Here is a 72,089-nt window from a genome sequence, read left to right as displayed (position 1 = left end):
TTGAGGTTCCTTCCAACCCGGGCCATTCTATTATTCTGTGATACTATGATCCCAGTTTTGGCTTCTCCCAAGCCTCTCCAATCAAAGGTCCCTTTTTCATCCTAACTCCATCACAGTCCTTTCCCATCTTCTCCTCACCTGTGCTGCAGGATCCCTCTCCTCTGCAGCCCCCAAGTGCCACCAATGACCCCAGAACAAAAGCCAAGGTGGCTGTGGTAGCTGATGACTGTAACCCCAGCCTGGACGTGGGTTCTCGTGGAAGAAGTGACCCTGGTGGCTGAGGTGGCTAAGGACAAGCAGTGAGATCACAGCACATCACATTCCTGTCGGGAGAGGGGTGAAATCGATGAACACACAACAAATCAGTGCTGTTGGGTTGAGTTCTTTTTTCTTTCCCTTTTGAAAGGCAATCTTTTCCATTAGGATGCTGGCTGCTGCTCCATTTATAGTTCATCGTTAACCATCAGTGCTAGGTGATACCCAAGGCCTAAGGAAAAGCAAAATTAAGCAAACATGGACTGTAATTGATCCAGTAAGTCATATAATCATAAGATACAAGTGGGAGATTTTATTTTTGTAAGCTGAGTACCATATTTTTCGAAGCCTCAGATACAGTCACACACTACAGAAGCATTATATTGCTTGTAAAATTATCCAGTCCTTTTTATAAGCCAGCACCAGTACAGCCTGTCCCAAATAACTCTTTTTAAGATGCACTCCATGGTTGTACTGTGCATGTAATTATTCCTCTTAGTTTTTCCCTGAGATTTGTTTCACCCAGTGCCTCCCTCTTTCCAGATTGCCTGTACCTGTGGGCATAAATAAGGTGTGTCAGTCCTCTGAGGCCACCTCCACCTCCCAGCCACTGCACCCCTGTTGCTGTCTCTGTGTCTTACATAAAACATTTTGGTGGAAGGGTTTGGGAGGAGAAAGGAGAGGGGAGGAAAGAGAAGGAGAGTTACCAGGAGTTTCTCCAGCCAAGCTGTTCTCAGAAAAGCCCCCTTTTTTCCCCTCCTGACCCCAAATACCTGCTTTGGCAGGGAGGTTAGACTCAATGATCTCTAGAGGTCCCTTCCAACCCCTGCAATTCTGTAACTCTATGAAATACAACCACTGGAACAAGAAAGCCAGCAACATTCTTCTCTTCCTGCCAGTCATCCCTTCCAACATGGAGTAAAAAATACACAGCCAAATGCAAAGACATCAATTGTTGCAGCTACATCACTTGTCACAGCCATTATCTCTCCACTTAGAGCACCAAACTGAAACTTTTCCCACATGCCACAGAAACAGGTTGGGTTACTGAAAGCTTCAGACTGCAGATTCCAGCAAATATCACTGTGTTGGTATGTCCACGCTTCATGGCTTTGCCAATTTTCTTTCTTCTTGGGCTTTTTCATGGTGCCCAAGTGGACAAGGAGTATCTAACAAAAATCAGCTTCTGGAAGCAGGTAGCAGCTTGGAAGATATTCAGGATCACTGGTGCTGCCTGGTTTCATCTGAACCCTGCTAGAGCGCATGTGGTTGATGATGTACTGTGGTGTGAAGGTGTGTGCATCCACTCTCCAGAGAAGGAAACTCAGTCTTCGGTGATCTAGACCTAAATGTTGCACAGCAGAGAAAAACCTGGAGGAAGGGTGATGTCCCAGAAAGGAGACTCCTTGTTGTGCTTGGATTAGTCTGAGGCTTTGCTGATCTGGAAGACAGGACTTTCCAGCTGAAGGAAGTCAGCCTGACTGTTCAGGACACATGCTCCTGTCCCTGCCTGAGCTGGTGAAACAAGCACACCGTTTGTCACACCCTTTTTTGCAGCACTGGTTTTCTCCAAACAATACAAATCAGAAGCTGCTAAGGTGCTGATATGGTAAGGGGAGCAGAGGAGAGGCAAGGTCGGAAGTACCCTTGTTGCTGCCTTCCTGGCTGTAGGCATACTTTCTGTGCTACTCTAACAGCCAAGGCAAGACTCAGATGCCCTAAAAAGCTGTGTTAGCTGTGTCAAAACCTTGCCCTTTCTACCTGGATGCATATGGCACGTAACTAGGGAAACTGAGCGTGCTGCAGATGCCTTGGTGAGAAATGTCTCTGCTGAGAGATGGTTCAGACACAGGACATCTATTCTGCAAGAAATCCTGACATTTCCAGAAGTTTGGTCTGGCAGAAAAAAAAATGAGTAATTACCCTTCCCCCCTCCAAAAAAGGAAAATCTGCAGGGAGGCAGAGAAAGGGAGAAAGAACGTCTGGGAGAAATAAAACCATTCCTATTCTTTATTTCCCCTGGTGCAGAACAGAGGAACAGCTGCCTCTGTCTCCTGAGGATGCCCCAGCCAGGAGCTGAGCAGCCCCCAGTCCCAGCGAGCTCCTGTGGCTTTGGGCTCCATGGTAGATCCAAGCTGCAGCTGAGGCCAGGGATGTTGTCCTCATCCCAGCATCACCGCAGTGCACAGCCTGTGTTGATTTTATTGCTCTCTCAGATTGTGAACCAAGGTTGGTTTTGATGGAAAATTTGTCACTTGCCTTTCTTAATGTATTTGCATGGCATGCTGTCATACCCAGGTCTGCTCCTTTGGAGAAATAGTATTATTCATCTGAAGGGAGGGAAAAAATGTCAATGCAAATCATCACACGTTGGGGTAGAAACACTTGAGCCTCACTCCTCAACCATGATGACAGCACTGTTGGAAACTGAAAAAGATTGTGCCTGAATAGTGGAAGAAACAACCAGTTAAGATGACTGGCTCACTGCTCAGACCGAAATGGCAACATTTGAACACAAAATACGCTCAAAGATGATTAAGCTGGGGAACTGAAATGATACGTGAAACCAATTCTCATTAATATCAGACTAAAACGCATAGCCTTGTACAAGGAAGAGAAATCTCCATGCTACCAGTAACGGAGATCAGTGCCTTAATGATCATTACATGACTAAAACTATACACTAATACCACAGTGGGTCACTGGGGTCAGAGCAAATGCTTCTTTCTTTGTATTACACGCTTTTATGTCTTCATTTACTCCACCAATTCTCTCATTATTTCCTCCTCATCTGCTATTCACAAGTGTAATTTCTGTGGCCAGTGCTCCCTCCTCTCACCAAGAGGCAATCAATGCCCAACATCTGCCTCCTGTAAGGATTCGTGTGCAGTGAGATGTGTCCAGCAAGCTGCTCCAGGCCTTGTTCACTGGCCCAGCGAGAGGACAGGGATGTGACGTTCAGAGCTGAGGCTTCCACCTGTGTTAATAATCCACTGATGAGGAAAATGACAGCACAAATTAACTGAGCCTGCTTGTGAAAAAGGGCACTCATGGATGGGTGGGATGGAGCTGTGGGCTTGGCTGTGGCACAAGGCTGAAAACAGGCTCAGCCTCCCCCAATGCTCTTCTAATGTATGCATTACAGTAAATGGACGTTTCTTGGCGTTTACCCCAATCATATAATCATGGAATCATTAACATTGGAAAGGACTTCTAAGGTCACCTAGTCCAACCCCAACCCACCAGCACCATGCCCACTAACCATGTCCCTCCATGCTACATCTCCATGGTTCTTGAACACCTCCAGGGACTTTGACTCCACCAACTTCCTGGACAGCCTGTTCCAATGAAGCAAAGCCAAACCTTTCCCTCTTTTTCCTCCAGAATAAAATCAAAATCTGATTATCAGGTATTAGCCTTTCCAGCCCTGATACATGAGCAGCAAACCCTGCCCGTCCCCTCAGTGCATGCACACATCGGAGCAGAACAGCTGCTTTCACAGCACTTGGATGGGCAATAGCCAGGGGATAAGAGCTTACTCCTTTCTCACTATGCTGAATAGTTTGGGTTTGTCGTGTAGCAGTGTTTCCATACAAAACATTGACCTCCCATCAATTTTAAACATACTGTTGTCTGGGTTAGGAGAGGAAACAACTGTGTTTTTCCTTCTTTTTGTTCGGTTTATTTTTGTTCTCTTCCTTTTATTTCCTGATTCAATACTGCCTGCCTTCCCCTGTTCTTTACTAGCTGGCATTTCCTACTCCTGGGCTGTCTGCAAAGGAAAGCTATCTAACTCTGAAATTTAATAAAAGCCTCTTAAGTGATTTGGGAGTGCGTAGGAGAGAGAGATCTTTAAAAGCAAACATTACTGCTGGGGTGTACATGTAGCTTAATAGGATTTTCTTTGTGAATCTGAGCTCTTAATAAGACAATTCGAGATTAAGAAAGAATGGAAAGATTTTATTTATTTAGGTTTCCATCTAAACATGCTTTTGTTCCTGTCAGGGAAAAGACTGTCAAAAGACAGCCTGCATCCTAATAATGCTAAGTTGGGATTGTACTTTTTTCATCAGTTCACTGTAAAACATAATTTTCCCATTCTCTCTGCTGTTTTGTCTGTAATTTTGCTTTTTCCTTTACCCAGTCTCTCCTCCAAATCTCTTCCATCCCTCTCCAGTTTCTTTTTTTTTAATCCTCTAAGACCAGGCTGCTTCTTTCTGGATGGTTGAGAGGAGTGTGAAAATGACTCGCACCAGACTTACTCACTGCTTCCTCTGTGTTTGCCCTGGATCACTGGGACAGACCAAAGCTCTGCAGATAAAAAGATGCCCACAAGGTACTCTGAGTGAGTTCCTATTCAGGATCTTACCGTGCAGTGTATGTTTTTCCTGAAACAGGATGCACCAACCCAGCAGCCCCTGTAAAAGATAAGCAATTTAATTATAGCCAAGAGATAAAAGCAGAAATGGCTCTCAGAGAAAAACTCTGGCGATTGTATCTGAAGTCATGTGAAAGGACACCCACTGAGGAAAAAGGAACTCGGCACTGATAGCATAAGAAACTACTGCATGAAATATCTTTTCCTAGGGTTTTTTCCAAAATAAAATACCTGGGAGCTCGTATCAAAGGGACTCTCAGCTCTGTGTGGCACGTGTTTCTTCCCCTTCTTAGGCTATCTCCACGGCATCCAGGCCTGATCATGTTCTGATGTAGTGCAAATGAAGTGTAAGAGAATAGAGAAAATGCCATATTTTGAAATACAATTACTGCAGCATGTCAAAAATAGAGAGAATTGCAAGGAACATCAGAAGGATCTTTAGAGAGCAAGATAACTGGGCCATATTATGGCAAATGAAACAGAGTGTGAAAACTCCAGGAGGCAATGGAGAATAGAAGAAATAATTGACTGCAGTCACTCTGAGGAAGGAGGATAGAGTACCATCAAGGGACACAAAATAGAGGCTGCTTGTCAGTGGTGGTCCAAAAAGAAGTTGGGGAGAAGCTAAACTGCGGATAGACATTGCCATGGAGAGAAACGTGGTGAGACGGAATGGTCTGCCCAGAGAAGCCATGATGACTCCATCCTTGAAGGTTTTTAAGACCTGGTTGGATGGAGCCTAATCTGCTGGGTGGCAGCCCTGCCCATGGCAGGGGGTTGGAGCTCAATGGTCTTTGAGGTCTCTTCCCAACCTGAGCTGTCCTATGATTCCATACAGAATCACAACACCCGGGAAAGGACTGAGGCCAGCGGGAGCTGTTGTGCTGACAGGCACCATGCATCACCCTGGACACATGGTGATGCTGCGGGAGGAAAGGGGAAGACAAAGTCACTTCTGAGCAAATCTGCCACCGTGCAGCTTTTCTGACCACAATTTGTGCATCTGCCTTCCTCTTGAGGAGCAGAGAGCTCACTTCCCTGCCTGCCTCCTCCTTCGGTGCTATGGCATCCCTAATGCAATTAACTCACCGGCCTCCATTTTTCACATTTTGGATGCTAGTAAAGTCGAGTTGCCTTGTCTTAAGTAAAACCATTTGAAGCAGTGAGAATGACCAAAAAGAAAAAGTTCACCAGTAATTTGCAGCAGTTGTTCACATTTCAACTCAGGACTGAGCAGGTTTTTGATCCAAAAAGATACAGACACTCTATACACAGGACTGTTGCATTCTCCTAACGCAATGAATGATTCATTCCAGTCGTGACTGAAAAACTTAGGGCTTGCCTGTAATTGGAAATTTACCAAAAGACTTATTCTGGAATAACTCTTGGGGTAGCAGCTCTTCTTCTGAGATGAAATTGCCCACACAGTATTTGGTAAGAGGGGTTATTCTGGAAAGGCTGCTCTAGAGAATTTGCAAGTTTAGACTTCCTAACAGCAGAAGCTGCCTTGCTGTGGGGTCTGCAATGAGGAAAGGTATCTGAAAGGTATTTGTTTTGGTGCCTGAGCATAACAGTAGAACAGATCTGCAGCTGCATTTTGGAGAGATCCATAAAAATAAATGGGTGGAAACAACGTGGAGAATTATTAGCACCAAGATCCTCAGCCAAGCCAGTGCCCTCATGGCACAGTGGAACTTATTTTATCACCTAATTTACAACTTAAGTTTTCCATCAGGGACGGTCTGGGACATAAGGATACATTGCTATAGCTCAGACATATTTCATTCTGGTTTCATAATAGAACTGCTAGTAGAGAGGACTAAAATATTAGGGACTGATTTTGGCTCTTGCTACTTTTCAGCACTGTCATTTCACCAAGTGCCCCCAAACTGACACAGCGCAGCACCAGAATACTGCTCTATTTTTCCCCCCTCAGCACTTGCTGGTAGACCAAGTCTTCAGCCTAGCAGGGCCTGCCCATCACTCACTGTGACACCAGATTCCTTCAGGTGAGGTGAAGACCACAGGCATGAAGCGCTGCTCTGGAAAACCTTTCCCAACATTTGTGGGTACTCCCTGTCATGCTGAGAGCCCAGTGGGGCCCTACAAGGCTCACAGTGTTGCATACGGCAACATATGAGACATAAAGTGGAGTGGGAAGCAATTTTGGCAAAGGATGTTCAAATTCTTTGGGTCAGAAATATGTGTGTGCATATAGGACATTTTGGCTTTTCTAATGCCTGAAGATCTGCTGCTGGACGTTGCTGTTGAGAGGGCTCTTGCCCCTGGGGAAGACAAGCCATAAGAACAGCAAATGCAGTGAGTCTCAGCATTCAGCACTCCTGATATTTCTAATTTTAAAAACATCAGCAACAAACAAGACAAAACAAAGCTTTTATGTCCTCAGGGAACACAAAGAAAACACCAGCAGGCACAGTTCCTCCTTTTTTCCAGCCCTGTGCAGCTACCTTTAGAAGCCAGCTGTTAGCAATGCCATGGCCAGATCCAGCCTCCAGCTGGAGGTGCCTCCAGCACCATCCCCTCCCACTGGGTGGGAGCACCAGAGCAGGCTCCAGCTGGGGGAGGAATCAGAAAGAAATAAACCACTTTACTATCTGGGTGATAGTCTTTATTGTTGGGCTCTTAAAATATCCCTGTGGCCTAACATATGCCATGAAGACAGTTTAAGCTCTTAATGGATAAACAAACATAAGCAGCAATGCACAGGCAGGCTTTAAGACCATCCACAAACAGTTCATTTGCAGGCATTGTAAACTGGCAGGAGCACATTAAAATCTATGCATATTGCTGGAGAAAGTATAACAGGGAAGGAAGCCTAGAACATCTCACATGTTTCTGCACCAATACAAATGTATTCTGGGCAAAGATTACCCATATAATGACTAAAAATTACATCCAAGCTTGGGAGAGCTTGTTTTCAATCTCCTGAGTGACAAGGGGACAGGAAATCTCCCCGATCAGAATAAAGGCTGCAACAAAGGATTTGAACCCTGAAGGAGCAGCAAAAGCCTCCAAGCATGACTGAGCCATGTGTCCCACCTCACAATGAGTGGTGCGAGGTGGGAGACTTCCATGGGCTCTTCCTGGGGGGATGCTGTGCCAGGCAGACCGGAGCCCGACCTTAGCCTCTTCACCACTGCAAGTTTCTCCTGGACTTGCGGGGATTTATTAGAGCAGCCCAAGAAGGAGCAGCTCAGTGATAAGAGATTGTGGTATTCGAATCTGGATGCTGCAGGTAAGCTCTGTACTGCAACCCAAATGCTCTGATGAAACTAAAACCCCACACTGCCCAAACTATTCCTGCAGTGCAGTATCCCCACGCACGGTATACAGCACAATATTTCATTTTCATCACAGTATCCCTCAATGCCAACCAGCCCTTTCTGTAAACTGGCACCACTTCATTGCTCCTGTGAGGGCTGCAGGCATGACTGCAGCATTTCAATGCAGAGCTTTGCCCGCTTGCCAATGGAGAACCAAGCACAGTTCTGGTGTATTTGTGGAGCACAGTGCTAATTTTAATGAAACACTGTGGTTAGGTTTAGTCTCAGGATGCTTTTAGCAGCAAAACTGCAGAGAGCACTTTTACTCCTGCTCCATCGCTGGGTCTCCAGTCAATACTTGCACATCATAAGGAGTGCATACTGTCTTCAGTAGATGAAGGCTAGAGAGGTCTTATTTTCTGGATACATTTCAGCAGATTCAATTTATCTGTAAGCCCGATACGAGCATGGCAAGAGAAAAGGATGAGATGCATGTTACCAGCAGTTTGTAAAAATGGAGATGTACGTTTTTATGCATGTGCTCATTCCAGAAGCCTGAATTGTTGGACTAGCATTTTCCTGAACACCACTGTTCTCTGTGTACCCTCTTTCAGAGTGTTACATTCCCTGGAAAACTGGTGCTGGCTCATGAATAGGCAATGGCTTGTTTCCTCCTTCCAGCCTGGAGGAGTGAAAAGAGGAAGATGCCACAAGAATGCCTTTTCACTTTGGGAAAATAGTAGCTTGCAAATGCAAATGCTGCTTTTTTTGTTTGTTTGTTTGTTTTTATTCCTTATGAGACTCTACATAGGGAAGGCTTTAAAAACAGCATAACACAGACTTGCCTGCAGAGGTTGGAAGTGAGGCAAGCACACACTGATGTGGAGGGCTGTGAGCAGCAGAGATTAACTAGACCTCAGGAGAAGACCATTAGAGACAGAGGACATTCCTGGTGCTGTGCTGAGAGAGACCAATCCACGAATGGGCTGAAATCAGAAGAATGAGATGGAAAATTACCCAGTGGTGAAGATGGTCAGAAGGGTTGCCCATCCCCAAGCAGGGGTCAGGGTGACAGAGGAGTGTGATAGGACCCTGGGGTCCCAGTGCTGTGCTTGCATCAGAGCTGGGGAACAAGACAAGCTGTCTGTTTCTGCCTCTCTGCAAAGCATCTCACTCTGATAGTTATTATTCCTCTCCGATGAGTGCTTATCGTGGTGTTTCTGTGCAGCCAGCTAGCCACTGCAGGAGTTGGTATACCTGGAAGTTTGACTCAAACTTGCTTTGATGTTCCAATAACAAGATATTAAAGCTGTAATGCCTGTTATGTTAACAGGCTGTGATGTTTGTTTTAGCTTAAGGCTTACATCTTCTACAGTTCAGCACGAGGATCCCTGTTCTTTATGAAAACATTTAAAACAGCAGTGTTCTCTTAGTGCTCTGTTTATATATTTTTCTTTCAATCCTTTACTAAAGGTACTATTAAAAATAGGAAGTTGCATAAAAGATCCCGTATCTCTGCCATAAGTGTGCCAAATAGGACTGCCAACTCAAGAAACTTTTAACATACATTTACTGACCCTCTGACCTTCTTGAAATCGATGTACGCTTTATATCAGAAATTAATAGAATTTCCATATTATCACCATTATCTGTAAACATAAAGGGCATGAAGTCTTCTTTTAAGAGTGAGAAATAGATCAAATTGCATGAGATGGTAGCAGGTGTTATTTTTCTCCAAGAAATTCATTTAAATGAACTGCACAAAAACCTGTAGAAAGAATAGGGGAACTGAGCATGTGCTCCTAGAAAAATCAGTTTGTGGCAGTTGTGTTCTGGAAGCACGGTCTATTAAGAAGTAATTGAAAACTCTAGTTTCTGTAGTAAAAAGGTAATTTTAAAACACGATTGATTTGCTAGTGATGTACCCAACAGACTGAACAACAGTTAAAAGTAGCTATTTTCCCAACCTGCAGAAAGTCCTGCCCAGAACTGAGAGGCCATATGGTGTCCGATGACCTTCAAGAACTTGTAAGTCTATCCTTAATATTGCAGGAGAAAAATAAGACTGCCCCAAGCACTCAGCCATACCTTTATCAGTAGATTGAAATCTGCATTTCCATAGCAGAATTTCTTTCCCTCTAAACAACTCATCTATCTTTTGATGCCATCCGCACAGATACATCCTATCCTGACTTTGTGAAGGTGTCACCTCCACTGAGGTGAATATTCATCATGCTACCATTGCCCTGTCCCATCTGATCTCACTGCAGTGATTGTTTTTCATGCCTAAAATGGGTTGCTGCAAGAAACCTGGGACGGTGGCAGCTTTTGATTGTTTGTACAGTTGGCTCCACCCTGTCCCATCCCATGGTTGCCAAGGATATCAAATGCAACTACACCTCCAAGACACAGTAGAACGATTAGATATAAAGAAAGGAAAGAAAGAGCTTGTGTGAAGGTTAAAAAATAGAGAAGAAAGGGTAACAAGTCCAAGCAATACAGATTGGTTGATTTTGTTGTTCGTTTGTTTTCTACCATTGCTCCTGCAATTTAACATGATGTTCAAACTCACAGGGAGGAAGGCAGCGGGAGGGTCATGTGGTTGAGATGAAGGAGCAGCTATCTCTGTTCCCAAGAGACCTGGCAACCATCTCTGTAGAGCCAGAGGGGAAGTCCCACCATGCTGCACCCTGGGAGCGGACTGCTTCCCATCCAAGCCTTGACTCTCATTTTTTTGCTGCATCTCCATTTATTCATTTTAAAATTCTCATAATCCCCCTACACAGAAGTAGAGTACACTCCAGGGACATCCTCTCTTTCATTGCTAAAACAGACTGACGAGAAATTCACCCTTTCTCTCCTAAGATCACTTCCCCATTCTCTTATCATTACCGGCAGATCCAGCCCATAAGCTCAGCTGTGTCAGTTCAGCAGCTTCTTCTTAACACAAGCGCTTGCCAGAGAAATAGAAACTGCAGATTTCCTGGAGCTTATTATGGGAGAGATTTCTCTGGTGACCCACTGGGGTCCTTCTGAGGGGTCTCAGCACGGAAAGCAGGATTTAACCCACAGCTAGCTGCCTATGGGCAGAGAGCAGCAGCAAAAAAATCAGTCCCAGGGGAGCGGAGTGTATCAAAGCCTCCCAAGCCTCAGCATTTCCAAAAGACAACAAAGCAGACCTAAATAACCTATTATTTGGAATGAAAAGCATATGCAATGGGAGAGACCCTCAGTGCCAACTTAACAGAGCTTTGTTGAATGTAGTGAAACTTATCAGACATAGCTCTTAAAAGCCTCTTTTTTTTTGAGGGCATATTCACTGTTTATAAAGGAAGGCTTACTTCAGCACTGTAAATCACTCCATAACAGCCTGCAGGCAGAATTTATTTTTTCCATAAGATAGGCTATGGTGGTGGTTCTGTGACCTATTAGGACAAGGCCAGCCATAGTCACATGTATTTGACAAGGCTGAGATGATCCCAGTTGGAGGCTATTAGAAGGTGCATGTGGGTTGCAGGCCTCATGTTGGTGCAGCCTGGTGCAGGCTCAGGAAAGCCTCCTTCCATTGCCCATTGCCCACGTCTGTTGGTGGTGCACTGGCCACACTGGGAGCTACCTGCCACCCTCCTGAGGCTCCACGCTCAAGCTGCAAGCGGTGGAGCAATGCTGAAGGCTTTCACAAGGAAGAAATTGCTAATTCTTCTGCAGTTGTACCTGACACTGCTGCAGGGCCAGTGCACATTTTCCTAACTTTGATGGAGTTAGAACACAACTGAAGAAATTCATAGAAGAAAAATACCTTATGAAGGGCAATTAAATACAAATCTAGGGAGTCCCTGGGCACCGAACTGCAGGAGGCTGCTGGAGTGACCTGAAGGGTGAGAGCCACATCTGCCTTCTCCAGTCACTGCTCCCTGGGCAGAGACCAGAAAGTGTCAGCCTTTGCACTCATAGAGGTGTCTCCAGCTCACATCCTTTCCCAGCACCAGGACTTATCTGCATAATCTTCCAGTAAATCTGAGAAAGAAGACACATGGAAGGCAGATGGCTGTGCCCTGGCAGTGATCTTCTCTGAAGCTTCTTCCCAACTTTTTTTGTTACGGCACTTGGACATGGTGGAGAAAATGGTGCTCCTGGCACCATAGGAGTGGGTTGTTACCAACACTGTCTCTATATGGGAGGAGAAAGTTCTACCTCCAGATGGAAGAGCATGGGAGAACCGATCTGAAGGGACCAGCGTGCTGCCTCCATGGTCGCTACCAATGGACAAGGGGTAGATTCCCTATTCCCACCTCTGAGATTTGTAAAATCAGCAGCAGCTCAATATGGGGGTGAAGCAGCCAAAAACCTGCCAATCAAACATCCCATAAGTGCAGCTCCCACTGTTCTTGTCTCATCTGCTCGGCATTAGGTGAAAAGGACTGACTACAAGGAGCATCACTTAGGTCCCATTAAGGGCACGGCTGTCAGGGAATGTCCTGGCTCAGGCTGTCACATAGCAGCAGTAGCATACAAAGTGGCAAGAGGTTAGGGGTGCAGTTTCTGTTTGTTTTAAAAAGTGCTTTAATGTAACAGCTCTGTCCAGAATATGAGGTAACACAAAATAGTGAATTGCCATTTATTTTTCCATTTCGAACACTGAACACGAAAACAGCTTAGGACTTTAGCAGAGGTTTAAAAAGCATTTACATATATATACGTGAACATAAAAATACCTGTTTAGCATCCTGTCTCATATTCAGAGGAGATAACCTTAACCTCGACTTCCCCTCCAGTAGCACCTCCTTCCCTAATGGCACATTCTCTTTGTGCACGTTTTTAAACTAAAGTGCTCACCAGCAGCCAGAGCCCAGCAAAAGCAGCCCTTCAGCAATGAAGCATTTCAATCAAAGGAGAAGGCAATAAACAGACTCAAGGATTTGGATAGAGTGGAAGAAACATAAAGGAAAACAAAATCCCTTAGTATACTCGAAAATAGGTTTACTGCTTTCTTCTCCTTGAAACTGGGTGATCACATTTCAGAAATAATGATTTCAGATACATTTCTCAGAGTATTTTTCAGTCTTCTGGCTAGGAAATAGGCTGGGGCTTCAAGGTGAAGATCTGGAGGCAATATATATTGCATATTACAGTAAAGCCAAGTTAATTTGACTGGTTCCTGAAGTTCAGGTATGGAGAAGAGAAAGCGTTATTCCCAACTAAAACTGGATGCCCAGTACCCAATTTTCAAAAGCTTCTCAGTCTCTTGAAAGCTGAGATTGAGAGACCTCCTTCAGCAAAGCATGGCTTTAAAACCGTGAGCGGCCCCACAGGTGTCCTCTGTGACTTCTGAGGTTTGCTGGATTAACGCTTTCGAGTCCTTACTGTGATGCAGATGCCAATATCACTGCATGCTCCCTCCTTCTTTGAGTAGACAGATGGGGAATCAGTATCCATCCAGACCTGCCAGGGAGGAAGTACAAAGGCAGCAGTGTTACACAAACTCATTTGACTTTTTTGACCATGGGTTGTTTTGCATTATTGCACGTGAACACAGAAGCCTTTTCTGCCCCTGCTCAGAAATCTGGGATTGGGCTGCCCCAGGCTGGGCACCTGACCTACCACATTCCCTGCAAGTTTCTCCTGCAGCCATGGACTCTTTCTCAGTTTCCTTTTCCCACTGTTCCCAGCATTTCATTTTAGCACTAGCATCAAACTGCATTCTTCTTATTCCATGAAAACGATGGCTGGTTTGAATAAAATCTGGTATTTGTGCTTCTGGAGAAGCGTTCTGCAAATATTTAATTTTATTTTTTCCCAATTTGCAACCTAACAAATTCTGCATTGAGTTTAGGGCTTCAAATAAAAGTCTGACAGTGCTCAGTGTGGTCCCCAGTCAAATGCAATTTCTGCTTCAGGCTGAAAAGTGAAAATTCAGCATAGCCTCCACTCGAACCTATAAATCACCACTGGCTTAGAGAGGAGGTTTATGGACCATTCAATCCATGTGGTTCTTGAGACAGATAAATGTCTAATTTTACAACATTCCCAAGCAAGACGAGATTCATCTGTTATGCTTATGAACCTCTCGCAGAAAGCAGTAACACAAAGTCCTGAACTGGAGAAAGCTGTTGCTGAAAGAATGGCCTCGTGCCAGTTTGCACCATCTGAGACTGGCTCTGTCCAGTATATATAACAGCAATTATAGTGCAGGGTGCGCTGTACATCTGACAAACTGAGCTGCAGCATAATCAATAAACTTAATTGCCTATCACAGCCTGCCCACGTAGTACACAATTTTAATTCAATTATAACTTCCAAAAATTGATACATAGCCGAGCAGATATATTTATCACTGAGGTCTAAATCAGCTGTGCGTGTCAAGGCTGACACTTAAAAATGAAGATGTTTATAGTTTCTGGAGCCCAAAGAAACCCACATAAAAAGCACATTCTTTTCTTCTCAGAATAACTAAAATTGATTTGTCACTGATGGAGAAGTCACTACCCAGAAAACGAGCCCAGAACCACAGTAAGTAGCACACTGCCTGCCCAGAGCCCTGGAAGCACACAAATCTACTCAGGCACATGGCAGTAGGGAATGGCAGAGCCGTCTCTACTGGAGTAGCCACCAGGTCAGCCTGCCTCTGCTGCCCAGCCTCTGGGATGCAGCAAGTCAGGGAGATGGCTCCTAGCCCAGCAGGGCCTGCCTAGTACAACATTATAAAATACAGCCTTCATCACAGCTGTCCCAAACACAGAAACTTCCCATATGTCCTCACCTGTCAGTTTCTGTTTCATTTGTAGGGATCTCTTTCATCCTCGCTTCTGCCCCTGCAGGTAAGCAAGTTCCAACAACTGCCCCACTTTTCGAAGTTCACATCACTCTTCCTGTGAGGTGTGATTTCGGCTGTCCCTTCTCTTTGATTTCCCTTTCTCTCACTGACATCAAGAACAGCTTTTCCCATCTCCTGCATGACTTGGATGTGGGCGGTGGGGGGGTTAGGTGCTCTTGCTCTAAATATGTCTTTCTATGACAAATACACAGGGATGTTACACCCTGAGGAATACGAAATGACTAGCTGGCAATGAGCATAAAGCTAATAGCAGAAAAATTAATCAGGAACAACAGCCAGGGGACTCACCACAGACCTTAAAACCAATGGGCCGTCCTGGTCACTGAGGCAAGTCCTTTGCTATTGTAAGCACCATGTCCCATAATCATATTCACAAATGTATTCATGGCCTGTTCATATCCTTTTGTTCTTGTGCAAGCGCTGTCCGTCAGCATAACAGCTGTTTTCCTTCCCTGGTGCCTACCCCCAATATGTCTATAGGCAGCAATCAGACCCTTTGTTTTGCTAGCTTTAACAAGGCGAGCTCCTCCTCCTCCTTCTTCTGCATGAAGCTGCCCATTCCCTCTAGCATGTCCCTGGGCCTGTTCCAGCTGATTATACTTTTTGTGACATGGGATACCAGGTTGGCACAGAGAGCAGAGGTCTTACTGGCAGCTTCCACATCAGCACGGCTCTTCCCCTTTCTGTTGAGTGAAATACCTGAACTCTGAATTGTTTAGACAACTTTTTTGCAACTGGGTGATTACCATTACTGGTTAAGTCAGGTTCAGCCCATGCCATGCTTCTGGACACTTTTCATTCCAAACCCTGCACACCCTCTGTCTGAGCAAGTTCCACAGGAATGGGCCTGTGCCCAAATTAAAAATGTCACCTTTCTTCCTTCCTCACCCTTAAGCAATGTTTATTTTAAAATCCATGTGGTCTCCCCGGTCTGGAAATGAACTTCAGTTGCTGGTCCCGACTGTGTTCATCTAGTGCCTGTGACTGCAATAGTGGATCTCTGGGAGTCTGCAGCTATCCTGGAAGGAGCTGTGGTTACTCACAGCAGTGGCCACCTCTCCAACCTGCTCTTCTTCACTCCTGCCATCATACAACAAAGCTGCTCTTCGGTCACGTCATATTCCCATTAGCTGGCTGAGGCCCCTGCAGCCCTGATCCTCTAGCTCTGCCTGAGAAGTGACAGTTCTACACTGGACAGGAATATCTCATTTTTTCCCGCTCTCAAGCCAGCTCTGATTGTGTTGAACAGGAACTGGAGATTCCCAGCAGCCATGTTAGCTGGAGGCCTTCAGACAGTGATTCTGAGGAACAGGAGTGACAGGAGCTGGGACAGCCTAAGAGCCCTTCAATAAATGAAGCTGAGAGAAGTTCATTCCCTAAAACTGTTGTATCTATGGTAGAGTTGCCAAGCACCTGGCCTGTTGGCTCACTGTGTCAGGACAGTTTATGTGTTTTTATAAATTGACCTTATCTTCATTAAGGAAAAAGACCATACTCCTGCTATGTACCAGCTGTGGCTGAGGACATGAAGACAGTTTGCAGAATTAAAACAAGCCACTAGGGCAAGATGTGATTTTTTTCCTTCTCATTCTGTTAATTTTGACACATAAACAGGCATGAAAGCTACAGACTGTGTTGGCTTCAGCAGGGCTCTACCTCAGCAGTACTGCACATATTAGCTGATGTCAATGAGCAGCGTATCTCTCATTCCCTTATTCTCTGCTTCTGCATAATCTAAGCAGCCATTAAAAGAAGAAAAAAGAAAAAAAAAAGAAAGAAAAAAAGAAAGAGAGAGAAAAAAAAGGAGAGAGTTTCCAGGCTTCCTGATTACAAATTAACCCCCAAATGTGAGCAGAGCATAGCCGATGCTGTGCAGGCTCCTGCCGCTCCTGGCAGCCTGAAACAACGGCTCCGAGATGTGTGAAATCTGAAGCCCTTCTGAGTATGACAGCAGTGCTAACATGGGTACTCAGCAACACACCCAGGCCTGACAGCATTGCAATTCTGTGTCACCTGGAGAAGTGTGAGTCAAATATGAGCCAGAGGACAGAGAAGGCTCAAGGAGATGCCACAGAGAAGGGAGAACAAAGGGAGAAAAGACAGAGTAGAGCAAAGGTGGGGAGATGTGCAAGCAGCAGTGTGAGGACAGAAATGAAGGATGGAGATTGCAGAACTATAGAATCACAGAATATCCCGAGTTGGAAGGGACGCACAAGGATCACCGTCCAACTCCTGGCTCCACACACCACCACCCAAAATACAATACTTCTTGGATTCTGTCAGCTTGGGGCCATGACCGCTGTCCTGGGGAGCCTGTTCCAGTGCCCCCCAGGGGGGGTAAGCTTAGGAAGTATGGGATAGATGAGTAGACATTGGGATGAACTGAGAACTGGTTGGCTGACAGAGCTCAGAGTGTTATGATTAGCAACGCAGAGTCTAGTTGGAGGCATGTAACTGACAGTATTCCCCAGGGGTAAGTGCTGGGTTCAGTCATGTTCAACATTTTCATCAGTGACCTGGATGAAGGGACAGAGTACGCCCTCAGCAAGTTTGCTGATCATGTGAAGCTGACACACCAGAAGGCTGCACTGCCATTCAGAGACCTGGACAGGCTGGAGAGTCGGGCAGAGAAGAATGTGATGAGGTTCATCGAGGCGGAATAATAACCACACACATCAGTACTGGTTAGGGAATGACCTGCAGGAAAGGAGCTCTGTGGAAAGGGACCTGGATGGACAGCAGGTTGCCCATGAGTCAGCAGTGTGCCCCTGTGGCTGAGAAGGCCAATGGTATCCTGGTGTGTGTTAAAAAGAGCGTAGCCAGCAGGTCAAGGGAGGTGATCCTCCCCCTCTACTCTGCCGTGATGAGGACACATCTGGAATACTGTGAGCAGTTCCGGGCTCCACAGTTCAAGAAAGACAGAAATTCTAGATAGAGTCCATAAAGAGGGACTCCCCATAAAGAGGGAGGAGGGCCATAAAGATGATAAAGGGCTTGGAGCATCTACTCCGTGAGGAAAGGCTGAGAGACCTGGGACTGTTCAGCCTGGAGAAGACTGAGAGGGGATCTTGTCAGTGCTTATAAATATCTAAAGAGCAGGAGTCAAGTGGATGCGGCCAAACTCTCTTTTGGTGGTGCCCAGCAACAGAAAATGGCAATGGGCATGCACTGGAACAGAGGAAGTTCCACGCGAACATGGAGAGAAACTTCTTTACTTTGAGGGTGACAGAGCATCAGAACAGGCAGCCCAGAGAGGGTGTGGAGTCTTCTTCTCTGGAGACTATTCAAAATCTGCCTGTAATTACAGAGGATGAGCAATGAATGTTCAGTTTTTATATTTTCTCTCCTGAAAATCTATTCTGATTTTCAAATGATAGACCAGCACTCTACTGATTACAGGATTATATGACTAACTTCCAGCAGAAAAAGAGAAATCTGTCTTTTTTTTATGCCTGAGATGGAAGCAAAGTCATCAGCGCTGAAGATTTGGCACCGAGACTCCAGTTTATTTTCAGCCGAAAATTGAGAATTCTGGGCAAACTCAGCACAGTCCATCACATTCAGATCTTTTCATGTGAGACCTAGCAAGACTCATGGCACTGATGGAATAAAGGAGAATGCAGAGATTATTAATGCCAGCAGCATTATGTAGTGCTTGGTACCTACCTCCCAGGAATAGTAGGAAACATTGCTGACACATAGTACAGTTTTATTTATTTTTCACTACTCAGCCTGTTTCCAAATTACACAGATCCCACTTGTTAAGGCTGAGATGTGAGGCAGGATGACATGGGGAGTGAAGGGGGAGGAATCTGCTTGCATGCAGATACTCTGCATAGGACATGCCTCACTGTGATGTCCTGTGTGAGTCTGTCCCAGGCAGCAGTAGCATCTGCTGCTTTACATGACACGTCTGCATCCTGCTCAGAGGGACATGCATCATTTGGGAATGCCCTGGAGGTCCTGAAGTCAGTCTTAGCCCTGAACCCATGTGGCTACTGCCCGCTCACCCAGTTTTCATGTTGCTTTTCCATATAAATACTCCCAGCGGCATTTTTACTACTATAAGGCTAAACATGATGATATTGGGTACACATACTGTGATCAGACGGCAAAAACAATTCCTGAGTCTGCTGTGGGTTTGTGTACTGAAGTTAGGGTCAGGCTTACAACTACAGCCAGAAAAGTCCCTGCTCCTGGGAGCACGTACAGTGCCATAGCCCCAAGATTAAGGGCTGAGAGACAGGTGGGAAGGCAAACCGGGCTGTGAGGACAGAGCAGAAGGGGGAGCTGTCAGCCTTCCCACTCCTTCTTATGAATCCACACTGAATATTCAATTTCTTCACCAGCCCGGTGCGGTGATCAGAGTTTGCGCAATTCCTGGAGAACTAAATGTTCCAGGTAAGTGCTATTATTAGGTGTCCTGCAAGCTGAGGAGCAGAACAAGCAAGCATCCAGCTTTGTAACCTGCGGGTACTGAATTTGAAAAGACAGGGAGAACAGAAAGGTAGACACCTCAGGAAATGAGACTGGAAGAGGGAGACGCTCCTTCTGCAGACACAGAAGCTGCCATAACAAAGTTGTGCATATGGAGTGGGCAGAGATGCGGGGCAGAATCAAGGTTTGAGCTTTGGCATAAAAAGTTTGACTTTTGGATCTGCTGTGAGCCGCCTTGCAGAAAGAGAAAAGCTACACGATGCCACAGAGCTGGTTGTTTTCCGCCTGGGGGAAGAGCTGTACCTAGAAAATCAGAAATGGTGCTAGGGCTGCAGTGAGCAGAGAGTAATTTAACTGTTTCTTGTGACACAGGATTGGGGTTTCCCCTGAAACAAGCAGGTTTTTATCTACCACCCACTGCACATCTCACACAGAGCATCACTAGCAGGGGATCTCCTTGCCATAGGAACTGGTGGAGGCCAAGTGTGTTAGCGGGTTCAAAATCAGATCAGTTACATTCACAATTCAGATTCAGATGTGGATATCAAATGTAACAATCCACTGTGATCTGTTATGGAAGTCAACAAAGCTTGGTGCCAGAGGAGCACAGCTCAGCAGGTGAACTGCAGACGGGGATTGCCCAAAAGGGAGCTGGAGAAATTAAAGAAGCAATGCCCTCCCCCTAGTCCCAAGCCTTCCAGCTGCTTCTGCCTGCTCAGCTGCTGCCTGACAGCAGGCAGTGAGGTCTGTGGGAGACAGGGAGAGGGAGGGGAAGCTCTTCCATCCCCAGCACCCAGCACTGCCCAAACAGCCTAGCATGGCTGTTGGGGAGCGCCAGAGGGATGCTGTAGTCGCGCAGGATAGAGCATAAAAACACCTTGCCCATTTGCAGCCCCCAAGTGCTGTACTTTCCTGTTTTCAGGCGTGGGATTGGACTCACATAGAGACAGAGCACAGTTCTCAGTGGTGAAAGCAGGGATTCCCATCTTTGTGTTCTGCTGAAGCTTCCTCAGGGACTGACTGAGTCTAATGGCAGAGAACAATAATTACTATTGCTTAATCAGGACTGTTTGAGGATAAATTCTATTTAATGAGGATCCGTTTTGCATGCATAGGGTAATTAACAGATGTTTAAACAGGAAAAGAGGTGTGAGATTCTCAGCGATGCTCTCTGGAGAGAAGGCACAAAGTTAAGTCCAACATGGATTTGGCCAAGTGTTTCTAAGTGTTTCTGGGCAGACGTGCCCAGAAGGAGGAAAAATGAATCCTCCTGCACTTCCTGCTCCCACACCTTCCGAGGATGGTGCAAGGTATGTATGTATGCACACACACCTGTGAGCAGCCAGACCTAAGCCGAACCTGAGCTCCACCGGAGACCCTGTGTACCCTGAAAACCCATAGCCTGCCATTTGCACACTCCAGGGATCACCATATGAATGATGAGTAAACAGCTGTGATTTGAGGGCTTATCTCACTCTATAGGACAAGTAGAGGAAAACAAAGAGGAGTCACTTCCAGCTTCTTTATATCCTCAATACCGCATGAACAATGGTGCCTCCCCTCCTTTCCCTTGCCCCTCTTTTCCCTTGCCCTTCCTCACCGATGCCAGCAGCTGTAGCTGCTCAAAGATAGAAAAAGTTTCAGAGAGAGCAGTGGCTCATGAGATACTTAAACAAAAATGTCACGTTCAAATTCCGCTCACCCTTGGAGCCCTCTCCTCCTCTCCTGGCATTGCCCTCCTGAATGCTGCATGTCTCCACAGGCTCTGTATTAGGTCTGCAAAAATAGCCATGTGGGAATGAGGAAGGGCTCAAATAACTTTAATTCCTCTCAGCTCACACTCCTCAGCAGTCCCCAAGGCGTTCACTCTCCAGCAGCACATACCTCCGGAGAGCAGCTCACACCGGCTATTGGTGGCAGGGGAAAGGATGGAGACTTCTGGAAGTGGCTGCTCCTCTGCCAGCCTAACCAGAATGACCAGTTCAGACGTGTCACCCAGAGAGATGCATCTCACCTGACTTTAAATGCCTGTCTCATAATGCTGACACTCCAGACTCTCTTTATAGTCGACGCAGAAAGAGCCACTTCTACATGTGACTCGCGGGATCTCTTTTAGGCATATTTCTTAGGATGAGATGTGCTTACACATCAGAAGTGCCTATTTCTCTTCACTGCCAATAAAGGAGCCAGTATGACTAGCTCAGCTGTTGACGTGTGCACTGCAGGAATCTAAATTTGGGCAGAATAATCCTGTTTCCAACTTTCCAACTGCTCAAGTTAGGTAACTTGAGTTCCACTGTGGGTATGTGCTAAATATCTGAATATATGCTATTTTTTAATTCACCTCTGCAAGGCAAGCACATCAGCAGAACTAGCTACGGGAAGAGAAAACACAGTGCGTCATTAAAATCAGAAGATATCTAAATGTCATACCTTTTTCTAGCATTGATTACCATGTGGATTGCTTAATCCTTCTGCATTTTAAATTTTACCATTATTTGATTTTCAAATGTTAACTTACATTCTAATTCATGAACGTACAATGCTTTTGAGCACTTTGCTGCTCTGTTTCCTCTTCATAATATTTTTATATGAACACATTTTGTGTCCAGATTCCTTATGTTATGAAAGCTTCTGCCCTTCCTCTGGGAACTGCTATGCATTTCTTTCATAAATTTGGACCCTCAAGTCTGAAGAATTACACCAGTCTTCCATATCAGAACAGCACTCCTCCACACTTGCTGGCTGAAGGAAAAGCATTTCTCATTTTCTCTCCCTTCTAATTTTCTTAGTTTTGCTGATTTTCTCAAATTCTTTGCTGGTGTGTAGGGCAGTATGTTCTGTTCCAGAAGAAGACTTGGGAACAAATGCCTGCCAGAGAAAAGGCTTTTATAATCTATTGTGTGTGTGTGCCATTGTGCTAGTGGGTAGTTTGACACCTATTTCTGCTTGGCTCACAACTCCTTATGGGAAAAGGAGACTTCGGAGTCTTGTGAGGGAACTACTGAGGACAACTATTGCTTTCAAGGATGCGAACATTCGCCCCTTTTCCCATATGGCAGAAATGTGACAGGGGATTTCTTGTTAGAGCTAAATGCTGGTTTAAAAAATCGATGGGATGAAGCTTAAAATCCACCAGAATAAGTGCTCTTTGGGGAGGGTTGTCACTGTACCCAGATTATTCTGCCAATAAATCTGAAGTGGGACGAACCACGTTGCAAACACCAGCAGGATGCTCCTCACGTTCAAGCACACGAGTGGGTCTGCAGGGAGCTCCCAGCTCATGCTGTAGCCAAGGGAGCAGCAAGGAGATGGTGCTGGGGAGTCCTGCCAAGGTCACAGCTGGAAGGGTGGGGAGCGTCCAAAGAGCTCACAGCTATGTTTGAAATGAACAGGAGTATTTTTCTCAAGAACGCATAAGAGAGAGCCACAAACATGGAGAAAGTGTAGAACTTGCACCCACAAAGACTAAATTTAAAAGATGTGCTTAGCAGGGAACACATGCATAGCATATGGATGCAGCTGACGGAAGAGCTGTTGGACTCCATTCAAGATACCACTCACACAGCAGATGAACCGTCATAAATTTAAGCTACACATGTCACATCCTTACTGCTAAGGTTCCCTTTAGTCATGTGTGAACGTGGTTTAGCTGTTGGCTCGTGGCTCGCCAGCTAGCTCAGTCACTCTCTGAGCGCATAAGCATGGTGGGCAGGACACATAACGCAGAGAGATCCCCAGCTGCTCCTCGCCTTCCACGAGCTCTCAGCTCCCAGGCTATCTGCAGCCCCTACCTTGGCATTTGTTGGTCCTGGTGCTGCCTAATGGCTGTCACATGCTGTACTCTGGCTTTTCAGCTGCTCCCTGACTGATGGGCCATCTTCTTGAACACTTGCTTTGATACATTTTCTCACATTAAGTGAAGCTCCTAGAGCTGATTAAAAGCTTTCCGAGATTGTATCATTGCCAAGGCTTCTACACACACATGCATGCAGCCTGAGACAATCATTCTGAACAAGGAGACAAATAATAAAATCTATTCTTGATCTCTCCAATTATGATGTTCATAGCTGTCTCTATCCTCCGGCCAATTTTTTATATCAGTGAGCCAGTCCACGTCTCTGACGGATATATAAGAATGGTGAGTTATTACTCTTTGGCAATTACTTTCATCTCTAACAGTCTTTTAATGTAAAATACAATATAGTGACAAAACTGTTAGAACAGGTAAACATTTACTGAGCAAAAATCAGACCTTCTTCAATTTCCATGCAGCACTGCAGTTGTAAGAGATTCCTAGCAGCTGTTTGCAAGGAATTAAGGGTTTCAGCTTTGCACCACCCTTGTGGAACCTAATTTTATAAGCAGCTGCCTACAGTCCATTAATTTGAACCCAAGATGCCCTCTGAGTTAGTCGAGTGCTAAAGAAAGCATTAGTTTCCATTCCAAAATGTGCTTTATCACACGGTCGTGCTGCCCTGTTTGCATATCTGTTTGACTCAAGGCAATAACAGCATGCTATTTAAATGTCAATTACATTTTGGTAATCCACGCAATATTATAACAGGGAAAGGAAGACTGAGTGACCTTAAACCTTGTTAGAATCAGAAAAAAAACAACCCATAACCACAGACTTAGGCATTCACTGAAAGGATTTTTGGGGAAGTTTCACATTATCTCTTGGTAGTGAAGCTTCTTAACATTGTATCTAATACTCAGGTTTTGTGGAGGTTCCAATCTAGAACTCAATTTTCTACAACTTCAGATTCCTTTCTTCTCTAATGAATATAAAAAGAATTAAAATTCACATATCATTTTTCTTTATTTAAAGTTATGTTTAAGAATAATGATATTTGTCACTAATGCTTCTATATTATGGTAGCAGACGGTGATACCATTCTGTGATGGCAGTTTCTTTCAGATTTGGGGCTGTATGGTAGAAACACAGATGCAGAGACATCTGTGATGTGATTTGGAGGATAACCTGCTGTTTCATGAGGCTATAAGCGGTGCAGGATTTGGAGGTTTCTTTGTTGGCAGGTTTTGCTGATGTTACCGTTATTGACTTGTGGCAAAGATGTAAAGAAGAGAAATGGTATGAGTGGGAAAGTAAGTTGGAGTAGAAAACAGGAAAGAAAAATTATCACTGAGTGAAATCAAGACAGCAGTGGTTGTGTGCTTGTTTGTTTGTTTTTAATATGCTGAGCAGAGGTAAATATTAGTACCTCTCTGAACTTGGAGATTTTCCCCCAATCTAAAAGGTCTCATGAGGAAAAGATGCATATCTTAGCTTAGGAAGAGTAGGCTGATGGGCAGAATAGGCTGAAACCACTGCAATGAATGGCAGAGTCAGTGTCATGATTTATTAGTCTAAATAGAGATGGTGAAGATAAGAAAAGATCCTACACTAAGAGGTGAGAAATTTTGACTGAACCATGGGATGCACTTGAAGAGCAGTGAATTGTGGCCAGGGACAAGTCTGAAATATAACCAGAATGGTTAACATTTTAAACGAACTACAGGGAGCTAAAATTGCTCCCTGTAATGAAAGGCAACAAGAAAGGAAGTGTTGATGACAAAGAAATTGAGTTTCTGGATAAGTGTTACTGGGATGAAAAGGCAATAATCTACAGATGATGTGGGAGGAATAAGTCAAAGGAACACATCCATAACATTGGAAAAAGGCAGGATGAAGGCAGAACTTTGCACAAATTAAAAGCAAGCCAGCAAAGCATGGCTGATATTTCTGAGCCCAACGTAGCCAAAGGGGTGCAAGCTTGGGATTGTAAGGGATGGGCCAGAAGAGCGGGTCATCATTGGCCTCTTCTTCTAAAACACCTGGAGTACAAGGTGAGGACAGCAAAGTGAAGGAAAGCAGAGAATTGGTAAAGAACTGTGTCACAAAACCCCCAAACTAAACAACGCTTCAAGAGCAAAGCAGTAGAGAAGTTTGAAAAGCCAGGCAGCAAAAGGTGTAGTATACACGCTGAGACATTGTACTGCTCCATGTCTAGCTAGTAACAAAGCTTATACTTCACTGTATTTATAGAAACCCTGCACTTCAGTAATTTTTATTTTATTCAAAATTAAATTGACCAAGATATGCCTATATTTTAATCAGATTTATAATATTCCCATCTGCTTGGAGTTTTAGACTCATGAACCCTTAAAAAGAAGAAAACATCTTGCATTACATTTTCTGAGCAGTCAGAATGCTTCTCATTTTTTTCCTCTAGTTTAAATTTAAATATATGTTTCTAAATTTACACGTTCAAAAACTTGATATGAAACCTGCTTGGAATTTGGATGACTCTTTTTATCACGTTTCACTTAATTGCAACTACTGGGATTGAGGCATCAACCCTGCAGCTATTGGAAGTCGACGGCCAAAAAAAAATAAAATTGCTTAAAAAAAACCTGAAGCCACATTTCTACTCTGCATTTGAGCTGCTGACATTTTCTACATAACACCAAGAGATGTCAGAAGACTGGCTGTTAAAGCAGTCTATGTTTGGAGCCTATTAAGTTGAATTCTGAGAGTGAAGGAAATGTGAAGACTTCTGGAGGGACTGGCATATACCATTACTTGTTTTATTTCAATTCTATAGAGAAAAGAAAAAAAAAAGATTTTTTTTTTTACTTTTTTGGCCAAGATTTTCTCTTAAAATGTGACAGGTCCCTGAGAGCCTGCAATTTCACTCTTAATTTCTCTGTGCATTTGAAGCTCCTGCCCTTCTGGTGAAGAAGAGCTGAGAAGAACTACTATCGGAGCCTCCTCATTACTGCCAGTAGCCACTGCTGACCTGTCTTCCTCTTTGGCACCAGTAAATCTTTATTGCTTCACATTACGTTGCTAAAGAGATTCCGATCTGCTCTCCTTGTCAATAAAGGTGTAGCTTCCCTGAGGTCTTTGGAGTTACACCAGGGTAAAGTTATCTGGAAGGAGGAGAGGGCTCTGAGAGTATTGTTCAGGTCACTTTGATGCCAGCTAACACAGTCAGAATTATCTTGGTTTTGCTTCCTGAGCGCTCAACTTGTCTTCCCATGCAGTAGTAAATTTATGGAGCAAATCGGTTTTTCGTGAGCTGAACTGTCCCTGGAATTCCTCAGCATGCATAGATGGTCTGGCAGGACATCATTCTAGAGACCTCATTCTCCTCAGCCCTTTGCTCCGGCTCCTTAGAGGCACCATTCATGTATATCCTCCACAGCAATGAGTCTTCTGTATTGTGCTGGGCAAGGCAGGTCTATTAGCTGCTTCCTTCAATTGATCCCAGAGCCTTTTGTGTCTGCCAGTTTTGAATTATCATTAACATTGTTCCTGACTTCAAAGATAAATGGATGCATTTAAAGACATTTGAACAACTGTCATCTCTGAGCACAAAACATTACAGAACAATCTCTTTAGTTCAGCAGTTGGCTAGAGGTTTTCTGCTGAGGCTCCCATGAAGCTCAGCCTACACTACACTTAGTATCAGTGTTCCCCATTTCCCTGCATCTGCCTTCTCTCATGGTACAATCTTTCAATAGTACTGCTGTTGCCAGCCTCAAAGAGAGCTGGGGTGTGTATCAACCTGACTGGGAATGCTATTCGACCAAAAAGATCCCTTGTCAAGACACTGAAAACTTAGATGAAGCAACTCAAGTGTACACAGCTGTGTCAGACAATGCACATCCTGAAAGGCAGATTTCAAGCAGAAATAACTCAGGATGCTGAAATCCCTTGATGTCACTGCCATGTGAAGTACTTTGCAGTTAATTTAATTGAATTTATCTTTCCAGTGCTTCTTTTCAGGAGCTAAGTGAGCTTTTTACCTCAGTTTGGATCTGTGTTATGACTTGTAGTGATGAAGGATGCAGTGGGCAGGGGTAGCTGTTGCTGCTGGTGGGAGCACTGTGCACCAGATGCACAGGGTGCAATGCAAACACTTATATTTTCCAGCACTTTATCTTAACTCAGACCCTAGATGACCAGAGTGCATTACAAATGGTTCACGCCTTAATGTAAGAGCTCTGGTACTCTGATTAACTAAGCCAAGGTCACCACAAAATTCAGTGAAGCATATGTTTCTTCTGCATGAAAACATAAGAGGCGGAATGTTTCTCAACTTAAGCAGTAAAATATGACTTTTCCCAAGACCCCACAATTATTATCCTGTATCTGCAATAGTCAGAAAAATAACAGACCTTATTCCCCTCTCAAACTGGAATTGAGCAGGAGGTAGTCCACCAATCTCAGGTCACTTGGAAGGTACACATGTAATGCAAATGAAGAATGAGACCTGTCGATTTTATGATTTTAACTCTTCTAAGCTTGAAGGAAAAAGACCACCTTGAAAATATCAATAGCTATTCCTGAGGCAAACAGAGAGAAATACGTAAACAGCCCAACCAGTGCTGAAGAACAGGTTTCCAGAGGGAAAAAGTATTATTGCCCAGAAACTGAGATGATACTTAAGAGGACATAAAAAAAAAAAAAAAAAAAAAAAAAAAAGAGAGAAAAAAGAATTAAACCCCTAAATTACCTTCAGCAATGTATTCAAGGATATAATCACATCACTTTCCTCAGTCCAGCCTATCTTTCTCATCAGATTATTAAATATATACACCAGGAACCATTAATAATTTGCATATGTTGTAGTTGCTGATTTTATTCATCATTTCAAAAATCCTTAAGCCTGCTGTTTATTTTGATTATTTACCATTTCGCTTGAAGAAGACAGGCACCCAGAGCTCAGAAAAAGATCAGAGAGTCCAGCTTCCCTCAAGGCTATTTTTTCTCTTTAATCCTCAGGGACCTGATTGAATTTTTCTCTGTTTCTTATTATTTTACATTTATTATCCACATTCTATTTATTTATTTTGATTTATAAATTATACCACCATGCTAAGGGCAACTGTTCTCTGTGAATAATTTGTCTTGCGCCTGTGACATTTGTGCCAGCCTCATGTCTGTGTTCTGCTCCCATCTGAGCCCTCGGTCCCAAACTACTTTAGGCCACTGTATTGTTTAATTTTTTCCTCACTTGACTAAGCAGCCTGAAACCAACCGCATAATATTCTATTTGACATTAAGCTTCATATATACTTTACAGTCCGTGAGTTCTCAGGGGCAATAGCTGTCTTTTAAAATTATGTATAGCCGGGCCAGCATAATGGGGCCTCAGGCCTTTGGATGGCTCCCTCAGGCACTGCCACAATGCAGCATATATTTCTAACAGCAGAGGAGATGAACCACCAGGAGAGTGCTGAATTCTCTGTCCCTTGGTAGCTCCGCATCCCCGCTGGAACATGCACTACAGCTAAATATGAGTTCAATACAGGGGTAAGTGATGACATTTAAGGGCTTGTGGAGGTCAAAAGAGATGATCCAATGGTCCCTTTCAGCCTTCGATCCATGAATCTATGAATACAGATAACAGCAATTAAAAAGCAGCCCTGTGAACAGATATCGTCAGCCAGTGCTGCAGTGACACTGCAAGAGTACGGATGGAAATCCTTTTCAGGAGTGCAACCACAGAACGGCTCCGCTTTCAGTGATGAGGCATCACCTTGGGGAAACAAAACATCTGCCTATGGGGAGGAAAAAGATAGATGCCTTTGGAATAATGTCATTTTAGCTGAGCTGGAGGTATGAAGACTCTATTGCTGATTCCAAAGGGTTGCCACAAATACATTAATTCATTCCCCAAACGCAATATTTAGAAGTGAGTAACCAGAAACACTAATCAGCATGGAAAAATTTTGAAGACTGCCTGCTGACCCTCCTTTAAATTTCCACCAGTTTTACCATTGGTCATTTCTGCTGGCCCTGGGTTCACACTGTAACTCAAAATAAGTTGCAACTAAAAAAAAAAAAAGAAAAGAAAAGAAAAAAAAAAAAAAAAAAGGAAATTATTTGTAGGTTTGGTCCAGACAAGATAATGATGAAGAATCCCAGGTACCCCAGCTATGGAAAAATGTGCCAATACCTTGCTTATGCCTAGACAAGGATTCCCCATGGAGAAGAGCTGGCAAGCAGTATGCACCCAGCCGTTAACTTTATGCCCTTGCTGCACCTTCACACAGCACTGCTGAATGGCAATATATCATTCATTGCCATGGAAAAAGGAGCTGCCTTTTGCAACTAGCCTACTTGCTTAAACAGTAGGCATCAGCAGTAATTGGCAATGAGAGCAAAAAATAAACTTTGAGCAACCTCACCCTCCCACCAAATCCCTTCCCAAACATGTATTGTTTTGCAAGCAGATAATATTTCTAGTAATGAAGCAACAAGGCAAATACAGTTCAGTGCTCTGTAAACACAAATGCACTCAAACCAATACACAAGCCTCAGGATAAAATACTCTGAAGAAGCACTTCTTCAGATGCCTTCTAGTGATGGAGTACACTTGCCAACACAAAACCAGGACTTTTCAAAGATTGCTTTATAATGCAAAAAGGCTAAAAGTCCTGGTTACAACTTTCCAAAACAAGTGATGCTTGGGTCCAAGTGGCAACAGGAAAGGCTAGAAATGTGCCTGCTGGCTGTTGGACCTTGCCTTTGCCTCAGCCCCAAAATGACCAAGCAACAGCTCTTCTTCACTTCCCGTGCTCTGCTCTGTGTTGGTACAGACACATCCCTAATTCTCTGCCGTGATTTCATGAAATTTGTTTGATTTTCGCCTGCACATTTCTACAAGGACTGGCTTGTTTCTCCTACTGCAATGTGACACCTTCCTGACAGCTCTCTGTCAGCACCAGTGTTGCTGCTGCTTGGAGGAGCTGATGACGGTAAAGAGTCTGGGTAACCTCGAGCTGCACTGAGCAACCATAAGCCTGCAAAATTCTCATGAGAGCCAGTCAGCTCCAGACATCTCAGAAGTGCTGGCGAAATTGAATTTCACTGCAAAAGAGCAAAGCCAGGCAGAGGGCTGTGGAGAGTTGGGCTTTCTGTCTCTGCCATGGCAGAGGGCTTCAGGCAACAGCATGGGGGAAGCTCTCAGGCATTCATCACCAAATCCAGGGCCCCACAGGCTCTGGCTGCTCCACTAGCACCAGGCTGGCTCTCCCGGCTCTCACAGAGACAGGTGGCTGCAGAGCTGAGCTCTCTGGTTTCACCAGCAGTCTGTTGCCATAGGCAACTGCCTATTTTGCCTATACCTAGAGCCGGCCCTGAGCAATACACGCAGCAGGATTGCTATGATGAGATTAGCACTCTTTATTATACTATCCCTTCTCTTATCACCAACCCCAGGCTCTCGCAATTTCAAGATAAGGAAATTTTCCTCATGTAGTCACCATGTTCTTGAACAGCACTTTAGAGAGAAGCAGTGAACACCATGGTATTCACATTTACATGGGAAACGTAGGGAGTCATTGCTATTCTTGTTCTCAGGTCCTCTGAACCTTTCAGTGTCCCAGCTCTGGTCTGGTTGCTTATCAGTTATGCCAGATTGAGTAGCTTGAGGGTGTCCTCTGCACTGGGCTAATACCAGGATAGGACCACAGCACCATAATCCCCTAACTGTAGTCCATAATCTTTGTAATTTGTTAAAAGAAAAAAAATATATTCCTCTTCTGATCCTTCTAAAGCACACAGGAATAACCTGTTGTTAGGCCAGCTTTTAGCCTGTGCAGCCCGTTCAGCAGCTGATGCAGAGAGCTGCATCTGGTAAGAGTACCTGTTAGCTGATGGGAAGGTGAAACATCTCCGAAAGAGGTTGAGTCTCACTGAAAGCAAAAACAAGTCTTAGTCTCTACAGAATCAGCCACACAATCAACCAGAGTTGAACAAGTCACCGTACACCAGCTGAGCAGCTCATCTGCAGGCCTGGACCTAACGAGGCATCACCAAAGAAAACGGAGAGAGCTCCAGATTGGAAACAGTGAGCTTGAACCCCTTCTTGCATGCTTTCCACATAGATTCTTAATTCTTTATTGAAAGAACTTGTTGATTCTGGAAAATACCTCATTGGATGTAGCTCAGACTGTCAAAGATACTGCTCTGTAACCAGGGTTAGGCATCTAATTCTCCTGAAAATTGGAGGCTTTAGATTCTTCAGTATATACATAGCTCTAAAAGTATGAGCCTCAAAATGAGTTCTGTAGAGAGATGTTTATGTAATCTGAAATTCTGTTGTACAAAAGAACAAATATGGGCCTAAATTGACCTAACATTGACCTTTTTAATAATAGAAAAACATCAAAATAAACAAAGCACAATGCAAATGTCGATGATTTGGTTACGGTAGATTTGATCAAATAAAACAGACAATCTAATTAACCAGTGATTAGATTAAGTAGAAGTCTCTGTATTGAGTGATGGATAATTAACTGGAATTGTATTTACTTATTTTTATTGTACTGCAGAACAAGGCACATCTTTGCCTTTCTTTCCTTTCACTGCAGCCTTTTAATTAAACAAAATTATTCCGAATGTTCTACACAGATTCTAAGTCTCTAAGTAAACACAGTAAGTTGGAATGACAAAGGCAGCTCTATACTGAGATTTAGTCATAGATCAATACCGCTTGGATAAATCTCATCCAACTGAGCAGCTACGAGCCTGGACTTTCAGAGCTGCTTGGCATTTATGGCTCCAACTGAGTGGAATGAGAACTGCAGGTGCTCAGCCCTTTGGAGAGCCATGCCCTTATTGTTCAAACGTAATTTATGCCTGAGAGCAAACAAACAAACGTGTTCAAGGCAGCTCCTAATTTCTGCACCTGAGCCAAGTGAGGTTCATTTTTATCAAAGCAAATGCACATAAGAGAAAAGTGCACCGCTGATCAACATCGAAAGCAGAAATGTATCTTGCTCTTTGAAATCCTTATCAGAATATGATGTGGTGACTTTTAAGTGTAAGCTATGGAAGAGACAGTCTGTTAAAGTCATTTAATTCCCTCCTTTTAAAAGCTCTATTCTGGAAGATTGGTTTGGCTCCCTATTACCGCCAGGAAAACCCTGTACTATTGAAGAAGCCCTTTTAATAACACAGCTTGTCAAATGTTAGGTGTCATTTTAATTTTTTAACGTTTTATTAATTACATGTTTGCCAGAGGCTCTATAATGTCCTATAAAAACTCTGTCACAGCACAGTCGCCAAGTTCTCTGTACACATGGGCCATTTAGTCACATGTTCCTTTGTTCAGAATATGTAACAGCTGATCTGATGAAATATGTGCTGGCAAAATTTTCCCCCTAGCTGTAGGACTACTGTCTGTCTGTCTGTCTAGATGCTGTTACTGCTCTCATTACCATGGTATCTCAGTGCATCCAGACCCATGGATATCTGAGGAGGAGTTAATAAGCATTAGCTCTTACTCGGTCTCTTCAGAGGACGCTTTTGCCAAACTGCAGGGGACAGCAGACGAAAACAGCGTGATTCCTGAATGTGATGAGCTGTCTGAAGAACAGGATAGCAGGACAGTGCAGGAGCTCTGGCATCTATTTAGCAGTGCCTTTCTATCTGCCTCTGGCCAGGTGGAAGGGCATTTGTGTCTTGGCTTATAAACAGTCGTGTGCGCAGATGAGCAAAGCTACAGCTATTGCAAGCTCTGTGCTAGCAAGGATGCCAAGGAACACCATGTGAAGGCGGGTGGACTCTGGATGAGAGAACAGAAAGGCTCAAGTGCCAGGAGTAGACCTGGGGGCATTCCCTTAAGGAACAAACAGCAGCTGATTTTTGGTAACAGACAGAAAGTAAGGCCTCACTGCAGCAATTAGCTTTGTGACATGGTCTAACGTAGCAGCTAGATTTGGAACAGAAAGATGTGGCTTACAGGTTAGGAGCATGCCTGTGGCTGTTTTAAGACCATGTCTCTTTGGTCCTGACATAACAGCCCATGAATTTACCCATTTACCTAAAAAGACTCTTTTATGATGCAGACTCTATTTTCACTGGTATTGAGAGCAACTCACAAACAAAACTGCAACCTTTTTTAGTACTGCCAATGCTCAGGGCTTGGATCCTGGTTCTCTCAGTGCTATGAAGAAAACATCTCTTGCCCTGCACATGAGTAGGCTTCCAACTAATTGGACTTGCACCTAGTCCCTACTTAACATTTGGACAATCACTCTAACCAAAAGGGGCATAACAGTGGGACCAAACTGTGGCCTCTCGTCGGTACAGATTTTGTAGGTCATTTTAGCAGTTGTTCTCTGTTTTCAATCTCCCTTCTCTTCATACAGAGTTCCCATGCCTCTAACCTTTCTCATTAAAGTCTGCTCACAGTGTTAGGATGATGAATGGGACTACATTAGAAAGTCTATGAATACATGTGAGTTCTCTGATATTTCTGGCACAAAATCTTTTAACAGGTATTGTTGAAAAGGCTGAGTGTCAAGAAGGCAGGTATACCTCCTAAATAACATGAACAGAATCGCATCACCAGGAAATTTTACATTTTGTTCTGCGTCTATTCTGTGTGATTAACAGAATTCAGCAGGTTCCCATGCACAAGCAGAAATCTCGGTTCAATTCCCTTGTCTTCCTCTTGGCACTACTGAGGCAAAGAATTACATATAAGCCACGGGACTTCAGAGTGTTTGACAGTATCCAGCAGCCTAGGTGTATCTTAGGCTGTGTCTTCTCCTCCTCTCCTACTCCTTCCTCCTTGTGTTCACTTCTGGAAGGCTAGATGTTTAAATGTAGGCAAGAGGGCCTTGCTGCCAATGAGGAAGGAATTGTAGAAGATAAAGGAAAGTTACTCCAGTTTTGTTTGGAGGAAAAAACAGGTGAGAATAAGTAGATACAGAATATCATATCTCCTGAGAAATGCCGCATAAGAGAAACAGGAGAAGCAGTACCTAGTTCTTCTGCTCAGTTGTGATATATGCAGACAGCAGCCTAGGAACTGTTGGGGAACTCTAATGAATCTCTCTGAGTTGTGTCTATGGTGCTGATTGCCACTGTTCCCGCAGAAGCCACTTGTATTTGTGATTTGGAGATGTTTTCAGCAGGCAATGAAATATTAGCCGCTATTTAAAAAATGTACTGCATAATTGCAGAAGATAGCATGTTCCCGTTCTAATTAGAAATGAATAACTAATACCTGAAGAAGCCTTGTGTAGCATCTGTAGGTAAATAGTGCTCTTTTTAAAGGAATCTATGGATGTAAAAATGCATATTAAGCTGGTGAATAGTAAAGTATAGATGCAAAATACTGAAGAAAAAGAATCACTATTCCACGGAGAAATCTAAGCAGAGTTTGAGATGTTTTTCTTAAAGAGATGCAAAATATACTGCTAGCAAATTATGCTCTTCTTAATTGCTTATATACCAATAGGGCAAGAACATTTTCTTCTTAAGAAAAGTTTGTCTCCAGCTTTTCATGCCACATTCACAAAAACATTTGGATATGGCAATGCTTCTCCTTCCACCAATGTGTGTCTTTGTATAGCAACTGTGCTTGAAGTCATTCTCCAGAACAGGGCCCAACTGGCTTGACCCATGCAATTTAAGTGACTCTTAAAACCCCTAAACATCATGACTGTAGCAGCCTATTTACTGGGAATGGGAGTGTTTCCAGTAATCACTTCAGCTAGCTCACTGCTAGTCTTGAGATGTGCCCAAACTGCTGGGATATGACAGGGGAATGTAGCCTTATTCACCATGTAGCCAGTCATTTGGCACATGTATAGCCAGACAGCAGATACTATATGATATTATATACGTTGAAGATGTTTGCTGAAAGTACCAATACTGTGTCTAAATCCATACTTTTGTAGATTTCTTCTTTAACTTATGCAAAGCTCCCATTTCTTTCCCATACTAGAATTTATAGCATGTAATCATTTTTATCTGTGCTGTGGTAATGCTGGGTCTCTACAGAAAGTGCTCACGAACTGAGTAATGAACTTTAAATCAACTGAAAAAATGCCACTGAATTGTGACTAGAACTAGATCTGAACCCTGTGTAAAAAATGCAACAGTTCTGCAACTTAATTTCATTCCTGCATTTGGTGAGGTGTTAATAGGACTACAAGGGCGAAGTTCAGGGCTTTGATTAAGCACAAACAACTCTTCTCTAGTCAGAACTGCATGTGCCATTCAAAATTTGATTCTGACTTCAAATATCTGTATACCATCTTTTCATTGCCTTCTTTGCATAAACGTACAATCCTGAAAGATGTTTGAACAAACTTATTGTATAGAGAGGAATAGAAACATATACAGGGTAAGGCTTCAGGCTTGCAAACAACAGCAATACCTGAAAAACCCTCTGTTCTGCTATTGATCCAAAGGAGTGCTGGAAACATTACTATGGCAACAATTCTTACCCAGTGGAAGAAGTATGCCATTATCTGTGCATAGGAAAAAAAGAAGAGGGGGTGTTTTTCAGAGCTGTTGCCTACCTCCCCCGGACCACTACAGTAGTGTTGACCTTTGGGCATGAGCTCCTGCTGCAGAAGCTTTCAGTGAGATACGACCTACAGAATTATTTATTGGCCCATGCACAGAGAATAAAGCAATTGCACTGAGTAAAAGAGTCCTGACACAGAAAACAGCACTGCACGGAACTCCTGTTTTCTAAGAGTATCAAACACATTCCTTACAATGTTAACAAGCTGAGTTCTCATTGTGAATAAAGAAGATAAGAGTGCTCTGGCTCACTGTGTTGTTCATGCCATGTGGTTGGATGTCACTTGAACCGTTCGTTCACAAGTACAGTTATTAACTCAGAAAACTAACAAGCATCTAATTTTGCCACATTCTTATTGCGAATCAGTTCATGCTAAAGTACAAATCTGCTGGTGTTGTGGTAATGGCATTATTTGGCCTATTAATTAGCAACTAGAATAATAAAGCCAGCAAGAAAGAAGAAACCATTTCATATTATATGGCTAAATTGAAAGCCCAAATCCCATATAGCCTGAAGGCAGAATTGTGAGCTAATCATGTTCCAGGTGTTCATGACACTTAAGAAGTTGTCTGTGGCTCCTAGCTGCATATGTCATTCCCTGCTTTACATATGGCTAACATAAAGGAGGACTGTGACTCTGCCCACTGTCCCTAACTCTGGGGATGGGAGTGACGCTGGCTATAAGTCCAGGAAGAGTATTCTTCCTGTAAATGGCTGAAGAAAATGGTTGTGTGGGAGATGGTGTCAAACTAGGAGAGAAAAGGAGCAGCCTGGAGGAAAGCTTCCAAATACACACTCCCACTGCAGCAACACTTTATGGCTGTCCTGAGGTTGGGGAGAAGAACAAGCAGCTGCAAGCTCTTTCCAAGCTGTTTGTTTTCCAGACTTCTCTCTGGGCAGCTAGTGGCACAGCCAGCTGTGAGAGCAATGCAAGTAGGTGTAACAGCTCTGCCCACTTGGAGCTCAATGCTGCTCCAGAGACACTGCACAGCAGAAGCCAAGTGCATCTTGCCCATTGCTGTTGCTAATGTTATCCCTTTATTTTTCAGAACAGAATAATACAAAGAGTTATAAAGCAAGAGGGAGAACTTGGGCAGAAGACAAGATTTAGAAAGAGTCTGAGACCAACTATGTGAAGGAACGGAAAAGACATTTGTACTAATACACAAAATATACAAAATGTCATCTGGGTGTTTATTATGTCTCTGCTGAAAATTCTCCTGATTATTCTGTAGAGATAATAAAGATCTATTTCTTCCAGAGAAATATGTGTCCCTGCTGGCCCTGGACATTATTCCTCTTTACTTTATGGTAGCTTTTTCCTTCATCCCATCTCAAGCAGCTACAAGTGCCACAAGATATGCATGCATCAGTGTGTATGCACAGATACATATAATGCACATATAGATATATCTACAAAAGCATGTTGAAAATGTATCATTGAAAGAAAAACTAGAATTGGATGCACACTTGAACTTATTCACTCAGTCATTTTCTCTTCCCTAGAGATAGCTCTTTTTATTCAATATTTACTGTTTTCCAGTTCTAGATGACTTTGGGTCCTGAAGATATAGAAACAGGAGCTATTACTATCACTACTATTTTAACAACATTGACTCTGACAGTTTCATGAAGTTTACTGAATGAGCACTGGTTCATTTCCCATCAGACAGCATTTTCACATTTCTCCAACTTCCTCTGCGTTCAGTGGTGCAGTATCTGAGGGCATACCAAGTACTTCATAAAAGCAATAACCTTTCCCTTCTACCCTTTTGGAAAACAGATTGATTGGTTACAGGAATTTTCTTCCACATCTTCTATGGGAAGACATGACTAAGGAAAGGCTAAGTTAGGGGGGTAAAACACATGGACAATCTGAAAGTGCAGTGAAGCCTTTGCTCCTTTCCAGCTCTTATAAAAGCAGGTTTCACACCCTCCAAGTCAAGCCCTGCACTTGCAAGCATCCCTACTGATTGTATTTTGTTTTGCTGGGAAATCTTGCTGGAAGTTGTCCTAGTTGAGGGGACACTCCCCAATAGCTCAGTGTTTTTGGGACACCAGAGACCATAATACAGGCTCTATAGAATCACAGAATCATAGAATCATAGAATCACCAAGGTTGGAAAAGACCTAAGAGATCATCCAGTCCAGCCGTTCACCTATTCCCAATAGCTCCCACTAAACCATGTCCCTCAATACAACATCCAGCCTTTCCTTGAACACCCCCAGGCTCGGTGACTCCACCACCTCCCTTGGCAGTCCATTCCAGGACATATGCACAAGGTGGGAGCATCACTTGCACAACCCGCCCTGGCCTGCTCGATGTCAGCAGGGCTTGAGCATATCTCACTGTTCTGCACACCCAGCAGACTTTAATCACCACCCTCCCCTTGGCACATGGCTGCTTTTCTTGGCTGTGTCCAGACCCTCTGCACAGGGCTCTGTTACACTGGGCACCGTGCACCAGAAAGGCTCCGTGAAGAACCTAACATGGCATTTTAAGTGACAGAAGCCAGCCGCAAAGATTCAAACCCAAACAGTTGTGCTTTTCTGTTTGTTTGTTTGTTTGCTCATTTGTTTGTTTTCTGGACTTTGGAGAAGAACGTTATTTCAGGGCCACTCCCGATGGAGTGGTATTAAGTCTACTGCACATTTTATTGGGAAACAGGGGCTTGAGCTCGTGCAGTTTTTCTGTCAGGACTGACAGGTGAGCCAAGCAGCCACAAGCAGCTCCAGTTCCTCGCAGCTGACGGCCCCGGGCGGCTCCCAAGAGCCCGGCAGAGCAAGGCAGGTCTCCCGGGCGCGGCACGTTGTGACGCCTCAGGAGGCTGCGAGCGGGCGGCCATGGCAGTGCGGGCGGGTGGCGAGGCCCTTCTCCTTCTCCTCCTCCTCCTCCTCCCGCCGCTGCTCACTGCCCTGCTGGATGCGGAGCCGCCGGGCTCCGGGGACGAGAGCGAGCGGGCGGAGCCGGCGGAGCCGGGTGAGGCGGGGCTGGCGGGGCTGCATGCCCTCCGCTGCACCTTGTGCAGAGAGCAGTGCTGCTCACCGCGCTCTGACCCCATAAGTAGCGAGCCCCAACTCTTGGCGAGGGCAGCAAACCGGGCGGGCTCCTTCCCCTAGGGCTCGCTGCCACGACCTGGTGTTGCCCGCTTCTCTGGGCTTTGGGAGCGTTTATCAGAGTATCTTGCTTGTATTGTGTGATGCAGTTCGTAATTAAAATGGTGTCTAACGGCAAAGATTTCTGTTCTACGTAGGTTTTACAAGGCTTCTAAATGCAGAGAGGAATACAGGCTGCCTTTGCAGTGCTGGTGCTAATTGCAGCCCCCTGACAGGAATGCAAATGCGGTTCCTCAGCACGTTCTTATCTCAGCATGTGTGGGATTTACATATATAACTCCTATTAATGCTAATGGCAGCTATATCCATAATTCTCTGTACGGAGCTGACGTTATATTTTTATCTGAACTTGATGCAACTGGAAACAGACATAGAAGAGGAAAGATGGGTAGTTTCTTACGGGGAGCTCTCTTGAAATTCTGGCTCATTTTATATCAAAAGGAAGATGCACAAACTTTGCATTGTAACACTGGAATGAAAGGTTCATTATATTCAGATAAAAACTACCATCTACTCCTGAAAATGATCAGCAACTCTGATCCTGTTTCCCTTCATGTTCTTTCTGTTGTTTTTTAAATTCCATACAATTGGAAATTGAATCAGAAATCAGTATCAGTGATTCCTGACTGGCTTGTTAATTTAGAACCAACGAGCTTTTAATGCTTAGATATGTGCAGAGGTTTACTCGGACTGTTTTTATTTAGACAGTATGGCATCTGTTTTTATTTAGAGCTGTTGTCCATCAGTTCATCACTCTCATTCTCTGGCAGAAGAGTAGTGGTTGTATGTTACAGTGCTCCTGGAGCCAGAAGCATTCCAAAATGACACTGTGGTTGGTATTTCCTCTATAATCAGAAGACATTTTCTTTCATTGGTAGCAAAATCCTTCAGCCTTCTAATAGTAATACCTGAAGTTTACTGTCTTTGCTTGTTTAAAAGATTTCTTTTTTTTTTTTTTTCCCCTCACTTTGTGTCTAGACAGCAAATGACAACTTCTGTTTTCAGATACAACCCCCTGCCATGGCTACTGTCCCATTAATTTTATAGAAGCTAAGAGAAGTATGATAAGATGTCTGAGATAACAACTGTCTTCCAAAGAAGTGATTATTTTTTAAAGCTCATTAGATAAAGTAGTTGAGGATACCCAAGCTGTTTTACAGGTTGTCTCCATTTTTATATGATTTTAAGTCTTGTATATTTATATTATCTTATGCTTTGACTAAGGTTGGAGTCTTACTTTAGCATTCAACTGAGTAGTTAAGTTATTGTTTCAGGATTGTTGTGTGTAAGCTAGAAGACTGTTCTGATGAGCACAGTTTATATGCTGAAATAAATGTCAAAGCCATAGAGACAGTTAGAGATAACAGAAGAATAGGATTTTGATGGCTCATTTGTAATGTTAGGAAAAAAGAATCCACTATCATTTTATCATTGCGGAGAATTCAGCATGCTGCTGTACTGTAAATTCTTTGCAGTGGAGGAATAAATATATTTGTATACCACTAACTGCAAGAGAAATGAAACTGTTCCTTTCAACCTGAGAAATTTAAGTTTTAGTCAGTGTGTGGAAAATGTAAATGTTATCCAAAGATTTAAAAGCAAGAAGTGATATATAAACTTGCATTGGTACACAGAAATAACACTTGGTAAACATAAATCTTGAATATAAAAAACTGAGAGACAGTGAAAGCAAATTTACATTAGTATTTGTTATCAGAAAAAAATTATCTGAGTAGGCTGGACTGGCAATGTAGACTTGTAAAAACAGTCATAGTGACTTGTCTGTTCTCTCTGCATTTGGAAGAACTAGAGAGACCTATTGCTTATTTAATGACTAATTTCCAAAGGTGCATCACTTACTTATTTTCTTGATGGAACAATTACTGCATCTGAATATCCTTATAAACAAACATTCAAATTGCATGCTATTAGGAATAAAATACATAATCCAGATTTGAATTCCAGATGGAGACAAGAACCTTTTGCTTCTGTACGTTCTGTGAAACCCATTCTGTAACCTTAATGTACCATGAAAAATGGAAGGAACCCAATCACTGTGATTAAATTGCCCAGTACCTAATTAAATTGCTGTACCTGGTTGACTCATCTTTGAGCTAGCTGTCTAAACCTGACCTTGAAGAGTGATGGGGAAAAAATCATGTGGGAAGGCTTATGTTAGCCAAAAAAAAAAAAAAACAGCCACCACAACAACAACCAAAAAACAAACAAACAAAAAAGAAAACGACCAAAAAACCAACAAGGAAATGAGTTGACTGAACACAATTTAATGAAAATTTTTCTTAACTCTTTTCAGGGAGGACCTATAATTTGCACAGAATCTGCAAATTATACACTGCATTTTCCTGAGCATTCAGTAGGCTAATTTAAAATAAATTGTTTCATAAGAAAAATACATTTTTCCCTCTTAACAAATCATCTTAAGGTTTAAATATGAATGCTATTCACACTAGATTTTATGAACTATATTTCATAAATGCCTTGTTTTTCTGGTGCAGAAATGTTGGCAAATTTCTCATTTCAACTAAAAAGTAATAAAGGCATGAGTTTGCTGATATTTGTGTGTTTCCACCCCTCCGTTGTATTGGAGATGTAACTTGAGGCTTTGTGTTCAGGTCTGAATGCCCTTGAGTCCACAGAACCAGAATTTGGAGAATGCACAGTTACATGTGGTAAGTAGCGAAGCAGATGAATAAAACATATTGTCATTTGCTTTTGGGGGGGAAAAAAAGTGCTAACTGTAGCAATTTAGCAGTTGTAATTTGCATGCCCTCATTCACCTCTCATTGATTTCAATTGCCAATAACTATAATTAACAAAAACAATCAGGCTGATTGTCATTAGAAGTTTAGGTCAGATCTGTTGTTTTATTAAATTCACAGCCTGCAAGCTCCTATTTTAAACCAGTTCCCTACGTTTATTGGCACATGAGCTGCTTTCCCCAAAGTAACAATTTTCGCTATTTGTGAACATCTGTGAGATGTTCAGAAGATGAAAGATCTTCTGATGCTTCTCACAGATGTCTTCCCACATACAATATTGCCAAAAAATTGCTTGCCTGCAGTAGCCTGTTCTGTATTCCACATTTATACAATTTATAAATTGTGCAATGGAGAGAAGAGGTATCATTCTGGAGTAGGAAGGGAGAGAGGAAAAATGAGTTGAGCCTTAGGAAGACATCTCTGTGTTTAGGGTGGTGATAGAAACTGCTGCGAGGTGGTAATTATACTGCTTAGGAAGCAGGCTTGAATCAGAAATGCTGTTAATTTTTTTTTTTTCTGAACAAATTTTGCTCCTCATGAGACCACAGAAAAAGGAAAGAAGAGTTTTTGCCTCCATCATTTGATGTTTTCTGGAGTGAACTTTCATATTTCTCCAGTCACTTTTTCATATATATGACTGCCTTGGATACCTCAGGAAAACTACTTTGGATATTAGGATGTTATGGTTTTAGAATATATTATTTTTTCCTCTACATACTTTAATATTTCCTTTTCTTATAATTTCAAAGCTGATTATGTATTTGGAGTGCCCATACCATGTGTGTACTCTTGATAATCTCACTTGCTTGGGAGCACACATGTTTAGGGTACAAGAAGCTGCTCTTTATGTCCTATGCCTCTAGAAGACCTCTCAAATATTGCTTATCTTCAGAAAATTTCAGTAGGTTTTTTTGGTCCCTTGAAGTTAATGTTTAACCCTTCTAAAGCTAGAAAGTATATAATTTTACTAAAGAATCAAGAAACTAAAGCTCTGAAAGCAACAACAGAAGATCATCATCTCATGCCTGCTCTTCAAACCATGTTTGTAGCCTTCATTCTAGTCTGGGCTGTTCAGTTCCTTGCATGTTTGTCTGTTGAAAGGCTGGAAGATACTGTATTATTTCTTCCATTAATACTCTAAAGCTCTTTGTCTATTTCCAGTTCTTTCTTATTCCTTATATTCATCTATCTAGCCCTGTATATTTATTGGTTTCCAAACAGACTCCACTTTCTTTTTTTTTTCAAGTAATGCTATGGCTCGATCCCTTGTTCTCCCTATTCATAATCCATGTTTACAGAGGCATTAAAGCACAATTAATGCACGTATTAATTATATAATATCTGCCTCAAGTCTGTATCAGTCTCTCCATGGTCCAATTCTTTTGGCAACTACCTCTGGATTTCTCTCAGCCTCTGTTTTTCTGTTGCGAACTCAGTTCTCTGTGGGTCATCCATCCTGCCTCCCCCAGTCTATTAGTTTACGTTTTTCCAAGGTAAATTTCATTAGGGTAATTTATTTTTACTGCATCCAAGCCAGTTTTCTTTTAAGGTAACTTGGATGACTTGGTGAAGTTAAGCCTTCATTCTTTAGAGCCTCTCAGTAGATTAATTTCATCAGCATTGGCAGTTGCTAAAAAGGGGTGAGGAAAGGAAACATGGGAGTGAAAAAAGAAAGCTATTCAGAAAGAAGCAGCAGAAGAGTACTAAGAGAACTTGCAGATCTCATTAAAAGAGCTTTTTTTTCATCAGCCCTTTGAGTGTGATATACTTCCCCAATTTTAATATTGCAGTAGATAAGACATGGTGAGATTTTTCTCTGATGAATGTGATTACATTTAGCCCAGCACCCAGATTTTATCAAGCCATCCTTTTGGATTTTCATAGGTTTCCTGTCTTATTTTTGTTAGCTAAAAAAACCCACATGGCCCTGAAGAAAGAGGAATGCCTTTAATAAAAGTGTCAGTTCACTGCCATTTACACCTCTGTCTCCGCATCCATGAGATGAGACATTCTCTGGAGTGGAGGATGATCCTCTTTTTGTGTCATTTTCAGTAAGTGGTGTTGTCTCCCTCTGTCACTTGAAGTACTGTTTCACGAGTAGCATGACGTCTCTGAAAGCCATCGGTTTATATAATACACATTTAAGGAAGGCGTATGCATCATACGCGCAATCTTCAAACCAATTCCCCATGTATTATTATACTGCAAGGTGGGGGTAACACTCCTCTTCCCATGCCTGTTAGTAAACAGAATGCTTCTGGAAAAATGGCAAAACCTTTTTCTGTTTACTGGGCTTCATGTTATTCCTGCCTCCCCCACAAGCTATGTCATTCCAGTGAACTGTGTACACACAGTTTGGCAAAAACAATTAGAGCACTTGTTTTGAATTTGCTCATAATTGTTAAAATGAAGATGTTCCCATTGAAACCCTGATGAAGAGAGTGAACATATTTTGCTTACTTGAACGCTGTGTAGGAATTTTCCTTAGCTTTACACATTTGTGATAGCTTAGCTGCCATTTTTTGCCTTCAGTGGGAATCACCATGTTGCAGTTGGAATCCTGGTGTTCTACATTTGTTTTCACCAGCTTCTCATAGGAAGCCCTGTGTTGCTGACCACCAGCTTTGAGCACCTAGAAGCTTCATTCTGGAGGCAGTAGTGGTATTCCTGTATCACTTGCTGTAGTTACCTTAAGGCTCCTCGGTCCCAGGAGGGTTTAGTGCCTTCAGTTTCTGCTGACCTCGGTGGGAGCTGAAGACACTCCAGCAATCACAAAACTGGAGGCAGACTGAGTTGGCAGCCTGCGTGGTATTCTCTGTGCCATCTGATTTGAGCATGTAAAGGCCAGGAGACGGAATGCTTTGATACTTAAAGTGAATTAACTGTTTAGCAGAACATACATTAGTAGCTTCATTTCAAATGCCTTTTCTGAAAGAACAGTTTTGAATTAATATCGAATTCTTCTGACACACAGGAAAATGATGATTCTAAGGATCTGGCTCCCTATGGTGCAGAGTCTGACAGATGTAAATGTTGCTTTGAAATCTTAGATGCCAACATGGGATAGCTTTAGCAGGCACTCTGAGAAGGTCTGTTTTGCCTAGTGTTTGGTAGATACATCATATTAACATCTAGAATAAAGAAAAAAGCAAGAACAGAATATGGAGAAAATGAAGAAGTACAGAGTATAATTTTTTTTTCTTTCTTTCTTTTCCCAAAGGGATTGGCATTCAAGAAGTTCTGTTAACAAGTGGATGCCCTGGGGATGAAGCAAAATGTATTGTTGGTGTGAAGGAATGCCGTGGGCCAGTGGACTGTGGATGTGAGTGGAAGTAATCTAAAGCAAATAAGTGAATTCAAGTAAAGCATTCTTATTTGTTGTGAGTGTCATGGAAGTGGAATGCAATTATTATATTCCACCCTCCAGTTACCCTGTTCAACAATCTGGTAGCATTTACGATCTCATTTTTGTACTGATGTGCATTTGGTTTCAAGCCCCTGTAAAACACTCTTTTTCTTCCATGTGCTTAGTTCCAGATATTGCACTAAGCAAAAAAGTATTTGAAGTAATTTTAAGGGAAAGGATAATTTCCAAGTAACATTCTGTGGTTTGAAGAATTATGAGCTTTATGATCCATACAGAGATGTTTCATATAGTTGATGATGTACCTATTAAAAATCCCTGCTGTAGGGGGAAGACCAATTTCTGAGAACTCTACAAGCATGATGATGACTTGTATTTATATCTCTCCTGAAAATCGATTTAAATATGTTTGGAAGATGTTAATTCCAGACAAGGTGAGTAATTGAACCCCACTTTGTGCAGAAAAGCTGCATAAAAGATGTGTTTATTGCATGCTCCATGCAAAATATTAAAGCATCTGTGCTGCTTATTTCCTTTGCTGTCACAACGCAAATAAGCTCAGATTTGTTACGAGCAAGTTAGTATATATAGTATATATATATATATATATATATATATATATATATATATATATATAAAAGTTGCACTTTTATGCAACTTCAATTTCCTCCTTTTGTAGGGGAGACAATAATTTTAAAGTTTCTTCTTTCTTACTTCAGAGAAGCTGGGCATTGTGATTGATGAGTGAATGCATCTTATCAAGTCACAGTCACATTGCACTTCCCAGTTGTCCTCATAGGAGGTGCTGAAGAGGTGGGAAGAATTTCCTTTGACTGGTTGAAAACTATTGGAAGAAACCAAGCACTTTTCTGCGAATCTGACATGATGTGACTCTGCTTGCAGAGCTTAAAAAGAGTCAATCCTTTTTTTTTTTCTTTTATATATGGACAGCCAGCAAGCATTCTTCCCAATGATTCAGCTGTTGTGGTAGTACGCAGAGCTACGCGCTCAGTTACTTACCTGTGTGAAACTCAAGAAAATGGAAGTATAATTGCCTCTGTAAAATACGCAGTGAAAGCAACAACTGGTAAGCTCGTAAAGACATTTACAGTCTTCCAGTGTTACGGCCTTGTGTTTGTTGTGTGGCATTTGATTTTCATAGGATTGCATGTCACCAGTAATATATAGTCTGGGGCTTGTGTGTGGTAATGGTTGTCACGAAATGCAGGCCAGTGAAAGAGACATAAAAGAGAAAATGACAGGATGGGTGCAAAGGGGTTCCTTGTGGAAGAAGTATTTTCTTTGCCTTTGTAAAAATTCAAGCTAAAATAAGGAGATTCTCCTGTTACCTACTCATTTGTTACTGCACCCAGGTTGGTTAACACAGACTTCTCGTCTCTGTGAGCTACACAGAACCAGCAGCACATCAGACAGTTCTGCAGTTAAGTCTCCTTTCCACTTCAGTACTGAAGCTGTAAAACAACCTTTGAGATTTTTCTTTCAGCTGCCATCTGGAATTTGCTTATGCGCAATAGATTTAGGGAGGTTTAACTTTGAAAAGAATATTTCATACGACAGTTCCCCATAACATCTTTCTCTCCTGCTATGCTACCTAGATTTTTGCTGATGCCATAAGGAAAGGTGACAGTGTACTGATTTTCTCAAATCATGGGAGTAGCTACGTCAAAACTCCAGCTTTTGTAATCGGAGCAAGGATGAAAGTTCCCTGTGCAATTTTTTTTCCCCTGAAATAATATAGGTTCAGGTCTTTTTTTTTCTAAAAAATCATGGCAGACTAGAAAGAAATAATTTGTGAGACTTATCTCCATGTTACTCCCCTCCATGCTTATTGCCTCCACTCCTAATCTTCCTTTTTTTTCTTTCAGTAAAATATATCTCTCATGAGGTTTTTTCTTCCATTGTACATGAATGAGGATTTTATTTTCTAAATCCATCTGGCAGTCACAAAACACCCAAATCTTTGGTTACATCTATTTCTTTCTTTCTTTTTTTTTTTTTATTTTTTATTTTTAACTTCTGCAGTGTTTTGTTTCTGCATTTCTTTTTGTAAAAAAAGTTTCCTTTTTGAGACCTGAATTAGCTGAGCACACAACCTGTTTTTGGCTTAAACATGCAGATAGTCCCATTGATTTCAGTTGGTGAGTCATCAATAGGACTACATGTTTGCATTTAAACTCTGGTTAAGTTGTGGTGAAAAGTGGTCAGATGAAACCCACCTAACAGATACATCCATTGAAAACTTCTTACAAGTATTGAGTCTGTTGGCTCAGAAAATATTTATGAGTAGACTGAAATCTGAAGAAGAGCTAACATTGATTAAGTAGTTAAAAAGGTTAATTGTTCTGCCTAGAGCCAGACTGGCTTCCTTTAGCTTTGTTATGTAGATATCCAGAGGAGTTTCTGGGCTTTAGTTTTTACTGCCATTGCTTGGATTTCAGATATTATTAGCTCTTAATTAGGTATATAGAAGAATTTATCAGTGGAAGCTGGACTGAGAAAGTACCAAGACTTTCAACATATCTGGTATTGATGTCTGTAGCACAGAATCAAAAAATGACTCAGGATGGAAGGGACATTTAAGATCATTTATTTCCAACCTCCCTGCTATGGGCAGGGTTGCCAGCCTGCCCAGAGCCCCATCCATCTGGCCTTGTATGCCTCCACCAGGGATGGAGCATCCACAGCTTCTCTGGACAACTTGTGTCAGTTCCTCACCACCCTCTGAGTAAAAAAAATTCTTCCTAACATCTAACCTAACTCTCCCCTCCTTTAGTTTGAAGCCATTCCCACTCTGACCATGTAAAAAGTCAGTCTCAATCCTACCTATGAGCTCCATTTTATCAGTGGAAGACCACAGTGAGGTTTCCCCAGAAACTTCTCCAAGCCAAACTCCCTCAAACTTTCTTCATAGGAGGGGTGCTTCAGCCCTCTGATCATCTTTGTGGCCCTCCTCTGGACCAGCTCCAACAACTCTGCACCCTTCCTGTACTGGGAGCTCTGGCTTGGACACACTACTCAAGATGGATCCTCACAAGGGCAGAACAGAGGTGGACAATCACCTCCCTTGTTCTGATAGCTGCTTCTCTTTTGATGCAGCCCAGGATACTGTTGGCCTTCCAGGCTGCAAGAGCACACTACAGGCTCATGTCCAACTTTTCATACACCAAAACCCTCCAGTCCTTCTGTGCAGGGTTGTGCTCAATAAGTTCTTCTCCGCAATATCTGGGATTACCCTGATCCAGGTGCAACACCTTGACTTTGGCCTTTTTGAATCTCATTAGATTCATGTGGGCCCACTTTTCAAGCCTATCTGGATCCCTCTAGATGGCATCCCTTCCATCTGTTTTGTCAACTGCACCACTAAGCTTGGTGCCGTCAGCAAACTTACTGAGAGTACCCTGCATCCTACGGTCTATATAATTGATAAAGGTGTTGAGGAGCACTGGTCCCAAGATAGACCACTGGGAGACTCCACTCATGACTGGCCTACACCTGGAAATAGAGATCTCTGGCAGCAGTCATCCAAGCAATTCTTCATCCACCAAATAGTTCAGCCTTCATAACCATATCTCTCCAATTTAGAGATAAGGATGTGGAGTGGGACCGTGTCAAAGGACTTACGCAAGTCCAAGTAGGCAACAGCAGTTGCTCTTTCTTTGTTCACTGATGCTATGACTCCATCATAGAAGGCCATGAAATTGGTCAGGCACAATCTGCCCTTGGTGAAGCTGTGTTGGCTGTCTCAGATCACCTCCTCAGCTTTAACATCTCTTCAGGGTGGATCTGCACCGTGATCTTCCCAGGCACAGAGTTGAGGTTCACCAGTCTGTAGTTTCCCAGGTCTTCCTTTCACCTTTTCTTGAAAGTGGGAGTGACATTTCCCTTTTTCAAATCATCTGTACCTGACAGCCATGACTCTTCAAATATGGAGATTAGCTTTGCAACCACAATAGCCAGTTCCTTCAGGACCCTGTGATACGTGTCATCTGGTCTAATAGGCTTGTACACATTCAGCCTTGTGAGGTGGTCTCTAACTTGCCCCATCTAACAATGGGGAGCAAGATGTTCTTTGTATGGTCACACATCTAGTAAGATCAGGATACTGCATTTAGTTTTCCAGTATGATCAGCAGGATGTTACAAAGATCATTCTGGCAGCATCAATGCATGTGGCAAAATTCCATGTGCTTGGTTTTAGATTTTCATAGCTGTTGTCTTCTGTTTTGCAGAGATGCTCTGCTCTCTAAGAGCGTAGCTTGCTGTGTTCCAGGCTTGGAAATGGATAGTGTTTCTTCCCACATAACAATGCTGTCTTTTCCAGTTTCTAATTAAAAGATCTTTTGAAATGAGGGCTGGGGAATTTGAGACTTAATTTAAGTGAGGTGGTTTGTCTATTTACTCCAGTCTTATACCTTTTTCTGTTCCATTATCTGATTTCTAAGATGAGATGTAAAGAGAGGTAGAATCATGACATCAGCATCAGAAATAAGACAAAAATCTCATTTTTCACATATAAGACTTTTTTTTTTTTTCCCCGCATAGCATCAAAAACTAGTCCAAAAGATTTCTAGTCATCATAAGATGGACAGGTGTGATGGGCTGCCCTTGGATGGCTGCCAGACCCTACTGAGCTGCTCTCCCACTCCCCCTTCTCAACTGAACAGGAGGAAGAAAATAAAATGGAAAACTCATGGGTCAAGATAAGGACAGAGAGATCACTTACAGTTATTGTCACAGGCAAAACAGACTCTGCTTGGGGAAAATTCATTTAATTTTAATTAAAAAAAATGTACTGCCAATTATAATAGGGTTGGTTGGTGAGGAACAAAGACAAAAACTATGAGACCTTTCCTCCTGCTTCCTTTTTCCCAGGCTCAACTTCACTCTTCCATTCCTAACTGTTCTACTCCACCTCCTCAAACAATGCAGGTGGGTGAGGAATGGGAGGCTCTAATCAGACCATAAGAGTTCCTCTTTGCCACTCTTTTCTCTTAATGCTTTTCTCCCATGAATTCTCTATGGGCCACGGTCCTCAGGATAAACCTGGTTCAGCATGGGATCATATGATCCTATGTGGATCATATTTCCTTCAGGGAACCCCTGCTTGCTCCAGCATGGGTTCCTTCACAGACTGCAGCATGGAGATCCCCTCCAGTTTGGTCTCCCATGGGCTGCGAGATAATCTCTGCTCCGTTGTCTTGAGTACCCCCTCCCATTCTGAGCTTGATGCCCTGTGTATAACTTCCTAAATGACTTTTTTTTGTCCAACCAAGAGGCATCTGAGGTCACTCATGCACAAACTTTAGTTTGTATTTCATCTTTCTCATCATCTATATCCCTCCCTGTGCTATACCAAAGTGATAAATTTCTTCGTGATAGTGCCAGAACTGCAGAATGGAGCTAAGGAAGCACAGTTGAGCTTGCTTAGCAGCAGTCACTTTATCTTGACACTTTTCTAGGGAGAAAACCTTGAAGTGGTCAACAAGACAGCCAATAAGGGGTAAATGTATTTGTTTTGATTTCATCCTTTCTCCAGTTCTGTTGTTTTACCTGTGTGAAAAACAGTGGCCAGATCTATGAACCTGATATCAAAGACAACATTTGAAAATATGTGCTGTGACGCTTTAGTTCAGATTTTCACACGTGAGGTGGGAGGATGGGAGACCATGCTGCAAAAGGACTAGTAAGGCCTTACATGAATTTGGCTATATATGGTATGTGGCTAAACATTGTATGAGTTGATTTTAGTGCTATGCACAAAGAACTTCCATGTGTCCTTTACCACTGATCACTATGCTTCTCAGTGACCTTTTGTTGAACAATGGTAATGACCTTTTCGTATGAGTGAGTGGTTTTTTAGTAATTTGTCTTCTTGTTTTTGGATTTTTTTTTGTTTGTTTTGTTTTCAAAACTATTCAGTCTAATGTCTCTTTGTCTTTTATAGCAGGAGAAACGTAACAAAGAAGTACTTTATCATCAAAAATTGAGATCTCTCCAAGGAAAATCTCAACTTTTAATAGCTGACATTTCTCTTTGTCCTTCTTACTAAATCACTACACTGAAGTACAGTAGAGGGTCTTGTTTCACACTCCCACCCATTATGTTGTTGGGTGTTTTTTGAAGACTTTGGGACTGGAAGACAGTTTGTTCAAAATTACTAATAATAGTGCTGTGAGGAGGGAGGACTTTGCAAGGGAGGAGTGTGAGAGCAGGGAATGATCCTCATCACCATGCTCTGTGAATAGTGTCAGCCTCCTGAGATCCCAGCTATGCCCCAGCTCCACGCTTTTCATGGGTGGAAGAGCAAGTTGGGCTGTGTGCATAGTGCCCCTTCTGTGGAGAAAATGGAAGCAATAGTGTTTTGTGTCTCAGAGGCCTTTACAGCTCCCACTTCTCTACAGCTTGTTTCTTGCTGATGACTTCAGTTCCAGAGCTTCTTTTAAGGGCAGAATTCACATCTCTGTAATGGGTCACTGCACAAGCGTGTCATCAGCATTGCCGTGTTGTCCTTGTATTTGCACAGAAAAGGAATGCGTGATCCCAGCACAAAGTGTAGCAACATGGATCTCCTGCATGTATGTGTGTACTATCCTGTTCTCATGTTTGCATATACCCATGCATTTTTAATATGTAGGATAAGTCTTAGAGACAATTTGAAAAAGAATGAAAAAAACAAAATAACGACCCACCTGTGCGTCACTGTTGTATTAAGGGAAAGAACAGTGTGTGAGACAGAGAATCTCATTGCCCTCTGCCAAACTGATACATACTTTCTGGATCTGGAAACTGGTGGAAAGAACTCCTGTTGGCTGCTGGACCATATGAACAATTGCTTGAGCATCTGCTTATAGAAGGAGCATTGCTGTGCAGTCAACATTATCATAGATCATTATCATAGATTTACTCCCCTGTTCCATGCTTAGAATCTTAAGGATATGAGAACCAAAAGAAGTCTGACTGACTGTGAAGATGAGGCAAAGAACTCACTGAGTACCTTAGCCCTCTCCATGTCTGAGGAGGCCACCTCTCCCCTTCTATTTATCAGAGGGAGAACACACTCATTTGCATGTCTGTTCTGCATGGTGTATCTTAAGAATCCCTTCTTGTTGTTTTTTACATTGTTCTCCAAGTTCAGTTCCATCTGCACCTTGGCTTTCCTGATCCCATCCTTGCACACCTAGACAGCATCCTTATTTTTTCCCAAGCCAATTCCATCTGCACCTTGGCTTTCCTGATCCCAGTCCTGCACATACAGGGAGCATCCTTATTTTGTTCCCAAGCCTCTCATCCCCACTTCCACTGCTTACACGTTTCCTTTTTTTTCCCCCTCAACCTAGACTGCTGCAAAGAAATTCATCTTCATAGTTGATATCTACTTTCACTGCCTACAATTTACGTGCAGCACCCTTGCATTTCATTTAACTACATTCCTTTTTTAATCATGGTAAATATAGGTTACCAACAGGTATATTGGAAATCACAAACTTTCCATGGGCTGGAAAATTCTGAAAAATGCAGTAGCAGAAGACAAATCTGACTGTTTGATGGATTAGGAATTGGCTGGCTGGTCGCAGCCAAAGGGTTGTGATCAATGGTTCTATGTCAGGGTGAAGGCTGGTCACAAGTGGTGTCCACCAAGGGTCAGTCTTGGGACTGGTGCTCTTAAGCATCTTCATCAATGACATAGATGATGGCATCAAGTGCACTCTCAGCAAGTCTGTGGATGACACCACGCTGAGTGATGCAGTCGATACATTGGAAGGGAGGGAAACCATCCAGAGGGACCTGGACAGGCTGGAAAAGTGAGCCCATGAAAACCTAATGAGGCTCAACAAGGCCAAGTGCAAGGTACTGCACTTGGGTCAGGGCAGTTATTCATACAAACTGGAGAAAGATCTCCTTGAGAGCAGCCCTGCAGAGAAGGACTTGGGGGTCCTGGTGGACAAGAAGCTGGACATGAGCCAGCAATGTGCGCTTGGTGCCCGAAAGACCAACTGTGTTCTGGGCTGCATTAAAAAAGGGGTGGCCAGCAGGGAGAGGGAGTTGATTGTCCCCCTCTACGCGGCTCTTGTGAGGCCCCATCTGCAGTGCTGCGTCCAGGCTTGGGGCCCCCAGTACAAGAAAGACACAGAGCTTTTGGAATGAGTCCAAAGGAGGACCACTAAGATGAACAGAGGGCTGGAGCACCTCTCCTATGAGGAAAGGTTGAGGGAACTGGGCTTGTTTAACTTGGAGAAGGATCCAGGGAGACCTCATTGTGGCCTTCCAGTACTTGAAGGGAGCATATGAACAGGAGGGGGAATGACTGTTTACAAGGGTGGATAGTGATAGGACAAGGGGGAATGGTTTTAAACTGAGACAGGGGAGGTTTAGGTTGGATATTAGGAGGAAGTTTTTCACACAGAGGGTGGTGACACACTGGAACAGGTTGCCCAAGGAGGTTGTGGATGCCCCATCCTTGGAGGCATTCAAGGCCAGGCTGGATGTGGCTCTGGGCAGCCTGGTCTGGTGGTTGGTGACCCTGCACATAGCAGGGGGGTTGAAACTAGATGATCAGTTTGGTCCTTTTCAATCCAGGACATTGTATATGATTCTATGAATCTGCTTGAGACTAGCAGGTACATTATAAATTTATTTTTGGTCTGTAGAACCCTAGAAAATTTCCAGTGATGGTGCTTACAACATTAGGAATTTCATTACAGTGTAATGGTGGAATAAATACAATATTTACAATAGCACTTTTCTTCATCATTCTTTATAGCAAAGTAGTCTGCAGACTTTCAGAGAGCTGTAAACTCCAAGCTGAATGTCATTGAACTAAACTTCATGTTTTAAAAAAGAATTGTTCTTTCTACTCTTGCTAAGTTAAGTAGATTTTTTTTTTTAAGCTTGTGTAAATATATCTTTGCAACCTTTACTGTAAGCTTTAAGGCACATTCTGGCAGCAGCAACATTCTCACTGCCTAATTGGGAATGTTGCCTGGACTTGACACGTATGATCAGGGGCTTGATACTGCTCCTGATGTGAAAATTTTTGCTCGTCATAAAACAGCTTCTTGGGAAGTTGCTTTTCTGTCTGTTTCCTGCTTGCATTTTAAATGTGAGTGTACTTGTATGGAAATCCCTTTGTATTATCAGGTTGTCTCCAGGGAGGTTTTAGATCTTGACGACCAGAAGAACTTCCTGCCTAGGAAGAAAACTTGAATAGATCAGCAGTGGATAACAGAAAGCTTGCTTTTCTCTTTAGGAGGTTCCTGTTACAGACTGTAAAAAGAGGTATTCTTAGATGTCTAAATTCACATCTTGTCAAGGAGAAAAGTATATTACATTAATGAAATTGCAAATCAAAGATAATTTTCACTGATTTCTGTTCCCCACATAGGCATGTAATTCTGGAAAGACAGTTCAGTCAGTGAAGCAAATTAGTCTGAAAGCAATTAACTCTGTATTGTCTGAAAAGCCGTTATTCAGTCATACTATGTATGATATTCACAGCTTGTTCACCATTCTCCCCGTCTTGTATCTCACAGAAAGATCAGGAGAATCCTGTAGATGAGCTGTGGTTTATGAACGCCAAAAGATTCTGTGAAGCAGGAGAATGAAACTCAAATGATGTGATGAAAGAGTTGTTTAGATACTACAGTGATGACAGCGACAGAAGACCTTATACAGACATAGAAATGCAGTAGAAATAGAAATGGTTTTCCTGCAGTCGTTCTGCTAACAGAGAATACATGCCAGTTTGAATAATTCTGCATAGCAATGAGCAATGAGATATCACATTATAGTTTTAGACGCTCAGAGAAAATGAAAGAAAAATTAAAGTTGCCTGTCTACTGTTACCAAAGCTGGAGAGATCTGGAAAGATGTGTTCATTGATTTGGTTGAATGTGGCTGAACTAAGAAGTTCAATTATATTTCAGAACAAGGTGACCATGTTTGATTTCCAGGGTCAAAAAATAGATGGAGGCAATTGGTTGATCATCTTCAGCAATTTCCACTTTTCCTAAGTTGTTTGTCAGAATCATCTTGCAAAAGTTATCTCTTGTCTGAGATTAAAAGCTAAACCAGTGGTAGGGACCTCAATTTCCTTAGAAGTATTTCAAGGCTGAACAGTATGCACTACAGAGTATATTCTTTATTTGAAGTTTTTTCTACATTTTTCAGTTCTCATCTTCATGGAGCTGCTCCTTGATATTTGTTTCTGGGCCACGCAAAACAATTCCTTTCCAGTTATTCTTAACACACACCAAAATAGATATGTTTTTCTCTTTTTAATTTTTTCATTTTAGTGTTTAGGAACTGTAATCCTGCTATTTTACATGGCTATAAGTAGTATTCTGACAGCTGTCCTGCTATGACTGTCACTGAGATTATTAACTTGTGTGTATGTGTGCAGTTCAGTCCCATTGTGTGCTCTCAATGTTTTGGGTAGTTATTTCCTGCCAAAATATGGCTTTCCATTATCTGATCTTTCTGTCTGGCATTTAAAACGGTGGATCTGCTTGGACTTCAAGTAAGTGGAAAGAGTGGAATTCTTCCAACCGGCTGTAAATACTTGCATCTGAGCTGTTCATCCAGGCCTCTCTACAGTTAGTATTATGTTACTGATGAATTATGAAATATTTCACCTTGTCTTGGATTTCTAAACCAGGTCAGCAGAGAGTAGCTTGGAAGTGCCAGTTCCTCTCCAAAGGCTATAGACAAAACTTAAGACAGCTATCTCAAATATCTGCATAGTAAGCTATCTTAAGTGAGATCACAGAAACACAGAATCATAGGGGTTGAAAGAGACCTCTAGAGTTCATAGAATCATAGAATCACCAAGGTTGGAAAAGACGTCCCAGATCAGCCAGTCCAACATTCTACCTATCACCAATATTTCCCACTGAACCATGTTCCTCAGTACATCTAAACATCATTTCTTGAACACCTCCAGGTATGATGACTCCATCACCTCTCTGGGCAGCCCATTCCAGTCCCTGATCACTCTTCCAAAGAAGAAGCTTTTCCTAATGTCCAACCTGAATCTCCCCTGGCACAACTTGAGGTCATTCCCTCTGGTCCTATCACTAGTTGGGAGAGAAGGCTGACGCCCATCTCACCACAACCTCCCTTCAGGTAGTTGTAGAGAGCGTAAGGTTTCCCCTAAGCCTCCTCTTCTCCAGATAAAGAATCATCTAATTGTCTGATCCAGCTCTCTGCTATAGCAGGTTCCATTTTAGGCAGCCTGTTCCAGTACTCTGTCATCCTCAAAGTTAAAGCAGTTTTTCCTCATGCTTGTATGGAACTTCTTGTGTTACAGTTTGTGCCTACTGCTCCTTGTCCTGATGATGAGCACCATTGAAAAGAGCCTGGCCCCACCAACTTGACTCCCACCCCTTTGCTATTTACAAGTGCTAATAAGATCCCCTCTCTGTCATCTCCTGCATCCCATTCCAAATACCTTGGTTAGATCTGCCTTTGCAAAAAAGGCATAGAATATTACTATTCTGACTTTGTAAAGGCATGGAGGTCATGAAAGACCTCAAGATGAAAGAATGAAGTACCGTTCTTTCTCATTGTTGTTCATATTAAATGCTTGATTCTTTCCATCAAATTTGAAAATTTGAACATGGTAATGACTATATATTTCTTTTCTTCAGAACTGAAAACAGAACAACCAAAGGGAAAAGAAAAAGGACAATCAAGGAAAAGAAGGGCAAATGCCATTCTGGTCTTTTGCGTGGTTACTGCAGTCATTGTGACCATTGGTGTGATCTTTGTCATAATCTTTATAATTCTTCACTGGTAAGTGGATAACATACAATGTGTTTTATGTGTTACTTCATCAAAATATGCTATTATTGGTGACAAAAATGACCTGGGCTAAACTATTTCAAGATTCTGTGTAGTTTAATATTTATATTGCCAGTAAAGAGAGACAAGCAAGCTTTTGAAGACTGGGTGGAAGTACCTTTCAAAGCAGTTACAGCGACTGCGGATGGGAAGGGAATGATTCAGAGCAATTTATGTAAACCTACTTAAATGTGTGTTTTTGGTGTTTTTTTGTTGTTGTTGTTTTTGGTTTTTTTTTTTTTTTTTTTTTTTTGTTTTGTTTTTTTGTTTTTTTCTATTTCAGGGCTGTTGTCAAAACTGGTTTGGTTTGTCAAGATGACAAAGACAAAAAACTGACCAACAAAAGTGCAGTGAATACCTTGGAATAAGTAGGCACTTGTTCAGAGTCAGTGTTGGCTTTCAAGGTGTTGGAGTTCCTGCACATGCATCTACTGTGATCTCACTAACTTCATTAGCCATAATACAAGAAGTGCCAGAAGTCCTTCCAGCATTTGCATAATGAACAAATTTAATAAAAAAAAGAAAAGAAAAATGTATTTTTTAAAAAAGATCAGATTACACAGAAGCAGTATATAAAGATATTAAAAACAAAACAAAACAGGAGTACTTTTTACGGTTTATTCACTTAGTTTACTGAACTTCAAATAAAATTATAATAATCATCCTATTTTATGGTATATATCCAATCTAGGTAGTGTAATAGTTTGAGCACCTCTAATTTGGATAATTAAAGCCAAATTTTGAGGAGGAGATTGAAAAGAATATATTTAACATCTCTTATATTGATGGCAGTGTTATTCTAGACTATATGAAATTGAGTATACAGCCTAGGTAGAAACTAGGCAAAAACAAAGTGTTCTTAATCTTCCTGATGATCTTCAACTACAGAACCTCATATATAATCACTGTAATCACTGTAATCACACTTCTAGACATATGGAAGGGTATGAAATGGTAGGGAAGATTGATAAAATTTGCTTTTTAAGCTTCATTAATTTCTTACCTTCACACATGCATGTATAATCATTTCTGCCATCCAAGGGACCAAAACATGTGAATAGAAGCATAGCCTAGTTCAGGCCAAGGGTTCATGTATGTCAATCAAATCAATAGACAAAGGATGTTGAGGGAGGAGTACAGGAGCAAGTCAAAGTTGCATGATGTTTTTCTCACATATTCTTCCAGCTTCCCGCTATTTACAATTTTTTTTTCTTTTTTTTTTTTCCTAAGCAAGATGCATTTTCTAAGCAGTTAGCAAACTGGCATGAATTTCTTTTTAATTACGTTGTTCAATGTTTCCTTGTATTTATATAAGCTTCTCTCACATAAAACATCCTGTGATGAGGAAATATACAGTACAACCTTATCTTTTGTCCATTGTCAACCTGCTTCCTGCTAGTTTCATCTGTTTCACTTCACTTCTTTAAAAGGCAGCAAATATTAGTCAGTACTGTACCTCTCCCTGGAAAGGGCGTCTTCTAGGTCTCCAAAATATTCCCAGGTTATTTACTTTCTAGACTGAAAAATTTAAGCTTTCTTAGTGATTGGTCATCCTGAAGCTCTACCATGTCTCTGACCATCCTTGATAACTTTCTCTAACCGTCCTCAGTTTTCTTACTGTTAAGTTTATGAAGGTGCCTTCTGTTTATGTAAATAAACATTGTTTGATATAAACAAATAAAAAACAAACTGATGACATTGAAAAATGGACTGTGGACTGAGTTAAAGGTTTAATAGATTTCATGATCAAGCTTTTTTCTTGAGTATAATAGACACACTGAACTATGGCCAAATACTGAGCACTTCAGGTTAGAGAAAGCTTCTCAGTAAAGAACATTACAAAAAAAAAAAAAAAAAATCAGTCAAAATAAAATAGATTGGAGGTAGTAGCTCATCCTTTCAAAGAATTCTTATTCTCTTCAGTTCCTGTACTGCTGCAGATGTTCTAACTGCACCATCTGCACATCCTTAAGAAAGCATTATCATATTTTTTCAGAGATACATCATTTTGTTTGCTGTTTAGTGAAAAGATCATTTACATTTTTGCAAATAAAACATCATATTCAAAAATGATGTGCACTTAATTCTGTAAAAATAACTTTTTTAAAAGGAAATGATATTTTTGGTAACACTCTCATTAGCTATGTCATTTTATATCATGGGGTAGACAAATGTAAAAATTTTGCAACATTAAGAAGAAAGTAGATAGAGAAGGAAGGAACAGACAATAATGATTTTGCAGCTTGCAATACTAGATTACACAGTCCACATGAATTTATGATCCCATGCAATTAAAGACAGCCTATCATGGTGAGGCTGGGATTAGACCTTAAGTGCAGGTCTCAAAAATAGACTCAAACCAGTGGTTATTATTCAGGGAAGTGTTCCCATGGAAGGTGTGATAAAAATGAATTCCTACCACCAGCTCTGGGATTGACTTCTGAATTCATTGCTGTCATGCAATTTAGGTGTGCCACAACTGAAAGAAAAAGGGAAAACTAAAGTACTATTTTTCATAAGGATGCAAAAGTGTACTGTTCCACAGTCATTTTGTACAAGGGCTGCCTTTGAAGTAATGCCTCTTATTTTGTTTTGCTAGCCCACCATGTCAGAGGCTGAAGTTGGTGGTATGGCAGTAGAGGTTGAACCTTCCCATCAGTATTCTGTTTCGTGTTGTTGCCTTGAGACAAATGGCCGCAGAGAGGCGGTCTGACACAATGGCGTCTGACGTGGAAGCGTGGGTGAAGCAAAGGTGTGGCACTGAATTCTTCTGTGTGGAAAAAAATAACACCCATTGTCACTCGTTGATGCTTGCTGAATGTTTATGGAGACCAAATAGTGGATGTAAGTGAGGCAGTGGGTGATGTGTTTCAGCAGTGGCGACGGTGACTTGAATGCAACTGCCATGTTCTGGATGGGCATGTGTTGCTGTCACTCCATGAAATGAAAAGCATCTTGATCAACTCATCCATACAAATCGGCTAATGGTGATGACTATGTTGAAATTTATTGTTTTGTAGTTGAGAATTTGCTCTGTCAAATAGTGTTATTGTGCTCTTTCAGAGCAAACTACATCTTTTAATAACATTAGCAAAGAGTCTCCAGTCTTATTTGGGTTGATATTTTGAAGGTGGTTTGCTAGCAAATCCACCAAGAAGTAACAGACATATAGTTGGAGTATTCAGAAAATGAAATTTAGAAAAGGCTGAGCTAATCCATACTGGTGAACGTGGGAAGCCTTAGAGCATTAAAAAGTTTTTGCTGTTTATTGGCTTGTATCTTTTCACTCTTTTGTAACTCCTGAAAGCTTCCTGAAATACAAAAATAAAACCTCTTATAAATTAGATGCAAAAATGCGAAAATGTGGAAGAACACCCTGCTGCTCACCAGATAAGATAAAGAGGCTGTTCTGTCATCAAAGCTGAAATCAGAAACTCCAAGAAGTGAGGAAATTCCTGAAGTTAAGATTACTCTGGCCAAGCAATCATCACACAGCCACCATATTATCATTTTCTCACCCTAAATGTAAGCCTGAATAAATTACTCTTTGTACTAGATGCAGTATAAAACATATAGGAAGTGCAAAATAATCACCTTAACATAACCCTCCTATTTATTTCTGTGGAAAATACAACAGATACAAAGAGTACAATAACATTATTAAATAGAGCAAACTATCAGCTATGAAACAATATCTTTCAGCATAGTCACCACCATTAACGATGCATTTTTGACAGCAATGAACAAGTCTGCATGCTGTGCTTGTAATAAGCCTGCCCGGCCATTCAGAGCATGGCTTGTCATTTGTGTTGCTGTCACCACTGCTGAAACACATCACCCACCGCTTCACTGTGCTCACACCCACTGTTTGGTCTCCATAGAAGCATCAATGAATGTCAATGGGTGTTATTTTTTACCAAGTAGAGGAATTCAATGTCACACCTTTGCTTCACCCACACTTCCATGTCAGACCGCCATTGTGTCAGACTGCCCCTCTGCTGCCATTTGTCATAAGGCAACAATACATAACAGAATACTGGTGAGAAGATTCAACCTCTGCTGCCAACCACGTCTGACATGGTGGGCCAGCAGAACAAGATAGGAGGCACCACTTTCAGAGCAGCCCTCAGAAATTTCTTAACATGCATTTTTAAAGAGATGAAGAATAACTGCTGAAATACTTATGGCCAGAAGTGTTCACCATCTCGGATATGTACCAGTCCTCTGTGCAACTGCTTTTATCTGCAGTGCCCAAGAAATACAAAGAATATTGTCCTTGTTACCTTCTGGCAGTGGGTTAATTAAAATGACGTACAAGCATTTCTCCTTTTCTGCAGATTCAAGCACAATATTTCTGTCTTCTCTAGCTTACGGACTGCAGTGGAAACCTTACCTTTGCTGCTCACCCCAGGGTATAAAGCATTATTCTCAGACCTTAGGTTTGTGTCTAGCTCCTGCTAAAGCCAGTGCCACTGGAGCTCTGAAGCAAGATGTGCGGCACTTCTAAGGGGAAAGAACAGAGAAGAGAGTAGGGGAAGGGGCAGAGGTCACGTAAAAATATCAGTGTGATCTCAGGAGTTTATGCTGCCTAAAAGAGTTTTTTGGCCAGTGCAGCTGAGGCAGCCTCCCTGCTCGGCTCCATGAAGTGTGATCTACACAGAGATCCCAGCACTCTGCAGGCTCATGGCTTTGCCTGAGCACTCCCTTTGGGACGCCCTCCTACTGGCACACACAGCCCAGAGAGAAGGTGAAAATCTCATCGTACTTAAATGTAAGCTGATACTGGTTTTTTTTTTTCCCAAATTAAGAATTTCTTGCACGTGCGTTTTAGTGATTTCCTGAATCAGGGTCAAGATGAGATGCCAACTCTTGATTTTTAGGGGACATGGTTGGTGGGTATGGTGGTGATGGGTTGGTGGTTGGACTGGATGATCTTAGTGGTCTTTCCCAGCCTTAATGATTCTCTAATTCACTTGCTTTGCATAGGTTAATATGGCTGCATAAGCTTGTGGGATTTGTTTTAATTTAACAGAATTTTTGATATTTCCCAACTGTTCTTTCAGCTCCCTTTTCTTTTTCTTCTTAAAGAAAAATCTTTTTGGAATGCATAGCTTGTCTGCATGGGATCCGCCATCTGTCTCGGGAAATTTAGGATGCGTTTGTGTAGTTATTTAGGTCTTGATGTATGTGCAGTTTCTTTTATGTATGGTCTAATGGTGTATGCCATAGACATGAATTTTTTTTCTGTGACAGCTTTACTGTCTCTTTTTGGAAATGAAATTTTTATGGTGAGTTGCAAAGGTTTTCATTATTTCTTTATAACTTCATTTAGTAGAACACACTTAACAAAATAGTAAGTACTCATGTTTTTTCTTTCTTTCCCGCTGTGCATACAGGAGAGAAATTGCCACCGAAATATGGGTCATTTTTATCTGATGCTCTATAAAATAAAATAAATGACAGTTCAAAATGGATTTGGTGCTCCATGATTGGTGGCAAAATTTTGGCATTGTGCAGATATTACGAGGGGTAAATGAGCAAATAAATTGATGTGTGAATCAGAAAGCTATAGCTAACCATGAAGCCAAATGTACAGTGTTTGATACGAGTTTTGGAAATAGAAGTCTGTACTTTCCAATTGTTTCTGTAAAGGGTAGAGATGGATTTTTCAGGAGAACTGAGCATTCGTCTTCTGCTTCATTATGAGAAACTTGTTATATTAGGCCAATATTGTTCACATTTGGTTTTGTAAGTTTTTTCTTAGCTCTACAGAAAAACTTTCTGCTTAGAACTGGATCAGAGTGCTCAGATGGCAAAATTCATTATAGCGAAATTTCAGGGCAATGCTACTTTAGCAGGAAATTGTGTTTGTGGGCTGTGAAAAGATAACTGGAGAAAAAGCTTGCATGCCTGAAGCAATTAAACCCCAAATCCAGCATGGCTGGATATGGATAATTGGTTGATTAAAATTACTTAACCTACATGTGTTTTGCTCCCTATCCTCATGTTCGTACAATTAGTTACTTGGCAAAACAGGAAGGCTGTAGCCTTTAAATTTTCACTTTGGATGGTAAACCCTTTCCCAGAGAGATGAATTTGTTTTACATATGCCTACAAAGTCTTATAGCACATTCGGTGATTCTTTCTGAGGGTATGACAGTATAAAGACACAAGAATTAAATAGTGGCATGGAACTGCCGTGCAGATGAATCAGTTACTATTTTGATCTCACATTATGTAGTATTACACCTAGAATAATGGCAAATTGTTAATTAAGATCCCTCGATACTTGCAATGATCTAATCTTCTGTTGCTTTTAACTGTTAGAACGTAGTCTTTGGGCAGAAATTTTCCATGCTAAACACATGATCCTCAGGCTCCTACTTTTCTTTCTGAGGATGCAGGAAGTGTAGCCTGGTGTTTTACTTTTCTGGGTACCCACTCTGTGGAAAAATATGTTGCTAATCTCATCCTGACCATAAATAAATTAGGGAGGAGCAGCATCATGAGGAAGTTAGTGGGACAATGAGGCTGTGCCCAGAATTATTATGAAAGCGGGGAGAAAGGGCAGATAATATGAAAAGAGAGAAGCCTGTGAGCAAAATCTTCACTGAGGGGAAGTTAGAAAGCCATCTGGGAACTCAGAGGAGTATGAGGAAGGAGATTTGGTTTGGCAGGGCTGGCTAAGCAACCCAAGAGCTGGTAAATATACCCAAGCAGATTGTCTGGAAGGCATCTCAAAGGCAAAACAGAGCTTGAAAGACTTCCACCACTTCTCCCCCATTAAGTTTGGCCAGAGACTTCATCCAAACAGCTTAAAAAGGAGAAGGAGAGGGCCACTGGGGAATTTAATGTGGTAAGACACTGAGAGACAAGCTTAATGAAGTGGTAGATTTGTGTGTTTACCTCACTGTAAATGATCCCAAAAAGAGAGTCAGGTTTTTTTACCTGTTTTTCACTTCTAAAGCCTGCAGACTTTTATCTTTATAGATAAACAAATAAAGGTAAATTCCTTGTCTCATAAAATGTTCATCAGGTGAATGATGTAGTTCTTTCAAAATGTCATCAGTCTTCCTGGTCCGAGTGATGTTCACAGCAGGTTCTCAGCCAGTGGAAGTCAAAATGTCAGCTCCCTTTGAAGATCATAGAAGCAAATAATGCATAATTGAATCTCTTATTTTTATTGTCACAGAACTGATTTTACCCAGGCTGCTCATGTGCTGCACTTGCTAATCTCAGGGAAAGATGTTTGTGATCTTCTGAAAAAACTTACAGGCGTTGAATTTGTGTGTTCTCAGAGCACACATCCAGAAGGATCCACTGGATCACTTGGTCTGATTTTGCATCTGCAGGAGGCTTTCTCCATCTCCCTGTTGCTCTCATGTTGAGCCCAGGAACTCAATTGCAGTTTATGTTTAAATGATACCTGCTGTAAAAGCAACCAGCCTTTCTGGGGGACACAGGAAGTCTGAAAGTCTAACACTTCCCTTGGAAATTTGTTTAAGAGGTTTATTGCCTTCTGTGCTAAATAATCTTCTTTCAAACTATGAACACATCTGCATCCATCTTTCAGCTGCTAACTTTTGGTTCTGATAAATTCAAGTATTTTAGTACTTCATATTTTTTCTTTATGGAAAATTTTTTTTTCACTAACACTCTAATCAATCACTTACCAGTCTTCTTTTATGATTACACTTCTTAAAAATCTTCTCAAATGCCTTTCCTTCTATGTTTGGGTACTTTTTCTTACTCCTTTTTAGACAACTTCTGCTTTTTCAGCATTCTCTGTTTAGCCAAGAGCCATATATGTCCTGTGACACTGATGTCCATGTTCAGCTGCTTGCAATCCCTCCATCTTAAATTGTTTCCAGAGCCACATCTCTATAAAACACTGTTCCTCACTCAGTATTACGGAATCATAGAGTCACAGGAACACAGAGTCATTAATGCTGGAAAAGACCTCTAGATCATTTAGTCCAATTTTCAACCCACCCCCACCATGCTCACTAACCATGTCCCTCAGTGCCACATCCACATGGTTCTTGAATACCTCTAGGAATGGTGACTCCACGACTTCCCTGGGCAGCCTGTGCCACTGCCTCACCACTCTTCTCTTTTGGCTCTGGTAAATCATACACAGATAAAAGTTGTTCCTATATGATCCTGATGTGTCTGTCCCATCTTCATTTACATCCATCTTCATGTACCACACCCATTTCAGCAGTAGCAGCTGTTGGAGAAGAATTCAATTTCTGTTGGCATGGATGTGGAAAGATAATAAGAACACAACTTTGAATCTCTTTCAGCTTGAAGAGTATGCCTCTATCTGCATTTTATGTTAAGGGGTTATACAGTAAAATAACAGAAGAACCACAGTCCATTAAACTGCACTCAGTTAAAAGTGCTTTTGGGTGCTTTGTCAGATAGACATTGCCCATTCTCTTTGTAGGAGACCTCTGTTCCAGTGTCTCCTGATTCATACAGATGTCACAAGAAGAAGCATGCACCTGGGGACATATCCTTGTCTCTGCCTGGGGCTAGCAACCAGGCTAGGACTGGATAGATTCTTCACAGTGTTTTCATTCTAAAGAGTTTGGAATATATATCTCAGCATTTTTAGTAATGAAAAATCCAGATATTTACAAAAAGTTATAACTCCATCTCACTATCTTTTTTCCTTCAGGACCAATAAAATGGATAATGGTCCATGACAGTGATATTCTCATATTTTCTTTTCCTTATCTTTTTGCAGAAGCTCATAGTGGCAAAAGAAAGCCCAGAAACCCTGGAAGTTTCAAAAGTTAAAATGACAAATTTAGTGTTATATTTTTGCAGATTTTCACAGCATTTGACTTTGATGTGTTTTTTGCCTGACTTTTAATTTTTGCAGTAAAACTTCCTTGGATGTCCTGAAAAGGATCTACCAAATTTTTCAGAGCTGTCTTAAAATTTCAGCTGGTGTTGGATAAGATTGTTTTCATCAGCCAGTTACATGTCAAGCCTTAGCAGAGAAAGAATTGTATCTATCACTGCCTCTCACAAGAGATGTCTGTCTCTGACTGACTGATTCACAGTGGTGCTTGAAAAATGAACTGTATTGCTAGACTTTTCAAACGAGAATGAAAATGCATTAAATAGCAAAATGGGATCAGAATACAGTACAGAATTCTTCTTTCCAAGTGTCACTTGTAAGTGTAGGCATAATTCACCTAACCTGAGGTTGAGCACAGGTTTCCTCGCATTACTGTCTGGGATCACGAGCATTGCCTCCTTACCCCAGGATTTCCTACACAATCTGATGAAGTTCTGCTTTTCATGGCAGCAGATAACATGCAGTAGAATGTGGCAGTCATATCAGAGCAGCACCAGAAAGCTCTTTGACTTAATTTCTGGTGCTAAACTCTTGCCAGATAGCTCACACTCATCTGTAAATGTCGTATCAACAACTTCTGCCGTCAGATATGAACTCTGTTCATGAGGCACCTACTTCAGATGTACAAAAAATTGCTGTGGGACCAGCGTGTGCTCTTGTTACATCTCTCAGGAACTGCAGCACTGAAATACCTGGCTTACTTCTCTCTGCAAGTCAATGCAATTAATGTATTTTTTTTTTAATTTCAATGCGTATTAGTATTCATATACATAGCAACAAAACCAATGCCAATAGAATCACACGGCAGGAAATATAATGTTAACTTGATCCTGGCCATGCTTTTATGCTTAATAAAAGAAAATCAGGAAATAAGGAGAGTGTTGTATTTAATTTTGAATTTCCTGGGCCCTTACTGTTTGTTGTCTTGAAGATAACACCATCTAAACATACAGGGTCTTAAAAATTTAATTTCCTTTTTCTATTTCCTACTTCCTATTGCTCAGGCTTTCAGGCTGCTAGAGTGGCTCCTCTTGAAGCAGAGACTTCTTGTCATTCTGTTATTCTGCGTGTGCCTTCTGATTCACACTGCATTTACATTTCTCCTGCTCCTTTCCACCTTCTTCTTGAGTGAAAGCTATCTGTTCCCCCACACAGTCAGCCTGCGGTGCTGGATAGAAGGCACAGGAAGCAGAATTTGTTGGTACTGCCAGACCTTTCACATTTTCCATTTCACTCTTCTCACCGTGTCACCGAAGATGACTGTTGCCCAACAGGGCATGTCGGCAGAGCTTACAGAGAGTACATTTGATCTCACTGTCCAATATGTTCCTCGAGAACGAGTGATACTCTTTCTGGAGGCCAGAAATAGACACCATCCTGTCAGCACACCAGAAGACCAATTGCCAGAAGCAATATTAGAGAAATAGAGATATTTCCCTATGATGTGACCAAGCTCACCAGTGTCATTTTCAGCTGCTGACACACCAGCAAAGGGGAAAAACTACCAAGATTTCCTGCACTGCTGTTGTCCTTGATGTGTAGGCTGGTGGTTGCACATGGGCCAGGGAGCTCCCTCTTCATCTCTCAGCAAGTTTTTCCTGCTTCTCCAAGCACAAATACAGGTTGGGCAGAGAATGGCTTGAGAGCAGCTCTGAGGGGAGGGATCTGGGGGTGTCAGTTGCCAAAAGATTCAACATGAGCTGGCAACGTACGCTTGCAGCCCAGAAGGCCAACTGTATCCTGGGTTGCATCAAGAGAAGCATGACCTGTCAGGGGTCATGGGGAAGTGATTCTGCTCCTTTATTCTGTCTTGTGAGACCCCGTCTGGATTACTGCATCCAGTTCTGTGGCCCCCAAACAAGACGGACATTTTGCTGTTGGAGCAGGTCTGGAGAATGACCACAAAGGTGATCAGAGGGCTGGAGCACCTCCTCTATGAGGACAGGCTGGGGCTCTTCAGCTTGGAGAAGGCTTTGGAGGGCCCTTATGGTCCCTCCTCCTTGGTACCTGAAAGGAGCCTACAGGAAAGCTGGGGAGGGACTTTTTACAAGGGCATGTAGTGACAATAGGAGAAGGGGAAATGGTTTTAAGCTGGAAGAGGGTAGATTTAGACAAGATACTAGGAAGAAAGTCTTTACTGTGAGAGTGGTGAGACACTGGAACAGGTTGCCCAGTGAGGTTGTGGATGCCCCCTTCTTGGAAGCATTCAAGGCCAGGCTGGATGGGGCTGTGAGCAACCTGGTCTAGTGGGAGGTGTCCCTGCCTATAGCAGGTGTTTGGAACTAGATGATCTTAAAGATCCCTTCCAACCCAAACCATTCTATGATTCTATGAAGACTAGCAAATTCAATGGGATTCTGGTGTAGAATGTGTCTATCTCATGTGGGGCTTTGTGAAGGCTGAGAGTTTGACCTTGATTGATTGAATCAGATTGAACAGAGTCCACAGGCAGAGCAGTGCCTGCTGTCCTCTCACTTTCATCTCATAGCCTATGTTTGTTGGGCCTTTGTGTTGACTTGTTCAGTGACTTAAATCTGCCCTGTATTTCTGATCACCAGTAGTTTTACTGATGGGACATCTCCTCTCCTTTTAGTGTGGCCTGATACTAGAACTCTGCATAGAAAAAATAATGCCACATTTCATAACAGAGGGTCTTTTTTTAATTCTAGCCAGGCACACTACTTCCCATTAAAACCTAAAGAAATGTACAGCAATTGGTTTGGTATACTTTGAATTTATTTTCCAATAATGGGTAGATAGTCTTGTTTATTATTTATGTGCACATAATTCCAGTAGCAATTAACATCTTAATGAAATCTTTATATAGAATATATTCTTTAATAAAAGCACAATTGTGAATATGATTTGCTGCTCATAGCAAATCTAATATAATTAGATTTGGCTTAATAACATGCAAAACTATTAACATATAAAGAATGTACTCTGAAAACATTCCTGCAGTCACACAGGATCACCGGAAGAAGCTGAACTCTCATTTCCCAAGCTCCTGCAGCACAGATGAGGGTGAGATGCTGTTGCCATTACATCATGGTGACCCTGTTGGTGAAATATTCAGCCATTTATTTGCAGAAAGCCTGCACATTGTGAGCCTTTATTTGCCTTTCCTCACTAGAGGATTTTTCCCCTTGAGCAAGGGATGAAACCTCTTTCAAGTTTAGATTTCAGGAAACCCAAAACTCAATGAGAAATTAAGGTCTTGTTTGGTTTGGGGATTTGGTCATATTATATCCACTGGTGACAGCCGCTGATGGGGCTTTGTCTGCATTGTCCCCAAGCGCGTAGTGGCAAAGCTACTGTTTGTGCTGGTGGAGATCAGCAGGCCCTCAAGCAGCAGTAAATTGCACAAATGCAAATCACAGCTTGCTGACCTGCAGGAAGGGTTTCTCTGGCATCAGTACGTTGGTGCTGCAAGGGAAGCTTTTCTCCAAGGCAGCCTAAGGCTAGTGGCTAACAGGTGTGTGGATGTCACAAAACATGCTTTGGGATGGCTTAATGCATGCCAGGTGACTCATGTCCCACCAGCCTCCTTCCCAGAGTGCCTAGGAGTTCCTGCCCGAGAACTGGTCTTAAAGCAGAGTTTTCTGACTTCTGTCCAGGTTTCTGCTGATTTTTTTAAATGAAAGGATCGCACTGTTCTGCTCAAACACCGGGCAAACCAGAGAAGAACTTAGATGGGAACATCTCTGGATGACTTAGGAACCTGGAGGCCATTAGCAGCATCTTAGCAGGCTTTGGCAGAGGTTAAACCCCAATGCAAGGAATCCTCTTGCTGAGATCCATTTTTGCCATAGCCCCACAATTACCAACGCATCAGTACTCACATTTTCTGACGTGGCCTTGTAGAGCTGTTTTAACACACCTAATTAAGCCCAGAAATGTGTGTTTGGTGTTCTAGCGACAACAGAACCGCCTAATAATCTTTAGCACTTATGTACATATGAAATGGTGCGTACAACATCAAAGCTGTGCACACACATTAAATAATTCATCCTGATAATAAGCCCTGGAGGCAGGGACAAGGGACTTGAGCTAAATAACATCCCTGCTCCTGCAGCACATTGCCATTGGAACCAGGGCTAAATGCTGTGAGTGCTGGGTGCCGAATGCTATGCTCTCTCTCTCCACCCTCCCTGCTCTGCAGTGGATGTATGTAGCAGCTCATGTGTTATTTGGAACATTTCCTACTCCCAGGCATGCTCCTGTGGGAAGTGGCTACGAGTCCACATCACAACGCATCCCAAAAATAGACTTGCCAGCCGTGGTTGGAGGGGCTGGGGCTGCCAAGGAGCGGCAACGTGATGAAGATCAATGTTGCTGTTTGAACTACTCATGGTGTGGACACCCACACAGCAGCAGGCAGGGGCAGGGTGCTGGTGGTGGAGAAGAACCCAAAACAAGGAGAGTACGGCAGCTGTGTCAGTGACTTCCTGCTCGTGATCAAAGAGCATAGCCCTCTCACAGTCATCCTCCTACTGACTATTATGATCAAATTCAATCAACTGTTGCAAAAAAATGGTGTAAAAATGACTGGAAGAAAAATCTCTTTCAAAACATGAGGGTTTGGGGACGAGTGGGGCTTCACTTCCCCCTGCCTCAGCCTTCAACCCAAGTGAGCCAGCAACGTGCTGCTGGGAAGCAGAATTTTCTGCAGACCTCTTGTGATGTTATGCTCAGGATGTGTCCTCTCACATGATGTGATCTGCATGGTTCAGTGCTGTGTCACACCGTTGGCTTTTGTTTGCCTCTTCCCCTGAGCAGTGAGGTGTGCGACACCTCTGACAAAGCCCATCTGCAGAAGGCAGCTTTCTAAAGCTGGGAGAGTTGGCATCTAATGCTCTGGGAAAGAGCCAGCTCAGATGCAATAATCATTTGATGTTTCACTGGCCAAGGATGGTAACTCTTGCTGTTCTGCTGGCAGTTTGCAGGGATGTGGTTCTTCACATCCTCCCTTGCTGACAGACAGTTATTTTTCCAAGAAGACTTTGGACTTTGGACATTATAAATGGCTTGCTGTTTTATTTTAATCTTGGTTCCTATTTGCTGAAGGTGTCATTCTGCTCGATACAAGTTTACTTGTGAAGTTTCTATTGCCCCTTTGGGATGCTGGCACTGAGTCTATGCATTCTTTAAAAGGACACTTTATCTTCAAAGAAAACACCCAAAAATTCCTGTGCATACTCCAGAGCATCACACTGTATACAAGAGGCTCTGGAGGAACCTAGTTAACAGGGAACATTTTTTATCTAGATGTGTTTGGACATTCTTTTATAGAGCATGTGGAAATGTATTCCGTTTTCAAATAGATACACCCTCCTCCTGCAACATGAGTCAAGAGGAGAAAGCCCACACAGTTGTTTTGGTTACTTAGGAACTTCCATGCCTGATTAATCAGTTTCTCTCCCCTGCTTCGAGGAACCTAATTGAACTTGTCATTTTTTTTCCCCCAAAATATAGTCATAGACTCAAAAAAACCTGTTATTTCTAATATTTATTTTCCACAATGCGCTTGCCAAATGTACCTCCCTTGAGAACATTATAGGTTGGCTTCCAGATTAGCTAAGGTCATCCTGTACATTTTCTGGACCCTGGGGACTGAGGCCTCTTCTGCTCTTTTGGTGTAGTTTGGCAGGACCTGAGCCCATTTCTATAAGATGAGGTCTTCCGTATCAGCATGTGCCTCTTCCTCTTGCTCCCACCATATCTTTTCCCTCCAGCGTCTTCCAATTACAGTATTCCTTCCATTACCATTAAATTTAATATAATCCATCAAGTTGTCCCAGAGGGGATATCTTTCACTCTGGATTTATCTGCTAATAGACACATGGTAGCAGATGATCTCTCTCTCTCTCTCTTTTCTGGGAGATTATTAATTACTAACGCAATTTTATCGCAGAAACCTGACAGTCTTCAAACATAGCCTCATATCAGCCCGTTTCATTTGAATTTCTCCAGTGTAAATTACTGCCTCACAGTCCTGGTTTCTATAGGTGCTCATTACATTCTGACATAATTCATAAAAAATAGAAATAGGTGATCTTATGGGTGTGCTTCTTCTTCCTTAGCTCCCCATCCATCGTTCGATTCCATTCTTTTTGGCGCAGTTATACACTCATTTTTCATAGGTTTATAAATGTTGCAGTGGGGGCCCAGGATCAAATTCTCAGCTATAGGCAAAGGGTTCCCATCTAGATGAATAGCTTCGTAGGTTTAAGGCCGGAAAGAACCATTAGATCATCTGTTCTTACTTCCCATGTATCACAGCCCATTACATTTCACGCAATTACCCATGTATTGAACCTAATAGCTTCTTTGGCTAAAGTACATCTTCTAGAAAGGCATCCAGCCATGATTTGAAACTCTCCAGAGATAAGAATCCAAAGTCTCCCCTGAGGATTTGTTCCAGTGGTTAATTACCGTCACTCTTAAAAATATATGCCTTATTTCCCATTTTAATTTGGCTTCAGCTTCCAGCCACTGGCTTTTGTTATGCATTTTTCTGCTGGTAAAAGAGCCTTCTAGTAGCTGGTATTTCCTCCCAAGGA

At 42.3% G+C, this 72,089-nt stretch overlaps 1 protein-coding gene across 1 annotated transcript; it reads left to right on the top strand.

Moving 5' to 3' along the window:
- Positions 1 to 38,379: 38,379 nt before the first annotated feature.
- Positions 38,380 to 57,022, top strand: SPACA1 (sperm acrosome associated 1; the record flags this gene model as incomplete). The annotated part of the gene is made up of 7 exons (XM_079550361.1): positions 38,380 to 38,515; positions 41,286 to 41,342; positions 44,653 to 44,754; positions 45,124 to 45,230; positions 45,748 to 45,883; positions 56,462 to 56,606; positions 56,938 to 57,022. 7 exons carry the CDS (start codon positions 38,380 to 38,382, stop codon positions 57,020 to 57,022), a joined length of 768 nt encoding a protein of 255 aa, XP_079406487.1.
- Positions 57,023 to 72,089: the final 15,067 nt, after the last annotated feature.

This window comes from Tetrao urogallus (assembly GCF_951394365.1).
Source record: "Tetrao urogallus genome assembly, chromosome: 2".
Classification (NCBI taxonomy): Eukaryota; Metazoa; Chordata; class Aves; order Galliformes; family Phasianidae; genus Tetrao; species Tetrao urogallus.
Note: the sequence above shows the minus strand (reverse complement) of the source record. Positions and strands in the feature narration are given on the sequence as shown.